This window comes from Lolium rigidum, chromosome 7 (genome assembly GCF_022539505.1).
Source record: "Lolium rigidum isolate FL_2022 chromosome 7, APGP_CSIRO_Lrig_0.1, whole genome shotgun sequence".
NCBI classification, from domain to species: Eukaryota; Viridiplantae; Streptophyta; class Magnoliopsida; order Poales; family Poaceae; genus Lolium; species Lolium rigidum.
The window spans coordinates 79,824,076-79,895,008 of NC_061514.1; the positions used below are offsets into that span (position 1 = coordinate 79,824,076).

The following is a 70,933-nucleotide window of genomic DNA, read 5'->3' on the forward strand; positions in this document are numbered from 1 at the left end:
CAAATTTTAATGGATTTTCGGGTATATAAGAAAAATAAAACTAGACAAAAACAAACTAGACAAAAGTAAACTAAGCAAAATAGTACTAGACAGAAATAAACTAAGCACAAATAAACTAGACAAAAGTAAACTAGCAAAACAAAATAAAATAAAAACAGAGAGAGAGGTAGAGTGTACTCCCTAGGTGAACTTATGAGTAGAGCTATGCCTCCCCGGCAACGGCGCCAGAAAATAGTCTTGATAACCCACAAGTATAAGGGATCGCAATAGTCTTCGAGGGAAGTAAAACCCAAATTTATTGATTCGACACAAGGGGCAGCAAAGAATACTTATAAGCCTTAACAACTGAGTTGGCAATTCAGCTGCACCTGGAAAAGCACTAGTAACAGGGGTGATGTGAAAGCAGCAGTAATATGAGAGCAATAGTAACAGCAACACAGAGGCAATGACACCAGAAAATAGTTGATACTACTTCTAATGGCATATAGGATGAGTATTTGATGATGAAAGATGGACCGGGGTTCCCAGCTATCTACACTAGTGGTAACTCTCCAATAACAAGTGATAAGTGTTGGGTGAACAAATTACAGTTGGGCAATTGATAGGATTGAAATAGCATTAAGACAGAACATCAAGTTTATTAATCATGTAGGCATGTTTTCCATATATAGTCATACGTGCTCGCAATGAGAAACTTGCATAACATCTTTTGTCCTACCAGCCTGTGGCAGCTGGGCCTCAAGGGAATCTATCGGTAATTAAGGTACTCCTTTTAATAGAGCACCGAGCAAAGCATTAACACTTGGTGAAAACATGTGATCCTCATATCTAAGCCTTCCCTCCAGTTATCCCAGCTTGTTGTCACTCCGGGGCCTCGGGTTCCGGACATAGACATGTGCAAACAACTTGTAGATACAATCTAAGCAATAAGTATAGAGCTTAAATCTAAGATCATGCCACTCGTGCACTAGTGACAAGCATTAAACACAACAAGATTGCAAGCAACAATAACTTCACAAACTTTATAGATAGACTGATCATAATGTAACAATTCATCGGATCCCAACAAACACAACACCGATTACATCAGATGGATCTCAATCATGTAAGGCAGCTCATGAGATCATTGTATTGAAGTACATGGGAGAGAGAGTACCAACTAGCTACTGCTAGAACCCGTATTCCATGGGGGAACTACTCACGGAGCATGATGGAGGCGGTGGCGTCGATGGAGAAGCCTTTCGGGGCACTTCCCCGTCCCGGCGGCGTGCCGAACAGAGATGCTGTCCCCCGAAACGGAGTTTCGCGATGACGGCGGCGCCCCTGGAGTCTTTCTGGAATATGATTGATTGTTGTAGGGTTTTCGCATCGCGAGGAATATATAGGCGAAAGGGCGGCGTCAGAGGGGTCCCGAGGGGCCCACCCCATACCTGGGCGCGCCCCCTCCTTGGCCGCGCCGCCAGGTGGTGTGGGCCCCCCTGGCCCCTCTCCGTCTCTCTTTCGGTGTTCTGGGTCCGTCTCGGTAAAATAGGAGGTTTGGCTTTTGTTTCGTCGAATTTCGAGAATATTGCGCGAACAGCTTTTCTGGAACCAAAAACAGCAGAAAACAAGAACTGACACCTTGGCATCTTGTTAATAGGTTAGTGCCGGAAAATGCATGAAATCATTATAAAGTGTGTGAAAAACATGTAGGTATTGTCATAAAACTAGCATGGAACATCAAAAATTATAGATACGTTGGAGACGTATCAGTAGGAACTGCGGATCAATGTCCATGCACAATAGCGCCGAAAACACGAGTAAAAAACTTACTGGCGCAATTGACCGAACAGGTCATGGGTGGCGAGGCCGGGCGGTGCAACCGGCAAAGTTTGCCCCCCCCAAACAAGCGATAGGTGCGCGCCAGAGCCTACCCCGACTGAGATCCTGCTGTCCGGCGCGACGAGGACCGAGCTGACGATGTGTACTGCGGTTGTGCAGCGTGGCGGCGGCGGGTGGGGTTGGGGTGCTGGCGTCGCACTAGGACAACAAAGAAGGGGGAAAAGAAGCAAATCGAAGCGGTCGATTTCGCTGTCCCTGACGTGCGGGACGGGGTAAGAAAAGGAGGACGCTCGGCGCGACCGCGCAGTGTCCGCGGAGACGCAAACCTGGCGCATATTTGGGCCAGGTTTGCGTCACCGCAGATGGCCCGGTCACTTTGCGTCGCCTCGCTAGAGCAAGGCCTAGACGCATTTTCGGTCTTTGCAGACACAAACGGTCGCTCAGCGTCCATTTACGCCGCACCGTTGGAGATTCCCTAACGTAGTCTCATCGACCTTGCAGGCAGCGTGTCGATCCATCATCCAAGACGGCCGAAGAAGGTTTGAGAGTGACCGGCTGGATGATAGTAACGCGTGACCCAAAATGTTTGTTGATTAAATTCACATGCAATCAACCTTCTCACCTCATAAAACTTTTATTATTGTAAAACTAGACGCAAAGGCTCACAAATATGCTCATACAAGCACATTTATAAACCCGTGCAAGAATATCTTACCTCTGTTACCACCCTTGAGTGCTAGAAATAGATTCAGTAGGTTTTGGGATTGACGAAGTCATCACAGATGAAAGTGCATGGAGCCTCCATGTGTGATTTTGGTAATTAATGACAATCTCTATGGACTAATATTCGCATTGAGTTATATTTGTAGGAGTTATCCATAGGCAATGCTTGAACCATATGTTGGCTTCAGGATTGCAATAAGAAGCAAATGAAGAAGATCAAGTGTCAAGTATGTCTTGAAGCTGAGAGCCCTCAAGTTCAACTTCAAGACATCAACGATGAAGAATGAAGAAATAAAGTGCAAGTTCAAGACGAGCCATGTCAAAGAGATCATTTGCTTGAATCTTGCCATCCATATGGTGATCATGGATATGAGAAGATGCGCTGAAGAAGAAGCTCTCCCATGATGGATTATGGGGGAGAGCAAAATCCACAAGACTTCGTCAAGCAAGCACAATCAAGAAAGACGTTCCATCTTGTTACGGTCAAGACCGTCATCATCGAGCTCGAGTGGAATGCGTAAGTTTAAGGTTTGCTCTTGATAGGGTTTGTTCTCACCGGTCTCATGTTGTAGTTGGAGACCAGTTTATAGTTTAGCTGTCGTACTATCAAGAGGGCTCTCGAGTGAGTAACCCAATCGTATCGTTCGGAGAGAGCTCAAACCTTTGCATCCTTGCATCATCTTTATTGGTTGTTATTTGGATATTATCCATGTGATGTTTTGGAGCTTGTTCTTATTCTCATGACAAGCTCTAGTTCATCAAAAATGGTTTTTGCACGGGCAACTTGTTGCATTTTCGAGGTTGGAGGTTTTACCGGTATGCATTTTTTAGATAGATCAACCTTTCATCATTTATTTCTATCCTACCTTACTGAAATATGATGGTTTCCTGCATGATCTTGTAGATCTCGTTACTAGCTTCGAAACGAGCCCAAGATCATCAAAATTGGAGTCTGAATGCTCAAGTTATGGTCATTCTAGTTTTGCTGTTGCTGATAGTATTTCTCCAGGCCGGAAATTCCGGCCCGGAAATTTGCAGAATTTCCGGCCCCCGAAAAACGGCTAAGGAATGAGCGGCCGGGCTTACTGTATTTCCCTCGGAAATTTGGCCGGAAATTTCATTTTCCAGACCGGAATTTCCGGTGGGGGCGGAATTTCTGGCCCTCACAAGGCCGGAAATTCCGGCCTGGTATTCCCCAACGGCTCGAAATTTGCAGAATTTCCGGCCCCCGAAAAACGGCTAAGGACGGTTGCTTCTCTTACTCTCTCTCTCTCTCTCTCTCTCTCTCTTCTCCATTGTTGAACTTGAGAAGCTTGCTCTATCTCTCAATCCGTCCATGAATCATGCCCCCATTTGACGGAAAAGTGAGAGGAGATCTTGATCTACTTTTCTACCAATCAAATTTCTCTCTTTGTGAGTGGAATCCTCTAGATCTTGATTTTGGAGTTCTTTGTGAATTTCCTTTGTTCTTCCTCTCTTCTCCCCCCCACAAGCGTTCGTAGCTTTGGTGGAAGTTGGGAGTGAAGGATTTCCCATTGAATTTGGCGCATCGGTTTGAGCTTTCCACGAAGATTCGTGGAAGTGAAAGTGAGGAGCTTTTACTCTTGGGTTCTTGGAACCCTAGATGGATTATAGACCTTTGTGGTGAATTGTTGGGAGCCTCCAATTAAGTTATAGATGTGTGCCCCAACCTTTGTGTAAGTCCCGGTTTCCTCCTCGAAGGAAATCCCTTAGTGGAACCGTGACCTAGGCCTTTGTGGCGAGGGTCCCCGGAGAATAAGGCGATGCGCCTTCGTGGCGCTCGGTGTGTGGTGTGACTACCGCATCTTGGGGTGAGGCCTTTGGTGTGCATCGAGTAACCACACCTTAAGGTGAGCCATTTGTGGCGTTCGGGAGCACTAAGCCACCGCACCTCTCCAACGGAGATTAGCACTCGCAAGAGTTGAACTTCGGGATAAATCATCGTCTCCCACGTGCCTCGGTTATCTATATACCAGAGCTCTTTACTTATGCACTTTACTTTGTGATAGCCATCGTGCTTGAAGTTATATATCTTGCTATCACATAGTTGCTTATATTGCTTAGCATAAGTTGTTGGTGCACATAGGTGAACCGTAGTATATAGGCTTTGGGCTTGACAAAGTAAACACTAGTTTTATTCCGCATTTGTTAAGCCCATCTCGCAAAAGTTTTTACCGCCTATTCACTCCCCCCTCTAGGCGACATCCGTGTCCTTTCAATTGGTATCAGAGCAAGGTCTCTCATTCTTAGGCTTCACCGCCTTGAGAGTAAATATGTCGGTTAGGGGTTTAGCGCACAATGACTTGTTTATATTTGATGACACAAATTATGATCTATGAAAAATTTATGTGCTTAATATTTTGCGGGGTATTTCCCCGGACATGGAGCGAATTCTTGATATGGATTTTTCTTCTCTTAAGGATCCCCAAAATTTATATTATAAGGAGAAGAAACACTCTTCCATCGATGCGCTTGCTTCTCACGTGTTTTCCATTATTGTGATAAATGTAGTTACTTCATCAATCATGCCTTTTAGGAGCGCTCATGAATTATGGACAAAACTTCAATATAAATATGACGTGTCCAATATTATTGAGGATGATTGTATTGATTCCACTTCTGGCCGTGATGAGTTCTCATCTTCATCCACTTCACCAATGTGTGGCAAGACACAAGGTAATCATATGGTGATGGAAATTTTAATTTTTATATTGAGCTTACTATTGATGATTCTTCATCTCTATCTCATTGCAATGCTTCATCTTTGGACGTAAACACATCTAGCACTATAAATCATCTACATGTTTGTGTTGATAGTCCTTACATATCATGTGTAAGTTGCTAGAATAAATCTCATGATGATATGCTTGCTTTGTCTTGTGGCCATGATAAAAATGCTTCTATTTACTCTAGTTGTTGTGTGACAAACAATATAGAGGAAAGCAAAGATTCTATTGATAAAGATCTTCTTGGAAGCACGGATGGCTGCTGCTCTAATGCTAAGCTACTACACTCAAAGAGCACTGGATGAGATGGGCATGGAGGAGGGAGACCATCGATGCAGTATTTATGCACAGCGCAAGGGTGCATGGCGAAGTGCATGGATCCGACCTTTGCGCGCGCGCTGGCTCGTCGGCGCTCACGACGTTCCGTGTCACGACGACTTTAACTGACACGAGCTCACGCTTGCCATGTGTTTAATTGCTTGTGGGTAGATGTATGCAAATGTCTATCTAGATCTGACCCATTAGGGCATCTCCAATGCGGCTACCCAAACGGACGTGTTGGATAGCGCCTCGCGTGTCCGTTTGGTTCGCACGTTGCGTCCAACGCGATGACCCATAAACCCGTCACGTGGTTCGTCTTCCCTGGTAGGCGCTGCACCATGGCAGGCATCGGCGGGATAGCAATGGCTGGCGGGAGAACGCGCGGGAAAGTTCCCGCGCGCGCGAAAAGGCCTAGGGCGCTCGTGCCCAAGTTTCCCGCCAAGGCCGTCGGCTATAAAAGACGGCGCACGCGGCCTCGCAGACCTCACCCGCTCCGCCGTCGTCTCCCCCTCTACCTTCTCCAGCGCCCTCTCCTCCTCCATCGCCATGCCGCGCACCCTGCAGACCACGTGGGCCAAGCTCTCCCTCGCCGCCCGCGCTAGGTTCCCGCGGACGGAGGAGGAGGAGCGGCAGGACGCGCGGTGGGTCGCCGACGACGAGGCGATCCGCGTCGCGGGCCGAGGGGCGGCGAAGAAGGCAGAAGACGCGGAACTGGTGGAGGCGGCCGCGGACAGCTGGCACGAGGCCTACGACGGCTGGTACGAGGCCGTGGAGGAGGGGCCGGACCCCGCAGCCGAGGAGGAGGTGGATGCCGTTGCGGACGCCGACGGGGAGGAGGCCATCCACGACCGCGAGATGGCGAAGCTCAACGTCGTCATCGAGGAGCGTCTCGCCGAGCTCACGCGCGAAATGAGGGAGCACGAGGCTTCCGTCCGGGCCGGTCACCGCCGTTTAGGCGACCTCATCGGTCGGAAGAACAAGCTCGTCGCTCAGCAAGCAGCCCGCCGCCTCCTCCAGCTTCCCTTGCCCGACCAGTGCGCCCACGAGGAGGCTGTGGAGGCGGAGCTCAGCCGCCAAGAGCGCCAGCATCGCCAACAGGAAAACGACGAGGCCCGGGATGCCGGCCGCGTCCGCCTCGAGGCACGGGACGTGGTTGAACGCGTCGAGCGCGTTGTGTGGGAGCTTGGGTCATGGGGGAAGCGGGCCGTGACGCCGCAGGAGGCGGAGCACGAGCGCGCCGAAGCTACGAGGAGGGCCAAGAGGAGGGCGGACGTGAAGGATGCGAAGGAATGCCGGCGGGCGGCCGCTGCCGGGCCACCCAGCTGATAAAGATGGAGTAGATCCACGGTCCCGGTGGCAAGTCGGCGGCGAGTCGCCGGCGAGGCCCTACGTAGCTAGGCTAGTAGTAGGTAGTATTAAGAAAAATGTAATTATACCCTATATAAAAGCTAGACGGATTCTCGCCTCCTGGTAGATCGGAGCACCGTAGATGTGCAATTTCCATCCGGTTAACTCCATTGATTGAGCCACACGTGCTCCCTTATTTTTCTCTACCTTCCCTAGTTACTTTCCTTTTTTTTTCAGGAGATTGGGGCAACCGGCTACCGGCTGATACTGGTTTCCTTTCCACCCAGCAGTCTAAGCGGTGAGGTCAAAGCGGTGTGGCCCTCCGTCAGGACCATCTAGGAACTCCACCATGATTTCCTGTACAAATCGCTGCAACCCATATCCTCCCGCAGAGGCGTTGGCATCCTCCTCTCCCTTCCTGGACGAGAGGCGCGTGCAGGACAGCCATCAGGCCGCCCTTCTCTCCCCTGGGAAGGCAACCATCGGGTACCATTTCCCCTCACGAGGAGCTACACTCTTCCTCCTGATTCGGTGGGCGGCATGGAGGAGTTGGACGCCCACATATCCATCCCATGGCATCTCACGCATCAGCTTAGGTAAAGATCGTCGCCGTTTCTCTAACTCTTTCTTCCTCTCTCTCTCTCTCTCTCGGGTTTATCTCCGATTCGTCATGGCAAACGATTGCGTGCAGGTATGATGTTCTTTCTTTGCCGACAAAATTGGTGAGGGAAGGGCACCTGCCGCTGCCGCTGTGTATGTCCTCTTCATATCTTGGACGTTGCCAATACATGCCATAGTTGCCCCTTCACCTCCTCCTTACACAATTGAAGCCTACGCAAGCGAGACGAGTCAGGGCTGAAGCTATTTGGGGTTTTCCACGGTGAGGTTTCTATTCTGGACGTTGGTAGTGAATCCAGATTCCTATATCCCTGGGTTGGCCACCGGCAATCTCTTATATGTTTAATGACGACTGGCTAGCTCTACCACTTCTAATTTATTTCGCCGTAATTAGTTCTCTCATGATTTTTCACAGATTAGCGCAAGCTCCAGGAGACATGGACAAAATCTACCAACTTGCGGGTGTAGTTACCTCCAATGTGTTTGATGGAATGCCCGACAGGTGCTAAGATTCGGTTTTGTGTGGTTCTCTCGTCTCCAGGTTGAATTTCACACAAATGTTCCTTAGATGGATGGTGTGTTTGCTGCAAGAATACTGGTATTAGGATCACCAGGGTAATAGTCATACTCTAAATTGTTCTTCTATGCAAGCACCCGGGCATGTGACACGTTGATATTGTGAGTTTTCCTGAGCTTCGTGTTTGGGAGATTCTCTTCGGCATAAACAATTTTTATTCTTGGTGATTTCAGACATGGGGAGTCGTGGGGTGTGTGTGGCTCCTACCACTCTAGAGATTGTGTCCGGTAGTCTGGGCTCTCGCTAAGGTTCAGTTTGTCATCGTCAGACCAGCGAGGTGAGATCAGAATCGTACTTGCCAACTGTCTAACTCAAGATGCATATGTCAGACTATCCATGTGGTGCCGCAGGTATTATTTCCTTTAGGATTGATGAATCTTGGTCCTCCTAGCAAATGTAACATACGGAGTACTTTATAAGGAGTGCGGACGAATAGCGCCCGGGCTTGGGTGGTCCGGTTATCGCAATACACAGCGTGCGGTGCTGAAGCCTCAAGGGTCATTAAATGATGTATGCCATTGACGGGTTGGTCCACGCTGTAGATGTATTATACATGGACGGTGGCAAACCGATAGCGTGTACGCATTAAATTCGAGGGACAGGTAGGGTACCGTTACTGTTGTCGTAGTCCAGGTCCGGGAGCGCGTGTCTAGAACAGGAACAGGATCGCGCGGGGGTCCATCATGTTCCCGTGAGAGGGGGGCGGGTGGGGTACATGGTCCCGCAGCGGGCCGACGTTATCGTGTTTGGGGCGTCCGCAACGACGTTTGCGTCTTCGCGGACGCTGCGCGGTCGCGCCGAGCATCCGCTTGCTTTCCCCACGTGCCCGCCTGGCAGCTACCCTAACTCGATCGGCGCGAATTAAAGCACAACAATTGCCGGGGAGGTCAACCGTCGGAGTGGCAACCGCGCCGATCAACCTGCCAACCGCCGGAATGGTGCGCCGAACCGCCGCGGAAGAGCAACCGCATGCCTCTTCGTTATACGCGCCGCCATTAATCCCCGCTGAATATAACCCATGCGCCTGTTGTAATTCACGTCCAACCGGCTGCCATTCTTCTTCTTCTTCTCCAACACCGGCTAGCCACCACGAGCAACTTGTCATTGCCGTCGGACACGGACATTGAAGGGAAGCCGCCGGGATGGCGGCATTGGTGGGGTAGGGCTGCGACGCCAGCAACCCTAGGTCTCCGCCAAAGGAGGTCGAGGAGGAGGGAGGCGCTGTTGGCCTCGACGGCCAGGAGGAGGAGGAGGACTCCGACGCCAAGTGGGCACGGCTTGAGGCGCTGGAGGCGGCGGACGACGCGGTGGCGGCAATGAAGGAGGCAAGGGCCCGGGCGAGGGCGCATGCGCGGGACAGGCGAAGTGTCGTCGTCCGTTCACCGATGACGAGGAAGACCCCACTGACCATTCGTTCGACTGAAACTCAAACTCGTCAGACGCGTCATCCGGCAGTACCTCTTCGGAGGAGGAGGTAACAAGCAGGAGGCATATCCGTGAGGACGACGAGGTGGGGCCTTCTAACAAGAAGGCCAAAAATTTGTTTATAATTTGTTTGTTTTCGCGTTTGTTCTCTAGTTTTTATGTTAAATATGTTTGAACTTGTTCCATTCGAGAAAGCATGGCATGATTAGTACAACTTGTTTTCACGTTTGTTCTCCATGCTTTTTTTAAAGATTCATCAACCGATGTAGAACTTGGAGGGTTCTTCAAAGAATAAAAGAAGGAAAAGAAGAAGCAGGAAAACAAAATATTGAGGTGTCCAAAATGTGTCGGACTGCTGAGGGTGCCCCCGACGCAAACGGATAATTTGCGTCTCGCCATCATTTTCGCGTCCGCTAGTCGATGCAAACATATGCTCGCGGACTGTTCGAAATGCGTCGTCCCGTTGGAGATGCCCTTAGATCCACCCCCGTAGCGAGAGACCCTTTTCTCTAAATTGCATTTGAAATTTTTTTTTTGTTTCCCTTAGCTTGCAAAGTCTGCTTGCACAAGTGGGTGGCGGCGCTCGTGAAGTTGACGCCATCGTTGGATGCTCCTCGCAACCAAGCTGTGTTGCGGCCGCGGCCACGACGGTGGCCCTAGACGGCAGCAGCAGCAGTCATGGCTCCGGGAATTCAGTGGTGGGAGCCAACTGCTTTGCTGGCGATGCATCGTCAGTTGTAGAAGCCGGCGAGGTTAGCGGGTGCGCCGTCGTTTCGGGTTTTTTTTAACAGATAAGGCCCCGAAGGGCCTGGAAACTTCATTAGTTGGTGGGAACAATTACAAGGAGGACCTTGGCTTTGGGAACAATAGCACAAGAGTTCAAAGTTTTACAAAAAGGAACCCAGAAAGATAAAAAAGAAAGCAATCGGGTCCTTCTTCTCCACTGCGTCGGCTGGATCTTTGGCCATGGTCGCTGGCGGCGATGCCGGGGACTGCGCCACTTGGTTCGTCACCAGGATGGATCACCACGCCAAGATCGAAGATCTTCCTCCTCGGCTCTTCGGCCTAGAGGAAGTAGATACTCCCCGGAGCTAGTTCTTCCGAGGTGCGGAGAGGCCACCTTGGCCAAAAATAGCGCTGGCGGACGGCGCCGGCGCTTGATATCTGCCGCCTGAAGAGAGCTTCCAACGTGGTGAGCACCGCACACTCACCCATGTGCCTCTCGACTCCAGATCGACGAGCGTTGGGCCTTCCCCCTCCTGTCTGTCTCCACGGCCAGAAGGAGGAGGAAGAACAACCCAAGAACTCAGCACACCCAGAGCCAGAGAGAAGAACCTGGATGTCTGCTCTCGCTCCGCCGGGGAGAGCACCCAGCTAAGCTTCTCCTCCTCGCCTCCACGGCCGGCCAGAAGAAGCTCCACCGCATGCCGCAGAAAGCATCGCCCCTCCCCCTCGCCTCCATGGCCGGCCAGGGGGGGCTCCGCTTCGCAGCTCCTCAGCAGCAACAGCAGCTCCGCGACAACTACTTTATTATCAGAGACGGTGGCTCTCTCCTCGCTCGTATGCTCCGACCACCGGAGACATAGCTGCAGGGATAAGAACCCTAATCCCCAGATCTTGCCGCCTAGATCTGAGGCATAGCTCCAAGACGCCACTAGGGGACTAAATCTAGAAGAGGAACCTACATATATACAGCCGGCGCTAACTCCTCTCCATCTCCAGCCGGCTAATCCGGCGGAGAGGAGGAAGGAGCAGCCCGGAGAAGAAGAGAGAAGGAGCAGCTACTGTAGCGGCTTGGGAGCAGGTACTTGTACTGTTAGAGCGTTCAATTCCTTCCCCTTATTTGCTCGTTAGCTGGAGCATCCCCTGTTTTTGGTTAATCCATGTTATACAGCTGATTTTGCGCTAGGGGAATTAGTAGTTGACTTTTTGCCCCGCGTGATAAGGGTAGGTGTTTTTCAGGGTACTCCAACGTTAGTGGTGTGGGCTGAATATACAGCTAACAAATGATCGAACATGATTAGCTGTACTGGGGGGAAAAAAGGGAATTACTTGTATGCAGCCCTCTTTTCCATAGGGCATGGGAAGGCATGTCGAGAGGTTTTTTCCCTGTTTTTACCAATAAACTGTATTTTTGTGCCTGCATTACATGAATTTCGCCGCGAATAAAAAACAACCCCGGTCATGAGGTTTCCTCCAGGGATGACGTATTAAGAACCATCATATAAAATGTATGCAAGCTTAAATTCTGGTAGAGCTGAATTTTATTTGCTGTTCGATGCCATGCTAGCAGGCATCGTTTAGGGAAGGCGCCTCCCGAGAGGGCACTCAACTCTGCCCGCGTCACAGCGTTGGAGAGGATCCTCCGCGAGTTCCCAGCCAGGCCGAATGGCGAGGTAATTGTACCAGAGGTCGGGGTTACGTTCGATTCGAATGGCCAGGCTTACGACTTCTACAAACTCTACTCGTGGGAACGGGGATTTGGTGTGAGGTACGGCAAAAGACGGCTCAACGTCGAGCGGGTGAAGTGCATGCAAGAAATAGTCTACGGGTGTCGGTGAGTCATTCGACATTCTTGCGGGGCCATGATTTCTTCCATTTTAGCGAAGCCTTGATGTGTAGCTTGTTGCATGAAAGTTGTAGCAGCACCCCTTATGTTTTTTTAACATCTCTCTTTACTCCATGCTCTCAGGGGAGGCCGCGGGCCACGAACTCCCACTCGACCCGTTGCCTTTGCCCCGCTCTCATTCGTTTATTGCGGTCGAAGGATAACGGGTGGTACATTTGCGAGCACAGGGACATCCACAATCATGATTTGTCTGCCTCTTTCGGCGAGCAGACGCATTGGCCGTCGCACAAACACATAGACAACTACACTAAAGATTTGGTCAAGCGGCTGCGGGAGAATAACGTGAATCTTGGCAAGGTGTACAGTATCATTGGGAGTTTCTTCGAGAAAATGGAAAATGTACCTTCACGAAAAGGGCGTTGAAGACTTTGTGTGGTAAGATCAGCAGCGATCAAGCAGATGATGATGTTAGGAAAAATATAGAAGTTTTCTCGGATATGGGGGCAGCTGACCCCGAATTCACTTACGGCGTGCAAGTGGACGACAACACGATCATGAACCTACTCTGGACAACTGGAAAAGGAAGGGCACAATACCATTATTTTGGCGATGCAATCACATTTGACACCACCTACAGAACCAATATATATGATATGCCATTTGGTTTGATTGTTGGCGTGAACAGCCATTTCCAGAGTGTCATTTTTGCCGGGGTGCTGCTGCGTGAAGAGAAGGTCGAAAACTTTGAATGGGTACTCAGGGAGTTTGTGAAGATGATGAGTGGGAAAAAAACCAGTAAAAGCATCTCCACCGGTGCCCCCTAAATAGTCGCTGGCAGAGGCGCCGACACCTCCATATGGAGGACGTCGGCACTGCATCATATATTTGGAGGAGCTGTTCCCACACCGGCACCCCCAAACCGGCGCCCCCGATAGATGTTTTGAATTAAAATCACAAATAAAAGCATAGACAATCGAATAAAGAGAAGAAACATTCCATTCCACAAACTAATACATAGTTGGACACGTTTACACGAAGATATAGTTTGGAACATGGTTTTTCACAAACTAATACATAGTTTGAACAATGGTTGACAGTTTGACACAAATATAAAACATTGCAAAATAATTAAACCTAACTAGGCCGGTCATCGCAGGTTTCGTGTGTTCGCTGCCAAGAAAGAACACTCGAGGGCACACCCAGTCACCCAAACTGGAAAATCCAGCTGGTGACGGTGCCCCTGTTGGTTCTTTCGAGGAAGAACATCCGAAAACATGCGTGCCGATTTTAGCTGTGAAGAAACAACACTCAGTCGTCGTCCTCCTCGGCGCTGTCACCGTGGTAATGGTGGCGGCAGCACGTCTCGTCGAACACCTTGACGCTCATGCCCCCGTCGTCAAGGTAGGTGAGCACGAAGCCGGCTTCGAGGTGGTCGTAGTGCGCGAACTTCTCCCAGCCGATGTGGAGGTACATCTTGCCGCGCGCGTCATAGATCACGTCCACGATCCACCGGCAGCAGCCGCATGCAACCTCCCGCAGATGCAGCGAGCCCAGGTCGTCGCCGGCGACGAAGTCGGGGAACGTGTCCGGCAACCTCTGGATGGCATGTGGTTCGCCCTTGAGGACGACGACGAACTCGAAAACCACCAGCCGCTCCTCCTCCTGCAGATCCGACGATGAAGACGATGGCGTCGCAGGCGACGACGAGCGTGCAGCTCTGCCGCGGCCACGACCACGACCACGGCCGCGACCCCGGCCTCGACCAGACATGGCGTCGTCTCTTCAGATGGTGGCGGCTAGGGTTGGGAAGAGAGGCGCTAGGGTTTGTGTGTGAGAGGGACGATGAGAGGCGGCCCTTTTTATAGGCCGGAGGGAGGCGGGGAGCGGTGGCGCTCATTAACGTCGGCAAGAAGAGCAAGGCGCGACGGGACGGTTCACTGTGCTTCTGCGGAAACTGCACCGCCGGTGCGCTCCAATAACTCCCGTTGCGAGGTAGGCAACGGTAGGTTAAAATTGAATGTGCCGCTGACGTGTCAGCCCCGCCACTCCCCGCTGGCGTCGACTTTTGGGATGTGTGGCTGACAGGCGGCTCCCACGCCCAAAATTTTCAGCCTCGGCGAGGCGCCGGCGCGCCCGCCCTTGGCCAAGAGCCGACACGGGATTGTCGGCGCTTCTATTGGGCTCAAAAAATCGCCGGGTTTGGGGCGCGCAGATGTGAGCCCATTTTCGCTCCCGGTTCCCAAATCGCTATCGGAGCCGCTATGGGAGGTGCCGGTGGAGATGCTCTAACCGTCCTTACAGGTGAATCTCTAAAGCAGGGGGACCCATTGCCCTAACACTTAATCAACCCAACCGTTTTTTACTCTATTTTGCCCCTAATTTTCCTAAGTAAATTGTGGCCCTTACCCCAAACAATTGATTGCTATGTCATTTTTGCAGATCAATGCAGAGCGATGGAGATAGCCATTGGGAATGTTCCGGCGACGAAGCATCGATGGTGCAAATGGCATGTCTTAAGGAAAGCAAAGGAGAGGCTATGAGCCCTTTATGGGAAGAACAGCCAGTTCAAGGTTGATTTTCACCGGATTGTGAACCAGATGCTGACTAAGGATGAGTTCGAGGCTGCTTGGATGCAGATTCTAAGTATGTATGCCTTGGAGAAGAATTCATATCTGTACCAAATATATGAGATCAGGACAAGTGGGAGAAGCCGTATTTCAGCGGAATCTTCTATGCTAGGATGACCATCACTCAGCGAAGCAAAAGTGCGAACCCAGTACACCCATGGCGAGGAACAGGTCCATGCCCAGCCCCGCGCGGCTTCCAACATGAACAGAGTTCGGCTGCTCACTTTCTGTTTGGCATCGGCACGTTGCTTACGGGGAAAGTGGTTGGCACCCCCTCCAGCGTGTACTAGACGTACGTACAGCTGCTTCGTATCAAGGACATGCCTGTGACGTCAGTTATAAAAGCCAACGGCTAGATGCAATGTGGATATGTGGATCACTCAAGCTCGGGCTCACTTACGAGTTTTCGACTTTATAAGTTGCTTTACTTAAGGGACAAGACGAGGTAGGGCAAGTTATTTAAACCTTGATGGAAATGCAACAGCACCAAACATGCATTACCACTCTCACATTTTAACTCAATCATAATACTTGCAACATCTTAGTTTGACGAATGAACAGTTATTCTATTTAGTTTACAGTACATGCAATATTTGCTCTGTATAATGCTAAAATGCAATGTTGTCTGTCATGAGCTTTATATGCAATCGTACCATCTAATTTCTATTTTCCCTTACATGAAAGTTGGTTGTCAACTCGAGAATTAGGTGGTAGAACTGATAACTTCCGAAGTGAAGGGTCAGGGCATCACTGACCTGCCTGATGGTAGGGAGAAGTGCTTCAGCTCCAAGCAGTGGTGGTGTTGGCGTTGCAGCTGCAGCTCCTGCCAGCAGATGAGTCAAAGAAACAAGAGAAGGTTATTCAGCAGGAAGAGAGTGATGACGTAAGGACATTGTTCTCAGCTTTGGCACTTTTACCAACTTCCGTCATCTGCTATAATATAATATCATCAGAACTTGTGGACTTGAGCATGATAACTTTGTGTATAGCATATTTCTGGCATTTTGGACCATTTTCTTTGATGCAATATATTTTATTGTCTATTTTAGCTTTTTGTTAGAAACTGGAGATGCCAATTTTATTTTCCTTACTTCCTTATGGAAATGTGAATGAACAAAATTGGGTGCCTTCGTTAGACGAAGCTCTCAAATTAGTGTGTTGTGGCAGGGAGTGGGTAGGTGCACGGTTAGAGTGTGATGTTGAGGGAGATCCATCTACCGACTTGACTACTTTGTTTACATCAAAACAATGGAACCAAATTTAGGGAGAGGATCCTCACTTGCGAGTATAAGTGCATCCATCCTGACTTGCGAGTATGAGGGATGTGATCCTGACTTGCATGCCTCATCTTTTTTTTGTGGTTGCAAGCAGGGATTTGGTTACCGCCCGGGAAATCTGGTTCCCGGCCGGGAACCGGATATCCCGACCACCCCCGGGAATTGGTCTAACCGGGTAAAAAATCCCGATTTTTTTTTTTGCGAAAAAATTAAATTTTAGCGAATATTCTATATAATTTTAGCGAATATTCTCTTTGAATTTAAATTTTAGATTTTGAATTCGTCCGGTAACCGGGCGGGATTTCCCGGTTACCGCGGTAACCGGGAATCCCGAGCACCCCCGGGATTTTTTTCCTGTCGGGAGCCAAATCCTTGGTTGCAAGCAATGTCTTATACAAATTGGGTTTGCAAGATTTAATACATTGGCCAGATATCTCTTGAGAGCTTAGAATAATATGTTCGAGGGTATCAATTGTTAGTATTTATCACTGAAGATATGTTTTCAAAGAACACCAAAAGTAGAATATGTGTATGTTTTTCTTCGCAGCATGTCTGAATGATGTTATATGCTCATTTTTGTTGCCATGCCCATGCTTATTCCCCGCCGTCCTTACTTAGTAGTCAGCCCTTCGATTTCAGGTTGGCCGCCACAAACCCTGACGAATCAATTGTACTATGATTAGCTATATTTTTTGGTAGATTGTTTTAACATGTACAATGAAAATGCAATAGTTCATCTAACTTTCTAAAAAAATGCAGTTTGGAGAATATAGAACACGATGCAGACGAAATCACTCTCCAGTGCCATTTTTCATTTAATTATTTCCCTTTTTCTTGGGTCAAATAGATCCTTAACACACATGCTTATTCAAAAAAAAAATGCATTATAAAGTGGACTAAATAAGTTAGAAGACAACTACCGAGTTTGATTTCTACTTTGTTTGGCAATATATATTTTATATGAAATATATTGGTTGGGAAGCTACCACTAGAGTGTTAGTGATGCCGCAAACAGAGAACTTCACTTGAAGCTATTGGGTTTCATGCATCCCTTGCATCTCAGATTTTCAGACTTAAAATAAATCAACCTTTACTCAGGTGAGGCCATAATGTAGCTTCTCATAGGTAGATTCGGTGTACATAAGCCATGGCAGAGCTTTGATTGTGAACAATACAAATTAGATTGGTCATTGGTTGTCTGGTTGTTTTGCAGTAGAAAATAGATAATTATTGGAAGAGACATCTTATTGAATTGGAATTTGTTCTGCAAATTACATGTCATGTTTTTGCTTTTGCCATGTAACATGTGAATTTCTGAACTTTTCAGAGAATGTGTATGCAGTTTTCCTGTAGATATAAGACTAGCAGTGTTGTTGTGGTCACGGCAATAACTGAATTAAAAAGGGAAGGAAAGACGGGAGATGGATGAGAGCTGAATGAAGAATGTAGTTTGTATCTTTGTAAGAGAACTACATGTATATAATACAATTGATCTACATGCGACCTCCATAAACAAGTAGTTCCCCTATCCTAGAATGAATTCCTACTAAATACCTATGTGCAATTAGTTGTAATGTTCTGTTTGTATAGAACTCTGTTTGTTGAATCTAAGAGGTTGTCCTACTCTCTGCACTAAAATTTGTTCTCTTCAGTTAAACTAGATGATTGTTCTACTCTATTTGTTGAAAATCTACCGCTGCAACGTACTTTTAGCATGCTATAATACTAAGCACTTATGCCTTATGCAGTCCCAGATATTCTATTTTGCTTACTAAATGTTACTACACACAGCGAACTACTACTGATGTTGAATCTAAGAGGCTGTCCTACTCTCTACACTAAAATTTGTTCTCTTCGGTTAAACTAGATGATTGTTCTACTCTATCTGTTGAAAATCTACCGCTGCAACGTATTTTTAGCATGCTATAATACTAAGCACTTATGCAGTCCCAGATATTCTATTTTCCTTACTACTACTGATGCGGTTACTGTATTAATGTAGCAACTACAAATTTATGTTCCATGGTACTGTTGTATTTTCCTGTATGACGACTGTAATCAACATAGTGAAGAGTAACTTTTGTTTCATCTGTGTTGGTATTACTCCTGATGATTGTAGCTAGCTTGCTTAGTAAGCTCACATGGTTTTGTATATTTAGTTTTACTTTACATTTTCAGTTCTAGCTTATTTGTATGAACACAAAGAATAGAATTTAGTGTACTAAGTAGATCGAAGAGCAAATTGGAAACATCGCAGCTACTTCCTTTATAAGCGTAAGTAAATTCGCTTTTGCCAACTCACGAAAGCGGAACATACCAATTTGTACGAGCTCAGCTCAGATTCAGTTGAGTTGATTGCTTCCGCCACTTTCTGTCTGGTACGGTACGACTGACTGCCGTCGTCAGCTCCTATTCGTCCAGGGCCTTATTGGCAAGAACTGTCACGCCGAAGCACTGAATCCCAACCAGCGGCAAGGTTCCGTTGTTGTGCATGCCGACGGAACGAAGCTTCTTCTCTTCTAATCTACAGCTTGGCTTCAAGTCTCGGCTGACGGAAGTATCGTCTCCACCTTCTCCCCTTCCTATCTCTCCAGCCTAACTCCTCCTCGAAATGGACATGGCACCGCGACGGGAGAGAAGAAGGGGAACGGGACCACAAGATCCTCGGCGGTGATGTTGCTGTGTAGCACACGGTTGGTCCTCGACACGGACAAAATGTCTCTCTGAAGCTGGTGCATGGGTGTGCACTGACGTGCGTGGAGCTCTGCCACCTGCCGAGCAGCATGTTTGGGGAAGAAGAACCCGCATGCATTCCTGCTGGCTGACGAGGCGCTACCGGGGGAGATGGAAGGGAGGGAGGAAAAGGTGGCGAGCTGCCCGATGTGGGGAAGCACAGGTGTGGGCAGGTGGGGTGGCGTCGGTGTGAGCACGAGAGGGTCTGCTGTCCGATTTGGGGATGGAAGACATTGTCCTCGGGGCATCTCCAGCGGCGCGACGCAAACGGACGCTGAGCGACCGTTTGTGTCCGCCGTGATCGAAAATGCGTCGTGCACCACCTCCAGCGGCGCGACGCAAAGTGACCGGGCCGTCCGCAGAGACGCAAACCTGGCCCAAATATGCGCCAGGTTTGCGTCTCGGCGGACGCTGCGCGGACGCGCAAAGTGTCCGCTCGGTCCTCGCACGGGCCCGCCTGGCAGCGGCACAACTGCTTCGTCTTCCGCAGCATTACTTCCGGGCGGCGCGCTGCAGCCTTCACAGGGCCGCGTTAATGGCGCGCCTCGGCTTCCGCGAGCGTGCGCAGCCTAGTAGACGTTGCAGCGGCAGGCCATTGAAGGCGATATGGCGTCGGAGCCTTTTAAATGGACGCTGCCGGCGTCCATTTCGACGACCAAACCATTGCCAAATCCCACGGTATCCACCCCACCGACGCCATGGGAAAGAAATGCTGGCCGTTCCGCAAGACGAAGAACGACCAGGAGGCAAGCGGCTCGCGTTCCGGCAAGAAGGCAAGGGTCGGCCGGTACGTCCGCGTTGAGCTCGCGCGGCAGCTATGGGAGGAAAACCGGCCTGTGCCATGGACGGACGCGAACTTGCCGGGAGGGGCTGGTACCTCGAACTCGCGGCGCGTGCCGGTCCCCCGTGCCGCGCGAGGGCCGAGAGCGGCGGGACGAGGTGCGCCGCCGCCGGCAGATCTTGCCGCCGGATCTGCGGGAGGATGAGGCGTACGCGCTGAACTCCTACAAGCTGGATTTCATTCGGGACGTGGGAGTTCGACGCGCGCCGCCGCGCCGGCTACCTCGGCGACGTGGACTTCTTCGACCGAGAGATCGCCGCAGAAGAAGAAGAGAACGACGCCGAGGACGCGGACGACGAGGAGGACGCGGACGAGGACGTCCACATGGTCGACTACGACCACGACGACGGCGGGCCGGCGTGGGATCCGGAGACCCAGCCGCCGGACCTTTCCGAGGATGAGGCCATTGCCATGGCACTGGCCAACAGCGCGCAGGACGAGCTCAACGAGCTCGCTTTGTGGGAGAGGCTCGCAATCCAGCTGCGGGAGTCAGCGCTCGCGCAGGGGAGGCCGGCGACTCCTCCGGCTACGCCGACGCGTTCCAACGACTGCGCTCCGCCTGCTGCTCCGGCGTGGGATCCCTGACCACAACCTCCTGCCCATGTGGCGGTACCTCCTCCACCGCCGGCGTACGAGCTTCCATGGCCGACGCCGGAGTTCATTAACCTCGTCGGCCGACGACGACCGGTAGGCAGCAGCAACTTTTAGCACGCCTTTATGGCGTTTTTATGTTTTTTTTAACGTAAATTATGGTTGCATGAATGAAAAAAAATTATGCGTCGCGCCGCTGGAGCCACCCCCGACGCAAACGGACGCCCGGACGATTTCGACCATTTCGGCCGACGCAAACGGACACTGCGCGTCCGTTTTGACGTCCGAAATGCGTCGCGCCGCTGGAGATGCCCTCACTCCTCAGGATAGGAAGGGGACGACACGCGGCCTGCTGTCAACTGCGGTGCTCGCTGCGGTGCTGCATGTAGATTCCCTCTTTTTACCGCTATTTTTTTGCAGCAATGAGTGGCTCTGATACTAGCTGCTAAGTGCTGAGTCTAGATTTCCTCTTTCCTTCGCTCATTTTTGGGTTGCCTCCGATGCTGTCTACTTACCAACAGAGAGGCCATTTATACTCAGAACATTGTGAAAACTAAAGCAAAAGCAATCATTCGACACGAAAAAGACAACTCCATGCCAATACTAATTGGCATACAATCACAATAATCAGATTACATATTCTTGAAAAAGAGAGACATTTTGTTTCGGCGACAGTTCATACAATTATCCAAATATGACCACTTTACACCGTCATTCTTTACTGTCCAACAAGAACTCGGATTGGCATTTCAAAAAAAAAAACTGGACAATAGATAGCAATTCCCATATATACCAACAGATCTGCATCACAGATTCACGGGCGTATGCATCCTAGTATGTTTAATTCTAATAAAAAATGAAATTATGTCCCTATGACACACGGATCAGGGGAGGACACGAGCGGACAGCGATCGGCGTCCGCGGCCACGCAAATATGGTCCAGATTTGGGCTAGGTTTGGATCGTCTCGGACGTTGCGGCAATCCATATTTGTGATGCGTGGCCACGTTGAGCCGTGTTTTTGTCCGTTTTGACCCATCCGGACGCTCGGGCGCGCGATAGGTACCCGCGTTGGAGATGCCCTTACTTCACAAATCACAAGGATATATGGAGGACTGTACACTTTCCGTGCATGCATAGATAGGAGAAGCATTAGAGCATCTCCAGTCGTTGGCGCTCTCCACGGTCAAATCCGACGCTATTTAGCACCGGATTGGATGAAATTTTTGACTGGGGAGCGCCGAAGTTCCAGCCGTCTCCCTGGTAGACGCCTGGTGTTCGCGTTTTCCAGAAATAAACGTCCCTGGCTGCCAAATATCCAGCACAGTTCGGCGAATTTAACCAATTTTGCCAATACTTGGCTTACTTTTACAAATAAACGTTACATTTCACCAAAACAAGCAAATAAATTGGTAAGTTTTCAAACAAAACAAATGGAAACTAATTGGCGTTGCTTCGAAGCGTCCATATGTGCTCCACCAGATCATCCTGCAGCTGCTCATGGATTGTGGAGTCTCGAATCTCCTGACGCATAGCGATGAACGCAACCCACGATGCCGGCACCTGGTGATTAGGTTATGCAAGAGGACCCTCTCTATCATATGGTGCAGCTTGTTTGCTCAGAGGAACCGGATACTTTCGCTCATTCTTGATAATCATGTTGTGTAAGCACACATAACAGTTCATCACCTCCCACATCTGATCTTTGGACCAAGTCAAAGCGGAGAACCGGACTACAGCAAATCTCTGCTGGAGGACACCAAATGCACGCTCGGCATCCTTTCGGCAAGCTTCTTGTTTCTTGACAAACTTCAGCTCCTTCGGGAGGACGGGACTTGAGATATTCTTCACAAATGTTGCCCACTTTGGATAGATACCGTCTGCAATATAGTATCTCTTGTTGTACTGCCGGCTATTGATCACAAAGTTAACCAGGGGAGCATGACCCTCAATAAGCTTGGAGAAGATCGACGAGCGCTGCTAGACGTTGATGTCGTTGTTCGATCCCGGCATACCAAAGAAGGAGTGCCAAATCCAGAGATCATGGGTAGCCACTGCCTCAAGTATCACAATGCAGTTTTTGTGTGACCCTTGTACATTCTCTGCCAGGCAAACATACAGTTCTTCCATTTCCAATGCATGCAGTCAATGCTTCCAAGCATCCCTGGAAATTCTCGAGCTTCATTGATAGCGAGGATCTTAGCAGTGTCTTCGACACTGGGTGATCTGAAGTAGATATCCCCAAACACTGCTATCACTGCCCTGCAGAACCGGTAGAAACAATCAAGGGCGGTGGACTCCGCTATCCGAAGATAGTCATCGGCAGAATCATCAGGAGCTCCATATGCCAGCATCCGCATAGCCACCGTGCACTTTTGGAGGGCAGAAAACCCTGCCATGCCGGTGCAATCCAACTTGCATCTGAAATAGTAGTCGTACTCTCGAAGGGCATACACAATTCTCAGGAAGAGCTTCCGGCTCATCCTGAAACGGCGCCTAAAAACAGCCTCACCGTGCAATGGGTCATCAGTGAAGTAGTCGGCGTAGAGCATGCAGTAGCCCTCATTTGCTGTCTCGGCTTGCACTTTCGGCGACCTGGTGCCGATCCGTCATGGCGACCGATGGCAGACTCAGCGTACAAGTCGGACAGGCAAGATAGGATCAGCATGTGCTCCTCGTCTTGGGCGGCGGCTGCCATTTCTTCTTCAAAAAGCTCGGCGAACATCTGCTCCTCCTCCTCGTCGGAGTCCATGTCCGGCCAGGCAATTGGACGAACACCTGCTGGGCGTGTCGACGACGCGAGGGAGTTGCCTGACGACGGAATATAGGCAGAGAGCACGACGGGCGGCGGAATATAGGCTGATGGGTGGAGGCACGACGGATTTCAGGCAACTAGCCGGCGGATTGGCGAGGGGTGGTGCCGGCGGCGACAGAGCAACGAGAGGGGAGGGGGGATTTGCGTCGATAAAGTGGTGGGGTTCGTGTGTTCTCTCACCGACAGAGCGGGCCCGTCCCCGCTTTTCTCTTGTCCGGAGTCCCCGACCGCACCCCGGGGGGGAGGGGGGCGGGGATGGCCTGAGCTCTCCGGATGGATTAAAGACCAAATCTGGAGGAAAACGAGGAGCCGGGAACGCGGCTGGACCAAATAACATCGTCCGAATGTAAAAAAAAAAAAGGTTGTCGGAGACCTCATCGGGGAGACGGCTGGAGATGCTCTTAGGTTTACCTGTTTTCGATCGGTCAACTTGCCTCAAGCACGTGGAAAATTTACTTCCATCGACACTTGCTTCAATCGACAAGCTAAAATATTGGCGTCTGCCGATAGCTTTCATGCACTTGCCGGATGGCCCTTCGCGACTTAATGTAGATCCAGGAGATTGCCTAATTTCTTTTGCGCTTTATTTAAACTCACATCAACTCAATACAAGCGATAAGAGTTCACACATGTTTTCTGCATATTTGCGTTGCAAGATAGACAAACACATACCCAAAAGAAAAGGCAAAATACAGTCATGCACAACTAGTATGAAGACTAAAGGATAAAGCTCCGATCAGAAGAACACTATGAGAGAGCTCTCTCTCTCTGGATAAATACATCATTGGCCACCTCCCCCAACTGCGCGCACACCCCCTAAACGGCTCGTTGTGTTCCTATCTTAGAAGAGTGTAACATGAATGGAGTCACTATGTACACGGGGTAAATAACATGCATAGACATAGTCATTGCATTTTTGCAGTTCAAAACCATATATTATATACATAGTCATAGCAACCAAACTGAGGCTATCACCCACACTAATGAGGATTCTACACTTGCCATAAATGTTTCACAACAACAACAAAAAATCGAAATGAAAGCCCTGATTTTGTTTTATGAAATAACAAGAATTCAAATCCGCGTCTATGAGAATTTGAACCTGGATGGTTGCGTTGTACATCCATGTTCCTAATCGAGTGCCAAAAGAACCAATGCTATGAAATGTATACAAGTTCGAAGAATCACCATACATAATGACCAAACTTGCAATGAAAGAGAAGAGATTAATAGGCTCATCATCATGATAAGAGCACCATGCTTCCTACTTCATGGCAGGTTACATGTTGATTTATTTCATCTTTTATTGAACTCACATCAAGTCCATACAAGAAACAATAAGATCATCTTCACCTGTCCCCTATACATCGTCTAGTGTATGGGGACGTCGGCACTCGGCACCAACTACCATGTATGGGGGCGCCTCTGCCTAGTTGTGCCCCAACAAGTAACACTTGAATTCGCTTAAGGTGGTTGCAGAGGACACCAGTGTGGGCGGCACTTGCCTGCGCCGCTCCACACTAGCATCGACCAACTATCGGTGCATCACATCCACTGGTGAGGGTGGCACCTCCCTGCGCCATCGAGCCTTCAATGTCCCATGTGCCCTTTGATATTTCTCGTTTGGGTGACCTGCTAAGCCTCATGGATGGCAGCCTCAGCGAGGCTCTAGGCATTTAGGTCGATGATCCTCTGTAGCTCCGCGGGCATAAGCAAATGAGCGGCCTCCTCCATCGGATCCCTCTCATGGGAGATGTCCATGACGCAATCCAAGAGGTCCTCGTCGACCTTCTGCAGGGCTCGGCCGGCGTTCCTCTTCTGGCGTGGTCTCGTAGGAGGGAGAGCATCCCCGCCTTGCCCAAGTCTGCCGACGCCGACACATCATAACACTACGCCTCCTCCTCCTCCTCCCACATAGCCTTCTATTTGTTCTCATTGTTGAAACGAGTCTTCGTTAGAAGATGGTGGGTTCTGCTTTGGTGGCGATGGGGGTGAGTTCTGCTCCAGCGGTGGGACAGGGTTGCCCGACATACCATAGGTGGTTGGAATGCGGCTAGTCATGCTCCAGGCGAGGTAGTCGGGAAGTGGCAAGGAATGAGTGTGGCTTGGACCCCCTCGCGGTGGTCGATTTGCGCCAGAGCATTGCGGGAAACGGAGCGGGATGTAGCTAAAAATGGTAGGAGGGATCTTTATTGGGCATTACCGCCGCCGCATGGGGAAGGCGCATCGCCAACAAGACATCTCTCTGGCCTCCGTCTAGAGAATCGTCGCCTACATCAATAGGGTAAGATGAGCATACGTTGTGCCTATGACAGTCTAGCATGTTGATATCCGACGTGGCATAGGCAAATCCTTTTGTCCAATGCCCCCAAACACCCCCTGTGGGTTGGGGTTGGTCTGGGGGCACCGGATAATTTTTAAGGTCGCGCCAGATCCAACTCTGTTTGAGGCTGCAGTTAGGCGCTCATTTATGTTCGGTATCCCTAATGGCAGGTCTTGGGGCCACGACTGAAGATGCTTTAAGAATTCACACATGTTTTTTTTGTATATCTATGATGCAAGAAAGACAAAACATACAAGAAAAAAAGGAAAATACAGTCATGCACACTAATACAAAGCTTAAAGGGTAAAGCTCGAATAATTACTATGTAAGATCTGCACCTTCAAGGAGCCCCGGCATGAATTCTCTTCTTATTCTTCCCGTAGGAAGTAGGTTACAAAGGAACTCCAGCTCTCATGGCCATGGAGGGTGTTGATGCCTTAGTGTTTCCACTCGAACACATTGAAGATGCATGCCTTGTACATCGTTGCTATGATTTTATAGAAGACCTGCACCTTCAAAGTGCCCCAACATGAATACTCTTCTTGTTCTTCAAGGAGGAAGTGGCAGCAGCCCACGCTTGACGAACGCAAAAGGGAGGGAGAATAACACCGCAGTCAGTGGGTTGTGAATTTTGTGCCTGAGAGATGGCTACATATAGAGGCACAAGAGCTTAAAGTTGGAGGGGGGAAAAGGAGGTAAGGAAATGATGGGAAAATAGCGGGAAGGGGTTATTTGCCCTATGTATTGCCACAAACACTCGACAAAGGTCCCTTTTCTATGTGTACACAACAAAACATGCGGCAACAATTTTAGTGGGAAACCACAACACGTGGGAGAATGGTACAACGGGAAACTCCACCAACGATGGAAGGAAATGGGGTGACGTAGCACAAATCTTTGTTGTGATTCTGTTATGGGACATACAGAAAAGATATACCACCCTAATGGCTCTGTCAAGTGTGGCCACCACAGCCACGTGTCCTGGGTCTTGCCGTGACGGATTCTTTGTCATGTGTATTGGCTGAAATTTATCGTGTGGTTGATCATTGATATATGTTTTCCTTCATCTTTATCGTGTCCAGTTGTTTGCCGTGTGTTGCCAATCTTTGTCGCGTATTGTATCTTTGTCGTGTTTTTTTTTTTTTGCGTCAAAGCCCATATTTACCGAATTTCGGACCTTTTTACATATGGCAAAGGCAGGTTCACATGGTAGGCACGTTTTTTGGTGGGTAGTGTCACATGATTGTCTTTAGGATATATGCCCAACACTTCTTTTTTTTTTTTTGAAACCCCAACACTTCTTTTTGAGGTGATGAAGTTTTGTGAAGAGCATACAACTTTAAATCTTTAATTCCCTGAGCTTTTAGTCCATTCGCTCCCTTAGTCCACATAGGCATATATGAGGTGGTAGCTAGTCCTCACAATCATACACACGAAGGCATAAATTCCGGGATGACGGCACTGCACGCTAGTGCTGCTTCCCGTGTGCCTTCTTCTTCCTTTGGTCGGCGATGAACTCGAACAAGCTACCATCGAAGCAGCCGCGAATCGCCTCCCTCGGCAGGTACCCTTCGTCGTCTTTCGCGAGCATGTACAGCAGTATCCACTCGCCCTTGCTCGCAATCCTGAATCAGTTCACATATCTTTACCCTTAGGAATCGGTAAGCATTATTTGCCCCGAGATAACGAAAAACTGGCATGCAAATTGCCCAATGTATCAAACGAAATCAGCGTCTTCGCAGGTGCTCACCATCCAAATGGATCGTACGGCGCCCGGTTGTCATTGGTCATCGTCCAGATCTCGCGAAGGGTGAGCTTGTCCGGCCGCGAGCGGGCGTTCTTGCTGAATATGCTCTCGAAATTCACCGGCATGAACCTACGTTTTCAAAGTTGCAACATGTCGGACAGCCACGTAACTAGCAGATCATATGTTACTTTATGACCTGGAAAGGATTTTGGGTTACCTTCCCTCGGTGTCAATGGTTGCGCTGTCGCTGCCGTGCTTGGCCCTGTGGATCCTGTCGATGTAGATCGGAAACAGGGGAGATGGTATCCAAGACTGTAGCCGGGCCACGGAAGAGATCAGATGAAAATGAACTTGCGATACTGTTCAGAAAATGTCGAATACAATGGAGCATCTCGAATCGTAAGTTTTTGGCTGTTTTGTGACTTACATGCATAGTTGGGTAGCTCAGACCAAGAGTTATGCCGATTGCTACAATGAAAGACACGATAACGTTGAACCCCAGTCTCCGAAGTCCTGAAAATTCGTTCAAGATTACAGCCGCGCGCGAGCGGCAAAATGTAGACTTAGTACTCGACCGGCCGTGAACACTGATGCACTAAGGTATTCGCTGACCGTAACACGTACTGGTTAGCGCCGCCGTGCGTAGTTAATTACCTCGGTATGTTTCCCATGGATAGATGACACCGTCGCCATTCTCGTCGAAGAATGCCACATGCTGCTGCAGCACGCTCCTCTGCCTGTGCTCGTGCCCGTCCTTGGTCCCTTCAGGATGGTTCACGTCTGGCGCCACCAGAGCTCGAGCCAAGTCTGCTTATATATACATGCATGTCATATATATGCCCTCCATGTTACGCTCAGATTTTCGAAGTTCGATCTGGAACTCACAGGGCTTTGGAATGTACTTCTCCAGGTCAGCCCGGACCGGCCGCTGGGCCGTCACCGGCGCCGCCTTCGCTACCGACGTCATAGCCTCCTCCTGATCCTGCTCCGCCATGATAGCCCCCTCCTCCGCCATCAGGCTCCTTGTCGCCTTGATCTAGATCTCGATATCGGGACTGGTGAGTAGATCATCTGGTGTTGTGCTCTTCTTATAAGGCCGGCCGGAGAGACGCGAGGCAAAAGGGGACGGGCGGTGCAGCGAGCCGGCGGAAGTGTGCACGTCCAGCTATACCACCTGGGGAAGTGATCAGTGAGCTGACTCGTCCGTGATGTGGCAGGCACAACCTTCTCTGGGGATCGAGCTAAAGCGTGACGGCCGTTACTACTCGTGTCCTGGTATATACATGCCTGTTCATGTCATCCATCGGACGGTACACGTACACCACGCGTTCACCTACGCCGGCCGGTCCGGTGGTAGCTATCTCCCGCTGTGTGCCCGACTACCTGCCAGATATATGGAAACGTCGAACTTTATGGTTTGGCACGGCAGGGCTCGCGCCACGGAACGGACAACGATGAGAGCCGACGGTGTTCCGGAGAGAACGCACCGTCACGCGACGGAGAAAACCACACCGGGATAGACAAGTTATACGCATACGCATACACGCGCGTCGCAGCTCAGCCGCCGACACGGTAGAGGAATCGACCGTCACTAACCTTAGCTGTCCTCTGTGACAGGGGCGAAGGTCCCCTTAGGACAAGGCAGTGCAGTCGCCTTATCTTGATTTTTGATATACATTTATATGTACATTTTTTTTTTTGAATATTTTGAGTGGTCATGCATCGAGAACAGACGATATATGAGAAAGTTATGCTTGTTTTAGTGAATATTGTGTAAAATCGATTTCAAACTGAAAACATAGACTCATGTTCTAGGTTCAATGTAAATAACAATGATTTTATTTTTCTATTATAGAGATTTATCAGTAATCTTAGTATATGCGAGATAACTTTGTGATATTCATTATTCAAACGTGTAGAATTGAAAATTTAGACATTTCTTGATATTTGAAAGACACACCATAATTTCATCAAAGACATTATCACCTCATTAAGATGGTGAATTGGAAGAGTTTCTTAGCGACAAAGATCATTAAGAAATAGTTGCTCACTATGGATATTTAAAAGTCTTAATCGATAAAGTATTTTTTTACAAAAAAAAGTAAAGCTTTGGCATCGAGGTGGCATTATTGTTATATTTTAGGTTCTACGTATATCAAATATGTCTTTGTTTTTATCGTACTAAGTTATTTCGTAAGAATCATATATGACGTTCATTCTTACGACTATGTTGGTATTTGCATCATTTTTTTAGTTTGCCCTACATCAAATCTTTTCCGTCCTTCGCCACTGCTCTGTGATAAGCTTAATTAGACATGTCGGCATGTTTTGCTTGTTTCACATTGATATGATATGTAGTATCTTCAAAATCTAGTATTCGACTTAAGTGTAATGAATTTTTTGTTACTTCAGAAATATCCTTCATTCCTTGTTTACTTCTAGAGCCTAATCCTGAAAAATCTCCAATACTCCGATTACTTCACCGGGTTTAGATGGGATGATCCCGAGATAGCCACGCAAATCCTCCTTTTTTTTTTGCGTAGTTTACATAATCATCTTCAAACTAGTGTATTTTTTTAGAAGAATATTTAAGGAAATTGGGTGAACACCAAATCCCCTACCATTCCCGGACCTCTTAGGATGAAAACCAAGACAAGTAAACAAGGCATGACAGATCCAGCACATTTGGATCATTTCAATTGTTTTAAATTATATTATATTTTATCTTGGTTCATACAGAAAATCCTACAAACTTTATTACAGTTTCACATAGATATCAACGATATGTCATGTCATTGTGAAACACGTCATATATGGTGAGAAGCCTAGCACGAATCACTAGCTAGTGAATGATCAATCCATGACCGGGAGGGCACGGTTCCACTAGAAATGCATTTTCAATGGAAAGCTTGTTTGAAACGGCCAAAGTATGCACGAATCTTTGTAGACATAAGGTTTTAATTTCCTAGCTTTAAATTAATTTACAAGGCTTAAATAGCTCAGCTCTAAATTAATGATGCTCCTCGTGGCCATGAGTACGAGTAAAAACATGTTGGGACACCATCTTAAAATGAAGCACAAGAGAGAAAAACAACACCAATACAAGAAAGAGGATGACTACACAAAGCATTGATAGAAACGGAAAATTTAACATCGTAGGCTTGAGATTTTCATCCTTTACCAGCTCACTAGCATAGGGCGTTTGAAAGTGCATGGAGACCCATGTGTGGTTTTGATAATTGGTAGAAATTCCTATGGAGTAATGTTGTGTGTATTGAGTTATGTTTGTAGGCTTTGTCCATATATCATCATTGAACCATATGTTGGTTTCATTGTTGAAAGACGAAGAGGAAGTGATAATCAAGATTATCAAACCAAGATGATCAAGGAGTGATCCAAAGTTTGGTTATGACAAGGGTTGAGCCAATTTCGAGTATGTATTAAAGAAGAAGACGAAGTGAACTTTCCTGTTCATCTTCAAGACGTCAACAATATGAATAAAGAAGAAATAATGTTCATCGAATAAGATATATGAAGACGGAACTTGCCATTCAAATGGTGATCATGGATACATGAAGATACGCCGAAGAAGAATCTCTCCCATGATGATATGGGGGAGCAATCTGCTAGAATTCATCAAGTAAGCACAATCAAGAAAGGAAATATATCTTGAAATGGTCAAGATCTTCATCATCTAGTTTAAGTGAAAAGATCAAGGTTAAGGTTTGTTCTTGATACGGGTTCTTTCTTACCAGTCTCGTGGCATTGTTGGAAGACCGCTTTATAGGATAGTTGGACATACTATCAAGAGGATTCTCGAATGATTAACTTGATCGTATTGTTCGAATAGAGCTCAAACCCTTGCATGCTTTGCATAAACTTTCTTGGTTATTCTTGGTTCTTATCCATCTGATGTTTTAGAGTTTGTGTTCATTCTCGTGACAAGCTCTAGCTCATCGAAAACGGATTTCACATGCAAAACTGGTTGCGTTTTCGATTTTGGAGTTTTCCGATTTCTTCATGTTGAGAGGTTTCACCTCTAAATTTGTGCAGAACTTTTGTGCGGTAGCTTTAATCTTTCTCTTTCCAAAAAAATTGGTTTCATCCAAATCGGAGTTTCCAATCTCAAATTACCGTGTTTCTCATATCTGCTAGTTGCGATGTTTATTCAAAATAAAAAAATGCGGAGAAGCTTTTTCTAGGCCCGGACGGTACTTCCTCCCCGGGTGTTGAACTACTACCGGTCCCTGGTCCACTCACCCGTTGATGCCTTCTGTGGCCGAACGGTACCTGGCTGGTACCACCGGGCTGAGCTGCATGCTCCCTAGACGGTACTTGGCTGGTACCACCGGGCCAAGCCGCATCCTCCCTGGACGGTACCTAGATGGTACCACTGGGCCAAGCCGCATGATCCCTGTATCGAGGGTTTACGCCAAACTCTCCGGGAAAAAGTTTAGTTTTTTCCTTCCATCCTCTTCAATCAACCTAATAAGTAATGGCAATAGTTTTGTGTCCACAACTTCACTGAAGTGTTTGCCAGGCACAACAAGGTGTAAGTAATACAAAACTTAAATAATTAAAGAAATTAAAGTAGGAAAAGTATTTTTTATTTTCAAAATACTAAAGTAATGAGACTAAAATTGCAAGCAAAGTAGATATATATAGGCATTTCCTATAGTTTAAAATGGACCAGGGTTCATGGATTCAATTTATATCTCTCTTTTAAACATGGTGAAATGAATATAGCATAAAGGAACATGTGATAGAAAGTAATATTATGTAGTTGGTAGCCATTTATATGGACATCACATCCTAGCATAGAGATGATGCAACACATCTGATTAATACTCCCTTGGGAAGAGATCCTCTCGAACCAATTTTAAGACTAAATAGATTATTTCCTTATGTATTTTGACATGAAGTGGATTTGCTGATACTATCTTGAGAAAATAAGACCACCTAGATTTTAACTTGATGACAATATCATACATAATTTTTAATCTCTACTAAGGTAACCAATGAAACGATAAAAAACCTTACTAGCATACAAATTATTGTCACAACCACATGCATAATACCAAGTTACTCCAAATGGCATACACATATCCCACACATGTTCATGTATACAAGTTTGATCAGAACATAACATACATAAATAGGATAAGATATGCATCTATTAATTCATCAACCACAAAATAATCCATTGCATCTCATAACTCATCTTATAACAAAAGATCCACTATCAAAATATTACATATATGATCACAATCATGATAGGAAGCTCAAGTGATACTAATTAGTGAAGATCATAGTGAGAGATGATACAAGATACTTCCACAAACCCATAGTCCAAGGGTGGACTACTACCTCTTTATCATGGTGGTAACAATAGTCATGGAGGCAGATTACCAACTGAGAGCACTCCGGCGATGTTTCCCCTCTCAATCTTTGCAGGACTTCTCTATTTCGTGTTTTTATGTGTTGACGGACGCCTCTTTGTGAAACTGCAGATAGTATCATATATATGTGTGTGTGTTTTTAGGGAAAAACTAATCGTTGGTGTCAAAACCAAAACAAAGAGTGCTCGAGTCTCGAGGTTGGCCTCATGGCACGGTCTAGGGTGGCCGCTTTCTAGTCCCTCTCTCGAGGCCCACGGGCCTCCTAGTCCACTTTGTTATCATTTTGATAAACCCCAAAAAATAACGCTCCAAAAAATCCAGCTCATTTTCATGTTTGTAAGGTCCTTGAGACTCAAAAATATGCAAAATAGGGTTTTCATGTATTGCAACGTCAAAAAAACAATGACAGGAAACTTTGTTGCAAATCTCAATAGAACAATATAAAACAACTAGGGAAACTCACATATCATACATATATCATAAAATATCATATCAAATATACTGAAGTTCATGGATACATTTTACATGTATGCGTATGACCCGATGGTGGAACCCTTCAAGTACTTTCACATTGTGTGACTGAATCATGGAATGGACACACGAAGAAACCAGCTGCGAAATATCATCTCTGTGAGGGATCTGGAGGGGGAACTTGCAAAATGGCATCCATCACCTGTGCAGAACTCGGATCTTCGCGCCCCTACATCGATCTTCATCATCTCCATCAACCCCTTGATCCATCTCATTGTAATTCCAAAGACTAGTGTGGATTTGCGCATGTACTCGTTTAATTCTGCATACTACATTCATATTATTACGATGATATTTTTCGCCACAATGTGTGAGTAATTTCATTTGTTCCCGAGCAGATAGAGAAACCGTAGCACCACACCATGAATTCAAAAAAGTTTTTGTTGTCTTCATTTGTATTAGCGTGTAGTAACATTTTCAATGATATTGTACGGACGTCGTCGTCTGAATAATATTTCACCCATTGGGGACTTGAAGGAAGTTTTCGTTGTGTGTATTTGTTGGTATATATGTGGGCTTATAGCGAGATGTTTTGCCACCTTCATCATCTATGCGTTGACATGGGAGCATGGAGATTCAAGAGTGGATCCATAACCATGAGGAGACCCTGAATTGCTATTGTATTTCGGTTGCTTGTTATGGAGGACTAGTTTTGATTATGAGAGGTGTGGCGATAGATGCTTTCTGGAATGCACCTATATATGTGGGGCTCCTCCCGTGCACACGCATACAACTATGAAATGCTATATTCTAATCATATTCTATTGATGCTAGTACAAAATTCTGAACTCCCTGAGAATGCTTTTAGCCCTATTGCAGGTTTACTATTATTACATCATTTACTTTGTGACAGTGCTCTCCACTCATTTTCTTTTAATATTACTTTTCTGTCAACACAAACACCTACAATCATTTTTTAACCTTTTCTTGTGATCCAGGATCTTGGTAAAACTACAACAAGAGGCATAAAGACCATGGCCAATAGCTCAACCATGGTTCAATACTTCTATTTTGAAACTAGATACATACGGCATGTGCACTTGCAGACATCACCCGGGGAGCAGCGGAATCGGCACCCACGACCGGATCCGAGCGGAGCATCCGCAGGCGGTGCAGGAACCTAATGATGAGGGAGACAATGACGACGGTGGTGGTCAAGGAAAAGAACAGTGTGGAGGTTGGGGGACCGAGATGCCTGATGTCTACGGGAGCTTCTATTCTTGTAGACAGTGTTGGGCCTCCAAGAGCAGAGGTTTGTAGAACGGCAGCAAGTTTCCCTTAAGTGGATCACCCAAGGTTTATCGAACTCAGGGAGGAATAGGTCAAAGATATCCCTCTCAAGCAACCCTGCGATCACAATGCAAGAAGTCCCTTGTGTCCCCAACACACCTAATAGGTGCACTAGTTCGGCGAAGAGATAGTGAGATGCAAGTAATATGGATGAGTATGAGTGGTAATAGCAATCTGAATAAAATATGGCAGCAAGTAAACATGCAACAAAACAGTAAACAAACGGAGATTCGATGCTTGGAAGCAAGGCCCAGGGATCCTGCTTTTACTAGTGGACACTCTCAACAATGATCACATAATAGAACCACTCTACACCCTCTTGTTGGATGATGAACACCACTAACTGTGTAGGATTACACGAACCCTCAATGCCGGAGTTAACAAGCTCCACAGTATTCGATATTCATGTTTAAATAACCTTAGAGTGCAAGATAGATCAACACAATTACACCGAGAACTAACATAGCATGCACACTTGTCACCATCATACCATGAAGGAGGCATAGATCACATCAATACTATCATAGCAATAGTTAACTTCATAATCTACAAGAGATTACAATCATAGCCTACGCCAAGTACTAACACGGATGCACACACTCTGTCACCATTACACCGTGCAGGAGGAATAAAACTACTTTAATAACATCACTAGAGTAGCACATAGAATAGTAGTGATACAAAACTCATATGAATCTCAATCATGTAAAGCAGCTCATGAGATTATTGTATTGAGGTACATGGGAGAGAGATTAACCACATAGCTACAGCGGAGCCCTCAGCCTCGGGGGTGGATTACTCCCTCCTCATCATGGAGGCAGCGATGGCGGTGGAGACGGCGGTGGAGATGGCTCCGGGGGCAATTCCCCGTCCCGGCGGGTGCCGGAACGCAGACTTCTGTCCCCCGAATTGGAGTTTTGCGATGTGGCGGCGCCCACCGGAGTCTTTCACGGAGTTTCGTCAAGAGGTACTGCGTTTTTAGGTCGAAAGGGGTTATATAGGCGAAGAGGCGGCGCAGGAGGGCTAACAGGGTGGCCCCACCCTAGGCCGGCGCGGCCAGGGTCTGGCCCGCGCCGCCTTATGGTGTGGTGGCCCCCTGGACCCCCTCCGACTCTTCTTCGGTGTTCTGGAGCCTTCCGGGAAAAATAGGAGGTTTGGCGTTGATTTCGTCCAATTCCGAGAATATTGCCCGAACAACCTTTCTGGAACCAAAAATAGCAGAAAACAGCAACTGACCTTTCGGCATCTCGTCAATAGGTTAGTTCCGGAAAACGCATAATAATGACATAAAGTGTGAACAAAACATGTCGGTATTGTCATAAAACAAGCATGGAACATCAGAAATTATAGATACGTTGGAGACGTATCAGCATCCCCAAGCTTAGTTCCTATTCGTCCTCGAGTAGGTAAACGATAAAAGATAATTTCTGAAGTGACATGCTACCAACATAATCTTAATCATACTATTGTAAAGCATATGAGATGAATGCAGCGATTCGAAGCAATGTTAATGCAATGAGTAAACAATTGAATCATATAGCAAAGACTTTTCATGAATAGTACTTTCAAGACAGGCATCAATAAGACTTGCATAAGAGTTACTCATAAAGCAATAAATTCAAAGTAAAAGCATTGAAGCAACATAAAGGAAGATAAAGTTTCAGCGGTTGCTTTCAACTTCAACATGTATATCTCATGGATAATTGTCAACACAAAGTAATATAACAAGTGCAATAGGTGAACATGTAAGAATCAATGCACACAGTTGATACAAGTGTTTGCTTCTAAGATAGAAAGAATGGGTAAAGCTGACTCAACAATAAAGTAGAAGATAGGCCCTTCGCAGAGGAAGCATTGATTACTATATTTGTGCTAGAGCTTTTCATTTTTTAAACAAGAAACAATTTTGTCAACGGTAGTAATAAAGCATATGAGTTATGTATAAGACATCTTATAAGTTGCAAGCCTCATGCATAGTATACTAATAGTGCTCACACCTTGTCCTAATTAGCTTGGGTTAACACTGATTATCATTGCATAGCATATGTTTCAACCAAGTGTCACAAAGGGGTACCTCTATGCCGCCTGTACAAAGGTCTAAGGAGAAAGCTCGCATTGGATTTCTCGCTTTTGATTATTCTCAACTTAGACATCCATACGGGACAACATAGACAACGAGATAATGGACTCCTCTTTAATGCATAAGCATTTAACAACGATTATTATTCTCATAAGAGATTGAGGATTAGGCTGTCCATCTCGAAACTTCCACCATGAATCATGGCTTTAGTTAGCGGCCCAATGTTCTTCTCTAACAGTATGCATACTCAAACCATTTGATTGTGAAAACCGCCCTTACTTCAGACAAGACGAACATGCATAGCAACTCACATGATATTCAACAAAGGTAAAAGAGTTGATGGCGTCCCCAGAAAACATGGTTACCGCTCAACAAGCAACTTACTAAGAAATAAAGTGCATAAGTACATATTCAATACCACAATAGTTTTTAAGCTATTTGTCCCATGAGCTATATATTGCAAAGGTGAATGATGGAATTTTAAAGGTAGCACTCAAGCAATTTACTTTGGAATGGCGGAGAAATACCATGTAGTAGGTAGGTATGGTGGACACAAATGGCATAGTGGTTGGCTCAAGTATTTTGGATGCATGAGAAGTATTCCCTCTCGATACAAGGTTTAGGCTAGCAAGGTTATTTGAAACAAACACAAGGATGAACGGTGCAGCAAAACTCACATAAAAGACATATTGTAAACATTATAAGACTCTACACCGTCTTTCTTGTTGTTCAAAACTCAATACTAGATATTATCTAGACTCTAGAGAAACCAAATATGCAAACCAAATTAGCAAGCTCTAAGTGTTTCTTCATTAATAGGTGGAAAGTATATGATGCAAGAGCTTAAACATGAGCACAACAATTGCCAAGTATCACATTATCCAAGACATTTTATCAATTACTACATGTAGCATTTTCCGTTTCCAACCATATAAAAATGAACGAAGCAGTTTTAACCTTCGCCATGAACATTAAAAGCTAAGAACACATGTGTTCATACGAACCAGCGGAGCATGTCTCTCTCCCACACAAGCATTTATTCAAACAAAAACAAAAACAAAAGCACACAGACGCTCCAAGTAAAGTACATAAGATGTGGCCGAATAAAAATATAGTTTCAAGAGAAGGGGCCTGATAATTTGTCGATGAAGAAGGGGATGCCTTGGGCATCCCCAAGCTTAGATGCTTGAGTCTTCTTGAAATATGCAGGGATGAACCACCGGGGCATCCCCAAGCTTAGACTCTTCACTCTTCTTGATCATAGTATATCATCCTCCTCTCTTGACCCTTGAAAACTTCCTCCACACCAAACTCGAAACAACTCATTAGAGGGTTAGTGCACAATAAAAATTAACATGTTCAGAGGTGACACAATCATTCTTAACACTTCTGGACATTGCATAAAGCTACTAGAAGTTAATGGAACAAAGAAATCCATCCCACATAGCAAAAGAGGCAATGCGAAATAAAAGGCGGAATCTGTCAAAACAGAATAGTCCGTAAAGACGAATTTTAAAAGGGCACCAGACTTGCTCAAATGAAAATTCTCATATTGAATGAAAGTTGCGTACATATCTGAGGATCACTCACGTAAATTGGCATAATTTTCTGAGTTACCTACAGAGAATTAGGCCCAGATTCGTGACAGCAAGAAATCTGTTTCTCGCGTGATAATCCAAATCTAGTATGAACCTTACTATCAACGACTTTACTTGGCACAAAAAAACACAAAACTAAGATAAGGAGAGGTTGCTACAGTAGTAACAACTTCCAAGACTCAAATACAAAATAAAAGTACTGTAGCAAAATAAACACATGGGTTATCTCCCAAGAAGTTCTTTATTTATAGCCATTAAGATGGGCTCAGCAGTTTTAATGATGCACTCGCAAGAAATAGTACTTGAAGCAAAAGAGAGTATCAAAAGGCAAATTCAAAACATATTTAAGTCTAACATGCTTCCTATGCATAGGAATCTTGTAAATAAACAAGTTCATGAAGAGCAAAGTAACAAGCATAGGAAGATAGAACAAGTGTAGCTTCAAAAATTTCAGCACATAGAGAGGTGTTTTAGTAACATGAAAATTTCTACAACCATATTTTCCTCTCTCATAATAACTTTCAGTAGCAACATGAGCAAACTCAACAATATAACTATCACATAAAGCATTCTTATCATGAGTCTCATGCATAAAATTATTACTCTCCACATAAGCATAATCAATTTTATTGGTAATAGTGGGAGCAAATTCAACAAAGTAGCTATCATTATTATTCTCATCAAGTGTAGGAGGCATAGTATAATCACAACAAAATTTACTCTCCATAGTAGGTGGCACCAAAAGACCACTATCATTATAATCATCATAAATAGGAGGCAAAGTATCATCAAAGAAAATTTTCTCCTCAATGCTTGGGGGACTAAAAAGATCATGAAAACCAGCTTCCCCAAGCTTAGAACTTTCTATATCATTATCAACAATGGTGTTCAAAGCGTTCATACTAATATTACTACCAGGCATGCAAATAAGATTTCATAGGTTTTTTAATTTTCGCATCAAACAATCCATGTTTTAAATCAGGAAATAGAATAAGAAGCTCATTCTTGTCCATTATGCCAAACTAGTGTAAACAAGAAACAAAAAGATGCAATTGCGGGATCTAAAGGAAATAGCTTCGAGTACTTACAACAGCGAAAATAGCTTAGTAGCCGAGATCCGGAGTGTGAGTACCTTTTACCTTTCCTCCCCGACAACGGCGCCAGAAAATAGCTTGATGTCTACGGGAGCTTCTATTCTTGTAGACGGTGTTGGGCCTCCAAGAGCAGAGGTTTGTAGAACAGCGACAAGTTTCCCTTAAGTGGATCACCCAAGGTTTATCGAACTCGGGGAGGAAGAGGTCAAAGATATCCCTCTCAAGCAACCCTGCGATCACAATGCAAGAAGTCTCTTGTGTCCCCAACACACCTAATAGGTGCACTAGTTCGGCGAAGAGATAGTGAGATGCAAGTAATATGGATGAGTATGAGTGGTAATAGCAATCTAAATAAAATATGGCAGCGAGTAAACATGCAACAAAACGAGTAAACAAACGGAGATTCGATGCTTGGAAGCAAGGCCCGGGGATCCTGCTTTCACTAGTGGACACTCTCAACAATGATCACATAATAGAACCACTCTACACCCTCTTGTTGGATGATGAACACCACTAAGCGTGTAGGATTACACGAACCCTCAATGCCGGAGTTAACAAGCTCCACAGTATTCGATATTCATGTTTAAATAACCTTAGAGTGCAAGATAGATCAACACAATTACACCGAGAACTAACATAGCATGCACACTGTCACCATCATACCATGAAGGAGGCATAGATCACATCAATACTATCATAGCAATAGTTAACTTCATAATCTGCAAGAGATTACAATCATAGCCTACGCCAAGTACTAACACGGATGCACACCACTGTCACCATTACACCGTGCAGGAGGAATAAAACTACTTTAATAACATCACTAGAGTAGCACATAGAATAGTAGTGATACAAAACTCATATGAATCTCAATCATGTAAAGCAGCTCATGAGATTATTGTATTGAGGTACATGGGAGAGAGATTAACCACATAGCTACAGCGGAGCCCTCAGCCTCGGGGGTGGATTACTCCCTCCTCATCATGGAGGCAGCGATGGCGGTGAAGATGGCGGTGAAGATGGCGGTGAAGACGGCGGTGGAGATGGCTCCGGGGGCAATTCCCCGTCCCGGCAGGGTGCCGGAACAGAGACTTCTGTCCCCCGAATTGGAGTTTCGCGATGTGGCGGCGCCCCTGGAGTCTTTCTGGAGTTTCGTCAAGAGGTACTTGCGTTTTTAGGTCGAAAGGGGTTATATAGGCGAAGAGGCGGCGCAGGAGGGCTGACAGGGTGGCCCCACCCTAGGCCGGCGCGGCCAGGGTCTGGCCCGCGCCGCCTTATGGTGTGGTGGCCCCCGGCCCCTCCCCGACTCTTCTTCGGTGTTCGGAGCCTTCGGGAAAAATAGGAGGTTTGGCGTTGATTTCGTCCAATTCGAGAATATTGCTCGAACGAGCCTTTACGGAACCAAAAAACGAGCAGAAAACAGCAAGCGGCCTTTCGGCATCTCGTCAATAGGTTAGTTCCGGAAAAAGCATAATAATGACATAAAGTGTGAACAAAACATGTCGGTATTGTCATAAAACAAGCATGGAACATCAGAAATTATAGATACGTTGGAGACGTATCAATGCCTCCACGGAGATGGGAGCCAACACCGCCGGAAACGGAGCGATGAATCCAATGCATGAGCCTTCCGCCATACTAGCCAAAACCGCAACACCCTATCGCCCCCTTCACTGGCACTGCATGGCCTTTCCAGCGGTAGCCTCTAGGGCGACGAGAAGGGGGAGAGGTGGGGAGGAGGTGTTAGTGGCTGGAGCTAGGGTTTCTCTCCCCCGGTCGCCTAGAGGGGGCGACGCAAGGGAAACCAGGGGGATGAAATTGGCCCGCTGGAAGGAAATGAAGCAACACACTTCACTCGGTGCCTGTGAATATAGCAATATACTTGACCAGAGACCACTTGAAACCCAATATACACTAGTAGAAAAAGGGGCAACCGTCTGAGCCTTTAGTACCGGTTCCCTTACGAACCGGTACTAAAGGGGGCATTTATACCGGTTCCTCTGCCCAGGCGGGCGAGGAACATCTGTACTGGTTTGTGAGGGCCTGTTGTACCGGTTCGTGTTACGAACCGGTACGAAAGGTCTTCGGCCCAAATTTCTCGTGCGGGTGGGGCCAGGGCTGGACCTTTGGTACCGGTTCATCTAAAGAACCGGTACTTAAGGGTGCCTCCCTATATGACCATAGCACCCCCGATCCCTGCTCTCATTTTCTCTTCTCTCTCTCACATTTCTAAATATTTTGCACCTCTCACACTCCAACAAATCTCCATTTCTCCCCCCCATTTTAACAAGATTAATAGCATCCATCTATCCAAGGGTTAGCAATATCATCCTTTCTTCCGGTGTTCCTAATTTAGCTCATTTCTTTGGTAGTTTTAAATCGCATTTTTTCTAGTGCTAGCAAGGTGTTCGATGAAATGCCTAAGTTAGGGAGTTAATTTTTTATGCAATTTGAGCTCAAATTAAAGTATGTTTTGTAGGTTTTAGTATCATCCCCGTCCTCACGGTCGTCGACCGCCAGCGTCGTCCCCTAGCCGGCACCGTACCTCCTCGGTGAGCCTCTTCTTTTTTATAAAAAAAACTTAGTTTTATGTGATGAACTTGAATATTAATTAATTTGGTCACTCATATATCCATGATGTTGTGTAATTAATGATTTTTGATATACTTATATAATGCAGATGAATCGACAATGGATGTACGGTGACCGGTGCCATCCCGACTTCATTAATGGCATGCATTATTTTCTCAACGTGGTTGAGGCAAACAGGCGGTCGAATGGTTTCATTTATTGTCCATGTAGTTCCTGTAAGAATATGAAGGATTACTCTACCTCAAAGACCCTTCACGTCCACCTGCTTGAGAACGGTTTCATGCCCAGCTATACTTGTTGGACCAAGCATGGAGAAAGAGGGGTTTTATTGGAAGACAACGAATAAGAAGAGGATAGTGACAACTATCCTATGTTCACTGAAGACGGTGATAGTAGAATGGGGGAAGACGAAGCTGAAGAAGAGCCTATTTTTGATGAGCCTATTTTTCATGACCCCGGTGAAGATTTGGGTCAGGCCATTCTTAATGCGAAGATAAACTGCGGAATTGAAAAGGAGAGGTTGAAGTTGGAGAAAATGTTAGAGGATCACAACAAACTGTTGTACCTAAATTGCGAAGATGGCCAAAAAAAGCTAGGTACCACACTGGAATTGCTGCAATGGAAGGCAGAAAATGTTACTTCTGACAAGGAATTTGAAAAGTTGCTGAAAATAATAAAGAAGATGCTTCCAGGGAAGAATGTATTGCCCTCTAGTACGTACGAATCAAAGAAGGTTGTCTGCCCTCTAGGATTAGAGGTGCAGAAGATACATGCATGCATCAATGACTGCATCCTCTACCGCGAGGAGTACGAGAATTTGAATGCATGCCCCGTATGTAGTGCATTGAGGTATAAGATCAGGAGAGATGACACTGGCGATGTTGAGGGCGAGCCCACCCCCAGGAGGAGGGTTCATGCGAAGGTGATGTGGTATGCTCCTATAATACCACGGTTGAAACGTTTGTTCCAAAACAAAGAGCATGACAAGTTGTTGCGATGGCACAAAGACGACCGTAAGAAAGATGTGATGCGGAGACACCCCGCTGACGGGTCACAGTGGAGAAAAATCGACAGAGAGTTCAAGTCATTTTCAGATGACGCAAGGAACTTAAGATTTGGTCTAAGTACAGATGGATTTAATCCTTTCGGGGAGCAGAGCTCCAGTCATAGCACATGGACAGTGACTCTATGTATCTATTACCTTCCTCCTTGGTTGTGCATGAAGCGGAAGTTCATTATGATGTTAGTGCTCATCCAAGGCCCGAGGAAACCCGGCAACGACATTGATGTGTACCTGAGGCCATTGGTTGAAGAACTTTTACAGTTGTGGCGTGAAGAAGGTGTACCTGTGTGGGATGAGCACGAACAAAAGGAATTTAACCTACGAGCATTTTTGTTTGTAACCATCAATGATTGGTCTGCTCTTAATAACATTCCAGGACAGTCAAACAAGGGATACAATGCATGCACACACTGTTTAGGTGAGACTGACAGTATATATTTGGGAAACAAGAATGTGTACCTGGGGCATCGTCGATTTCTTACAAAACAACATCACGTAAGAAAGAGAGGAAAGCATTTCAGAGGTGAGGCAGATAACCGAATGAAGCCTACCTACCCTACTGGGGATGTTATATATGATATGGTCAAGGATTTAAAAGTGATCTTTGGAAAGGGTCCTGGCGGACAATCTGTTCCGCATGATGTTGACGGACACGTACCCATGTGGAAGAAGAAGTCTATATTTTCGGAGCTACCCTACTGGAAATTCCTAGAGGTTCACTCTGCAATCAACGTGATGCACGTGACAAAAAAATCTTTCCATGAACCTACTAAACTTCTTGGGCGTGTATGGGAAGACAAAAGATACAACGGATGCACGGCAGGACCAGCAAAGTATCCACGAAGGAAACAACCTGAATCCAGAGAAGTATCAAGGTCCTGCCAGCTACGCTCTTACCAAAGAAGAGAAGGGGATCTTTTTTGAAGTCCTGAGTAGCATCAAGGTCCCGTCTGGCTTCTCGTCGAATATAAAGGGAATAATAAACATGTCAGAGAAAAAGTTTCAAAACCTAAAGTCTCATGACTGTCACGTGATTATGACACAATTACTTCCGGTTGCATTGAGGGGCTTCGCCGGAAAATGTTCGAGTACCCATTGTGAAGCTATGTGCGTTCCTCAATGCAATTTCTCAGAAGGTGATCAATCCACTAACTCTACAAAATTTACAAAAGGATGTGGTGCAATGTCTAGTCAGCTTCGAGTTGGTGTTCCCACCATCCTTCTTCAATATTATGACGCATCTCCTCGTTCACCTGGTCGAAGAGATTGGCGTTCTCGGTCCTGTATTTCTACACAACATGTTCCCCTTTGAGAGATTCATGGGAGTCCTAAAGAAGTACGTTCATAACCGTGCTAGGCCAGAAGGAAGCATCTCCAAGGGCTATGGAACAGAGGAGCTCATTGAGTTTTGTGTTGACTTTATTCCTGACCTTAAGCCGATCGGTGTTTCTGAATCGCGCTATGAGGGGAGACTGCGTGGAAAAGGCACGCTAGGAGAACGCATGGCCAGAACGCGGGGCCAGAAGCTAGTTATGTCAACGATACTCTGAAATTTTTTCTTTGGGACAGTCTACTGACACACTCAGCCTACCGGAAGACATGACGGAAGTCCAGAAGAAGAAAGTCAAGGAATTGACTCTCAAGAAGAAGGCCACACAATTCCAGACCTGGAAGAAAAATTTATGGGACAGATATAAAAATGAAGATCCAGTATTCACTGAAATTCTAGTGAAGATAAAAGATCACTGGCCCGCATTTAAGAGGTATAAGCAATCATCTGCTGCTGTGTGCTGATCGGTCACAAATACGAAAAATGCTTCAAAGAAGAAACATTTCCATCATTTGGGGTCAGGTGGCTACAAGACTGCCATTCCGAAGTGGAGAGCATTTGAAACTAAACTGATGGAAGCAGGAATCACTCCACAGACATGGGACTGGCCCGACCGGTCCAAGTTCTGGTTGTTCGCACATGGGGCAGGGTTGGACCCAAAGACAGGGCTGATCGTTGCACAGGGAAAATGGAATGAAAAATTTGAAGCAGTCACGGGGTAGCTTATATATGCAATTGAAAAAGTTAGAAAGGGAGAGTAGATTCCCATTAGAGAGAATGACGAGCTGACACTCGCTCTGGGAAATCCTGAACACGTTGGACGGGTACGAACCCTCCCAGGTGTCACCATGAAGGAAGCGTGGCCGGAGTGCGCTGACACTTATAGAAGCCATTCGAGAAAGAAGAAGCAGGAGTCAGACAGGTTAGCGGAAGTGATAAATAGGGTGGAGGCGCTTGAGAAAAATCAGAGGGCACCTAATCAGCCGCTATTTCTACAGGATCCTCAAGCCGATGCCGCCCCATCTCAGCGAAGAAGCATTGTGGGTTCCTCGCATCTTGACGGATGTGGAGGAAGCTACCCCGTGGATTATGTCACGGAGAAGACAAATTGCGACCTACATATGTCATTCAGGAATGCGTCAGTTAAGGTGGCGGTCGGCTATGTTTACCCAAATGAAGATGGAGCAACGCACCATCACATGCCCATTCCACCTGGTTGTGTTCCTGTCGGGGTGGATGAAGTTGTTCCGGGTTTTGAAACAGTGGAGCTTGATTTTCCTAGAGGTGACGATGAGAAGACAATGGCCGATGTCAAGCACGGTTTCACCCTATGGCCCAAGAAATACATCGTCCTTTTGCAAAGGCCACCGACTCCTCGTAGCAGTCCACATGAGCACCAATTGCCACCGACTCCTCGTAGCATTCCACATGAGTAGCAATTGCCATCGACTCCTCCTGGTAGCAGTCCACATGAGCAGCAAAGTCCACACCTACCTGAGAGGGACCCTAGAGCGAGTCCACCATCTCGAGATCCTCCGCGTCAGACAGCGCCCGTTGAGCGGAACGGTACGCCGCCTAGGAAGAGACCTAGAAAGGAGAAACCACTGCCGCCTATTGAGAAGTTACCTTGGGAAAAAATTATCGAGGAAAACATGGAAACATGTAAGTCCGAGGTGAAAGCATTTTTTGCTAAGAAAGTGCCAGAGATACCTTTTGAGAAGACTCTAGATCCGGTGAAAGTTGTGCGTACCGTTGAGAATCTATATGACCATGTACCATCGCCGCCATCTGACTATAGGCGTTCTATTGAAAGGTCGTATGACGATATGGTGGAGGCGAAAAAAACACGATCAATCGGTGCTCTCGGAGAAAAAAAAAAAGGAAACAAGTGCACCAGCTCGGAGAACAACCCGTTCAATCGGTCCCCCCTCTCAAGGTGTTTGACGAGAACGCCGTTGAAAGTTCTCGACAATACACAACCGATTACCCCATCGCTGAAGTAGCATATAAATTTGGTCAAGTGAAAGATTTGGTCGAGAATCTCAGGAAGCTACCAACAAGTATGCGTAATTTGCATGCGTGGTACAGTAATGCCACAAAGAGAGGGATCGAGTCTATCATGGTGCGAGTTAAGGAAGAGCACTACTTCCAAGAATACTCTCTGAGCGTTGACTTCTACGAACTTTTTCAGTTATACAATTTTCGGGCCCTCGACAAATCTATCATCAGTTGCTATTGTCTGTAAGTGATTTAGTTATGTAATTTTAGAAGTCTTTAGCTCAGCTCGTTCATTGTCTCCAAATTATAATCTTTTGTGCGCCATATTATGCAGATCGAAGATGCTCGAATGCAAAAGGGATGAAATCACGGACATTGGGTTCATTGACCCGGATACAACGCATGAAAAAACCATAGATGATCTCATCTATAACAGGAATACACCGAAGACTTTGCTAAGGTTTTTGAAGCGACAACGTGACAAAAGGATAATACTTTGGCCTTACAACTTCAAGTGAGTGTTACTGTCTTATAACACATTCTATTTTGCTCACGAGATGTTCACATTTTAACTGATGACTTATATATATGACACTGCATATTTAAACGTGCGCATGTTTCACTTTATTCTTATCGTCATTAAAATGTACGATGGAGATGATGAAGTCTTTGACTCACAAAACAAAGAGCCTATACTATACAAGACGGCTTTTCTTATGCTCAAAAAGTAATTTTAATTCTTATCGGTTTTTTTCGTTAATTTCCTGATATCAACTAATTGATAACTCTTTTATGCATTTTCTTTTGTCGGGCAGCGTATGGGAAACGTTCATCAAGGAAGATCAGTCCCGTGAATGGAAACCGAAGCTGATATGGCGTGTGAACAAAGTAAGTAGTACTGCCTAGGTCCACACACCTTTATCATACTTAATTATTGTTTGATTGAATTATATTCTTGTAGAGAAATGTGCGAAACAACCAGAGGGGACTAATCTATGTGAATACTATGTTTGCGAGTACATCCACAGAATTGTCAGCGAGAGAACGAATAATCAAAGAAATAAAGAGGTACGAAAACAATATTCACAAATTTATTTTGTTACCATAAGTTCTGCTGAGATTCAGTAATAATTGTTTGATTGTGATTTGATATATATATCACACACACATAACTCATGTATTCATTTGTATCTCATTCTTTTACAGTTGGCAAGAAAGCGGGACAGGATCTCAATCGAGAACGCTTCAAAGCAATTGGCGAGGAATTGGCGGGATTTTTCCTTCGGGCCGTCATACCACCATTCGGAGAGAACCACTATGAATGAAGATCTACATGTAACATATAGTTTGACTCGGAGAGTACCACTATGCTACATATAATAGATAGTATGCCTCGGAGAGTACCACTATATATGCATGAAGATCGATCTTCATGCATGTACTACTTAATTTGCGATCTTATGCAATTACATGTGTTATATTATATGCACCAAATTGATATGCATCACCTTTATCTTCATGTACTACCTAAACCAAAACGCGTTTCTGGCGCATCGACGCGATATGAAACGGTCTGATACCCCTAAACCCCTCCTAAAACCCTAAACCCTTAATTCTCTGTCGCGGCAGAGATTTATGCATTTTCTCTGCCGCGGCTGCCAACCTTTGGCAGGGCCGGCTCTGGCCCAGGGCAAGAAGTGCGACGGCCCGGGGCCCAACCAAAACTGGGGCCCATTTTTTCTGGCACAATGTATATAGTAAAAGGTAGAAGAAAAAAATTAGGCCCATCTAGCATGCACGCAGCCTAAATTGGGCACATTTAAAGAGTTCGCCCTGGGGCCCTCCAAATCCTAGAGCCGGCCCTGACCTTTGGTACCGGTTCGTATTACAAACCGGTACCAAAACTCCCTATCCCTGCGCTCTCCTAGGTGTCCACGTGGAGGCCCTTTTATTACCGGTTCGTAAGCAATCGGTACCAAAGGGGGGGGGGGGCTTTTGTACCGAATCTTTTGTACCGGTACAAAAGCCCCTCTGAAACCAGTATAGATAGTCCTTTTTCTACTAGTGATAATTGAATGCTCTGATTTCTGAACAGCTCCGATGTAATAGTGCTAGAGCTTACTATCACCCCAACACTGAAATAAAGATTGATTACATGTTCTAAAACACAAGAGGAAAGCTGTGCTAATATATATCAACAAATGACTAGAAATGACTAAACGCTTCCGTTTCCTTCTTGGAAAATATATATATCGGCAACGGAGGTCTCTACGTGCTACGAAATTATTCCTACTCGTAACCAAAGAACTCAAATAGATGTGCAGATTACGGTATAACGAGGCCGATTTCGCGCCCCTTGAGCGGCGCCTCGGGGCGGTACCTCTTCCAAGGCTTGTAGTCCTTGCTACCGAGCATCTTCTCCACCTCCTCGAACTGCAGGCCCTTGGTCTCCGGCACGGTGAAGAACACCACGACGAGGGCCAGGAACGAGACGCCGCAGAAGAGGAAGAAGGTGGCCGACGTGCCCAGCGCCTTGGTCAGGGTCAGGAACGTCTGCGTCACAATGAGGTTGGACACCCAGTTCGCCACCGCGGCGATGCCACCGCAGACGCCCCTGAACCGCAGCGGGTAGATCTCCGAGTTGACGATCCATGGCACGGTGCCCATGCCGGGCGAGTAGGAGACGATGTACGCGCCCAGCGCGAGCAGCGCCAGCCACCCGAACTTGTTGGGGCACCCCTCCGAGTAGAACTCGCGGTGGTCGGCGTGGCACACCCCTTTCGTCTCGTTGCTCAGCGCCAGGCACGCGCCGGGAAGAAGCTGCATGCGCGCCGAAAGGTTTGCAGACCATGAGCAATTGCGACAAGAGATTGAAATCAGTTTTACCGAGAAGACCGAACGGGATGGATGGTGTTTACCGTATCTCCTTGGTGAGCACAGAACCCGCACGTCGACTCGGCCTTGAGGCAGTCCATGCAGCTCCAGTGGACGCTCGGCTTGTACTCCGGGCACATCTGGTTGGCAAACGGCTGCATCTCCAGCTCGCTGACGGGCGGTGCATTGTGTGCCGCCCCAAGGAACGTGCCGCCGAGCACAGCGAGCCACCCGACGATGCCGACCAGGCTGAGGAGCATCAGGCGCCGCCGGCCGGCCCTGTCCACGAAGAACATGCTCACGATCGAGCCGATGGCGTTGAGCCCCGAGGTGATGAGGGAGAGGGCCATGGCCGTGTCGTTGGAGGCAAAGCCCGCCAGCTGGACGATCGTCGGGCTGTAGTACATGACGGTGTTGATGCCGACGAACTGCTGGGCGACCTGGACGATGATGCCGGCCATGAGACCACGACGGACAACCTTGCTTCCAAATGCCTTCTTCAGCTTGCCAAGCATGCCCTGCTCGCCTATGGACCCCTCCAGGAGTATCTCGTCGTCAATTGATTTACGCAGGGATTCAATCTCTTGTTCCACCTCATTGGCAGGGTAAATCTTCCGGAGGATCGCTGCAGTTTCCTCTTTCCTACCCTGTTGGTAACCAAGCACAAGTTTTGAGCACATTTCTTTTGGAAGACTTAATATATACTGTCAATATTTGAAGTTTTCGCAAACATTTCGCCACAATACTGTACTACGTGCAATGGTGTTTCGCCAGTAATCTCACAGATAAATATTCTTGCATATGAAAGAACTAGTGCTACATCGATCTCTGCAGAGATACCAACCTGCCTGTATAACCATCTTGGTGATTCTGGCAGTGTTAACATTAGTACTAACTGAAGAAGAGCAGGGACTCCTGCAATGCCAAGCATCCACCTCCAGGTTCCCGGAACCTGATAGAAGTTGCGGAGATAATATCATTGCCACGATTTGGAAAAATTGTCTGTGTGTCTATCAAATTGAAAGTTCAGAGACTGTTAGCTAGTACCTTGGTGAAGGCCAGATTAATAAGGTATGCCATGAACTGCCCTCCAGTGATAAGAAGGCCATTTGTGCTCACCAGCGCACCTCTTATTCTAGCCGGGGAGGCTTCAGAGATGTACAGTGGTGCTGTCATGGAAGCCATTCCAACTCCAAGACCAACAAACACCCTCCCGACGATAATAACAGCGGGATTCGGGGCAAAGGCCATGATCGCAGCACCTGCAAGGAACAGGATATCGGCGATGATGAGGGAAGGCCTCCTCCCAAACTTGTCATTCATCCAACCACCAAGTCCGGCTCCGACAATAGCTCCAGCTACAGCCATACTCACTATTGTTTCCTGCATTGCGAATCAGATCAGATGTTATAGCTACATGAGTAATGTTGTGAAGAATTGCAGAAACTGAAGTTGAACCAGATTGCAGAATCCATGAAAATAGTCACGTACTCGTAGAGTAGTGTTCTTCTCCAACGCAATAAAGTCATCTCGAATGAACAGAAGTGCTCCAGATATGACACCTAGCAACAAAAATGTGTATGTTAACAATGGGATAAATTTGCCATCCAAATTGCATCCCAGATTTTAGTTAAGCGTATATAGAAGAAACCAAAAGCATCATCATGGTTCTTTCAGCAGTAAAATAGAGACCAGTGGTGCCTGTATTTCGTGACATGTACCAATGTCTACATCATACCTGTATCATATCCGAAGAGAAGACCGCCGATGCCAGCAGAGAAAACAAGTCGAAGAATAAATGGCTGGCTCCAAGTCAGGCGTAAACACTCTTTGAACTCAGCCTTATCGGCTACAGTTGCACCCCCTTCCATTGCATTCAAGGGCCTTTGGGCACCTGAAGTATGTTCAGAATCAGAAGAGCATGGTCACGAAATAAAGAAGAAATTCACCTTTATCAGCATAGAGAATAGGAAGTACGGGTTATGGGATAAATTTATATGGTTTTGTGTATTGGAACGTTGAAACTTTTAAGAGCTTAACTAGATTATTCTTTGAAATGTATTTTTAGAAAAACTCAGATTTTTTTGTAACCGAAGGCGAATTTTAAAGATCAACAGCAGTGAGCGCAGACTGAAAAGGAGTTTGGACACATATGGGACAGTACAAAATTCTAGGACATCCAGGGTACACACCCGTTAACAATACTACTCCCTCTGAATCATATTAGTACTTGTCTCTAATATTAGAGAAGATTTTTTTTCCCAAGCGACCCACATGGGATCCATTTTCATTATCGGGGAATAACAAAAAAACACAGCCAACACTGCTAGCATCCATGTGCACAAAGTAAAAGAACAGTAAATGAGGGATTGCCACCTAAATGCTAGGGTTTCAGAATATTTGCAGGCCAAATCCTGTTACGCCCTAGATACAGACCAATGTAGAGAACACACATAACATTCCTCCCAACCCAAGGTCCAAAACCATTTGATCATATATACGCTTCCATGAAAAACATATCTCGATCTTCTAAAGACAATGATAAACCAAGTTTCTTCACCCCCGCCCAAATCCCATGCCAGTCTCGCAACAAGACTGTCAGGATCTACATTCTGGATGGTGTTGTGAAGGCCAGTGGGGTTTAACTAACTGGTCACTCGATGTTTTCCTCGACTTATCTGCTCAAACTACCTCGAAAGAAACAGATCAATCACTGGATGTGCTCATACCTCAATAACCAATTTCAAATGTGGCGGAGGTGGCAGAGACAGCAGGGCCGATCGGCGCGGTTTAGCGACGAGGCAGAACTAGAACGGCGATGCGCGTCAGAGTGCGGCGGAGGGGTTTGTGCGCGCGGGTGGGGCAGAGCTACGGCACGGCAAATCAGTTATGGAGGCGCGGCGGTGGTAGAGTCAGGAGAGGGTTTATAGCCGCATTGGTAGGATCCAGTGGAGCTTGGATAGGTGTAGGGAAGGTCGGAGCAGGAGACGGATCAGGGGAGGGTGGAGAGCGAATGTCGGCGTGGAGGCGTGCGTGGTGATCCGGCACCAGTCACACTCCGATGGTGTGCATCTTGTTGCTTGGCGGTTGCAGTCGGTCCTCTTCTCCGGGGATGCAGTCGCTCGGAATGGTTCGTGGGGAAGAAGCGTGGGGAAATATCAGGTGTACCCGGCGTGACAAAAGGCATTTTTAGTTTGCAGGATTTCAAAAACGCTGTGATGAGAAAGATTGTTGTATTTTCATATCCACTTGGATATTGTGTGATGAATTTGCATGAAATTTAGGGTGAAACACACCATTGGCACGTAAACTAGCGGTGAATGAATAATTTTGTCCACTAACTCGGAAAATGCAGGCTTAGCGCCACAAATCTTAAGTGATGCACTTTGGTGATAAAAAAGGGGTTCCAAGAAGGAGTGGGAGGGTGGAGCATAGTGTAAAAACACATCGCGATGATCGGGCTCGGCTGGGAAGATGATCGCGTCCCCTGGTGCAGGCGAGTGGGATCCTTAGTGTGACAAGTCACTTGAGGGTTCAAAGGTGTTACCATTTCCGCAAACCGCGATGTGCAGATAGTTTATGAGCACGAACATGAGCAACACAGCGTAGAATTAGAGGTGGGGGACAAAGCTCTAAGTGGGAGAACAATGAACATTTGAACATGGACGTGACAGAGGCCGTGCGAGGTCTCTTTTGCAACAAAAAAAACATGAATAAACACCCTAGTTAGGTTTGGTCCTTCCCTAGCACCTGTGGACACGATGTGAACTCCTCCCTTGTTCAAACTATGTTTGGATCAAAGTGTACCACTTGAGCAAGTTTGTGGTGCCAAGCATCTAGCTCATGGACGAGTGTCCATTCGTCTTGAGTTTATGGACCAAAGGTGTGTTTCACTACAAAAATAAATAGCATTGTTAGGTAAAAGCTAGAACATTATATCCAATGAGGGTTTTGAGTCGGTGTAAATTTTTCATGAATGTTCATTCTAATTTCTAAGAAAACAAATCTTGCAGGGTAAAGGTCTACAAATCAAACAACCGCCATAAAATCCATAGATGTCATGTTCCAAAATTTCCATAAAACTATTAGAATCGATTAGGCTCTAATGTGTTCTCCAATCAAGGATTATGCAATATTTTGTACTTATCGTGCCAAGAAACTTTTGTCCAAATTCAGCCTACCATACAACAACACGGGTTCGTGTCCACCTTGTAGGGCTAACTGCTCCAGCATACAACCGTGATGCTAATTCATGGCCAGTCTCTCAGGGTACGTACAGTGGTAGATAAAAACTCCCTTATCTTAGGTATTGTATGTGATTATCCTACATTAACATCGCTAAAATAAGACCATTATACATGCTCTCAAGCCATCTTCTCTTCTACCCCTTCCATGCAGCACGGAAGACCAATCAAAAATATTGCCGACTATCCCCAATCACAAAGATTAAGCAAAAAAAAAGTTTAATCACTTAATCAAGCACAAGCCTTATCACAAAATGAAGCAAAAAAAACATAGGTTAGCCATGCACCAGCCGGGAATCGAACCCGGGTCTGTACCGTGGCAGGGTACTATTCTACCACTAGACCACTGGTGCTTCTTGTTTAAATTGCATAAAACATATTATTTGTTAGTATTAGATTACATAAGATTTTTAGACTTATGGGTATGTCATATTTTTCAGTTTATAGCAAATATATAATTACCCGTATTATAATTTAAATTATCTTCGAAAAATTCTATGAGCCTCTAGGCTCCCTTTCTCCAAATATTACTCTTAGTATAATTTAAGTTATGTGGAGCCAAAGTGGATTTCCTCATCCATAATCACTTCACATAACTCCACGAAAGTTTCCAGAATCGTAACAAAAAAATTGTATACCATTTGTGAATTTTGCAGACAGATTTTTTTTAAAAGAATATTACAAGGGTGGCTTTCTACCCATGTTCTAATTGCACACATGTAATTCTGGGGAACTTAAAAATCCAAGGTTTGATAAGTTCAAAACATAGGTTTTCTATGTTAGTCTGGTACTGAATAAAATTCTCCTGACATTCCAACTAATACACCTCTGAATTTCTAACCCAAACCCTAAACTTCTTACTTCCAACCAAAAAAACCGACACATGTTCAAGCAGTACGAGTGTACGACGGAACTTTCAGATTAAAAATAAATAAAGTTGAATCCAAGTTGCAGCCCTTCTCGGCAAAGTTGATGCAGTCCAGCCTTGCCCATGAAGAGCCGATATTCTTCGGTGATAATATTATTTTTTTAAAACGGAGGCAAAAGCTTTGCATCATCTATTAATTAAGAAGAAAGTGCTTAGTTTTTAAGAGAAAACCGAGCGAAAATCTACAACAACAGGCCAAAAGCACACCTACAAAAGAACAACACCAAAAGAAAGCAACCTTCAAACCAACTAGAACCGACAATCCAAGAGCACAACGTTGCAAAAAAGACCTACTAAAAAAACACGACAACCTAAAAAGAGTCCAACAATTAATCAGCTTCTGAAACTTCTCTTGTTACGGCTCTCTTCCTTCTTATACTTCTAATAGAAACCTTCCTAAGAGACTTCTCCACCTTCTTGATCATGTCCTTCGAGGCCTTACCTGCCAAGACACAAGTAATTTCCTTGCCATAACCAAGGCTAACCGTCTCCAAACTAGCGAGCAAGCCACAAAGCTGCTTTGCAAAAAGAGCCTCTGAGCTAGGATCCAACACTGCTCCATGGTCCGAAGAGGCGCGGGACTGGCAAGGCTCCGACTGCGGTGGTGAGGGTGTCGTGGCCACCTTCAAGGTCCCAAAAGAGCACAACACCGTTTGAAGAATCACAGGAGAATCCCCACACAACTCTTGTAACTCTGGCGTGATCTGCAACACCGGAGTCAAGAACTCGCCTATGTCCTCGCTCTCAAAGACAACAGACACAACATAAGAAAAACATACGGGCACATGTGTTAACACTTCTGACTTAGCAACCAGCTCCTGTCGGACTCAGGCGAGTGAGAGACTATCGTGTCGACATTAGCACACTTCTCAAGGTCAAGCGCCTGAGTCGCGACCAAGTCCATGCCCTCATCCTCAGGGGCGGCCGACTCATTAGGCAGCGATGACGGACCATGAGGAGAGAAACAACCATAGAGGTGTTCTTCCTCAACCACAGACGACTTCTGCTTAGAGGAGTCAAGCTCAGTCGGCTCCGAAGAACCACCAACACGCGCTAACAACAGAGCAGCCACCTCTACACGAAGAGGGCAAGACACCTTAACCATCTGAAGGAGTTCCATGTGCATCAAGGCAACCAGAGAGTCCATAGTGGCGTTGACCTTGATCTGCTCGCAACTCGTAGGAGAGGGTCTTGGCGGCACCGTCGCAACCGAGAGGCCCACGACCTTAGGCCAACTCCGAGGCGACGAGGGACGATGAAGCTGAGCAGACGGAGATCAGCTCCGCTAGCAAGGAGCAGAAGCGACCGGAGAACGAACACAACTGACCACCTCTTCACCAGGAGCGGCAGGAAAACGAGCACGACAGAAACGCTCCCGGTGCCCAAGACGACGACAACGGATGCATCTAAATGGCCGATGACACGTGCTGACCTAGTGGTCACGCTTGAGGCACCTGAAACACCTCCCTCGAGCCCAACGCTTGAAGGCGAGACTACACTCGAGACCTTCGTCTCGAAGCAAAGACGTTGGCACGCGGCCGCCCCGACCCACCCCTCCTCATCTCCAACAGCGGCAGCTGCAACACATGTACATGTCTTCAACGCACAACCCTCGACCTCGCCGTCAACAGCAGCAACGCAGGACATGGCAGCCAGCGGCCCTCCGATAGGAGGCAGCGAGCCAACCTTGCTGCAAAGATGAACGTTCAAATCGGTGCCACGAGCGATGGCCAATGGCGTCTGCGATGCAAGTTCTTCATCGTCCTCCTCGTCAGAGCTCAAGGAAGCAACCCACAACAAATCCACATCGCGCCGGCTGGAAGAAGAAGTCTTGCCTGCACACGCGGACGCAGTAGGAGACACATGGTAGCAGCCCTCCAGAGGCTCCTGGATGGCCGTCACGGGGACGAGCTCGTCGACGCAGCCCGTGCCCTGGGGAGGTGAGGTGGCCGCCGACGCAGCCAACTGGGGCTTGGAGCACGCACCAGCGAGGATAGGCGCTGCGGCCGTCGGCAGCAGGCCACACGTGGTGCCAATGAGGGGAGCCACGGCGGCGGGTGGCGGGGCCGGAAAGACCACCTCCAAGAGGACAGAGCGCTTCATGGACAACTGACCACGAACAGCCTTGCTGGACTTGCGGACGGAAAGGATAGCTGCAGCGAGTGTGGAGGCTGGAGCAGGGGCGGGGGGCGGCGTGGCCACCTTCACGGGCATGTGGCCATCAGCCGGAGACTCTAGGTTGAGCCTCTACAAGGCGCAAGGGGTAGAAGAAAGAGGGTGGTGAGGTGGTGCCAAATCTGGTCACAGCGAGTGGAGGACGCCGGCAGGAGGAGATCAAGCCGGCGGCAACATCAGTTGGCCACAGCACGCCATGGTCGCGACTCGTGAGAGCTCAGTGCCTCAGTCCCGCTTCCCTTTGCGGCAACTTTCGTTTCAGTGATAACGTCCACGCTGGGATAGGCTGCCCGTTCTCAGTAAATCTTGAATGACATTATGACAACATATCACTTGAAAGTTTATGCCAGCTGATAAAGCTTTAGCAACAAATGAAAAAAGAAACATGTATATACAAATTGCTGCAGTAAACATGCTAAATATTGATTATTAAGTATGATTTGTGGGAACAAAGGCACATCGGGGCATTGGCACATGATGCAGCCAAGTGCAGCCTCCGATCTGTATCACTACTGACGGAAAAATGCAACCACACAAGCAGCTGACAGATTGCGGAAGCACGAAAACTGGCATTGGCTAACTTCTTGTAATCCCGCACTTGCAAACTGGGCAGAGTTTCTTCCTTCTCAGCCATTCGTCGATGCACTGCAAGGTGGAAGCAATTTTCATGTCAGAAATGCAGCTCTGCACATATCAAGGGTTATGGCACCTAACGGTAAGAGTGCATACATCTTTATGGAACTTATGAAAGCATGGCAAAGTGCGGATGGTATCTCCAACAGAGGGATTCTCGAGGCATACTGCGCAAGGCTCTTCAGTGCTAGCTGACTGTCCAATGAAAAAAAATGACTAGTCAGGACTTCTAAGCGACTAACAAGAAAACAGATACAACTTTGTGAATACTAAGCTGAATAGATTTACCTGAAATACCGACTGTGGCAAGTTATTGATCTGACTTTCTGAAGCACCAGTGTGCTGGTGGTTATTCTCATCTAATGCAAGTAGCGCGTCGTAATCATTTCTGCAACAGAAACTCCTTTAGTAAATATGTTCAACATTGATAGAAACTTATTTGCTCAGCAAATTGAATCAAGTTGTCCCTATCCACAATGTGCACTAGCACTACTGCTAGTCACATGTAGAGAACTCACATAAAGCTACACAATCAATGAAGCTGCTAAACTAATGTAACGCAATGTTACATGTAAATTCCAGTCAGCAAATAGCTAACTGAATCACAACATGTAAGTTGTTCTGAGCTCTCAAGATACTCAGGTACTAGATTCAGGCACTGGAAGTACAACATGATTTGGCACTTACAAATCAATATTAGGTTGAATACGCAATCCAGGATATCCAGGAATCATAGCCCTCTGAAAAATTGAGAATCAGAAGCTGTGTTAATAATTTTGTAGAATCAATTCAGGCAATCGCAAACTGTAAACTCAAAGATTAAATGCAACCAATTTGGTAAATCATGAAAGTTCAAACTTCAAAGCGTATATCATAGAGTTCAACCGTAAGTTAGATATACATCTCATCCGGTGAAGTCAATGCCAAAATGTTTTCACCCCAAAAGGAATGTTCTGTTGGTTATAGGAGGACATAGCCATAGATAAAAGAATAAAAAGTAGAAACACACTATCTATATTCATCGCATGCCATTCGGTATATTTTACAACATCTTAAGTAGTGAGATTGAGTTAAACACAAATGACATGAAAGCAAAAAAAAATGTCAGTCTTATCTTTTAAAAGTAAAGATCTTCCTTTTGAGAAGAGAAAACATTTACACGTAAAAGAACTACAAAGTCAAGAGTGAAAGCAATACCAGTCCCAAAGTTATTGGAGCCGCATTCCGCATATCAGAAATTGCCGTCTCATATCTAGCCCTGATCGCACGCTGAGCAGCACTCGAGCGGGATGCTCTTGCAGCTCTCTTAACCAAAAAAAAAGGGACAACAAGATAAAACATGTCAGTCTCAAAGCAGCCATTGTACTAGTCATCATGCTTGTCATAACAAATAATTCACTTTACATGAAAATAATCTTAAAAAACAAGTTTGTTTATCGTTTTATGTATAGCATGAACTCCCGTTTAATATTAAGCAAACTACCAAATTCCTACCAGTACCGTTCGGATTTTTATGGGCACATATCCCTATAACTTAAGTTTCAGCAATTGAGATATTGTTTAATTGCGAGCAAGCTAACAGGCCTAGGGTTGGGGCAAACATACATCAAAACGAGAAAGCCATGGTGACTTCAAATAAAGATATGAACTAACTTACAAAAAGGGAAAAATCAATGAGGCAGGTGCTCTTACAGTATCATTTTGAAACCTCCTTACGGGTCTGGATGTCCGCACTGCATCTTCTTCATGTTGAAGTGACATTGCCACGATTGCATCAATCTGCTTTATGAAAAAATAAAGTTACATTGTTGAAGAACTAGTAGCGCCTTCACGACGTCAAGAGAATGCACCGTGCACAAACATGAACAAACGGTGGGGGGAAGAGATGATCAGGAATTACATCTTCTCTAGGAGCAACACGTGGTGTTTCATTTTGAAACCTCCTTACGGGTCTGGATGTCCGCACTGCATCTTCTTCATGTTGAAGTGACATTGCCACAATTGCATCAATCTGCTTTATGAAAAAAGAAAGTTACATTGTTGAAGAAATACTAGCGTCTTCACGACGTCAAGAGAATGCACCGAGCGTGCACACGCACAAACATGAAGACACGGAGGGGGAAAGAGATGATCGGGAATTACGTCTTCTCTAGGAGCAACACGTGGTGTTTCATTGTAAAGCTGCTCCTGAAGTTGCCGAGCCAACATTTCATCAGCCTCCAACTGTGCACTTATGTTAGGACCAATCGAGGTTCCATGATGGTTGCCCCTCAAATGAGGTCTAACTTCAGGGGAATATAGGTTATCAATATCTATTACAGGAGTATCGTGACAAACTGTGGTATGATTTCTGCCAGCTGTTGTGTCTGAAGATGCAAGACATGAACCACTATGTTCATGAAGAGAACTAGAGCTATCACCAGGATAATAGGAACTTGAGGTGAGTTTCCTCTTTCCTTTACTGATCTTTGTAGTCCCACTTGTTGACCGTGTAGTTGTTGCTGCACTAAATGAGTTATTGCTGTCTCCTACTGCAGTTTCATGACCCTGATTAGATGGTCCAGAAGATCCAGATTCTATTCCACAACTAGTGGTCATCGTATCCAATAATGACCTGGATAACTTACTAGTGTGATTATGTGTTCTTCGCCAACCTTGCTGAGAACTTATGCCAGAAATATCACCGTTTACAACAGAAGAATCTACTACACCTCTTGGACAAACCCTGTAACAAAGGAGGTTTAATAAGCTTAATGATATGAGATAGATATCTAAAATTCTAATAGTATGACAAATGAATCATGCACATTTTCATTTTAGGGGTGGTACTTTACTGAACAAAGTAGATTCACTTTTTCGACTCCTACAAAATTCAGTTTTGTTTCAAATTACTACATTGAGCTACATGCACTACAAACTTTATAAACTTCAATTCAATTTCAACCGATGAAATGCTCACTAACATCCAGGATGTCGCTATTGCAATGTTTGGAGAAAAGGAATTCGACTACACTTCGCACTCATGTTAGTACTCATAATTAAACCATGAAATGAATGACACCTGTATGAACAAAGAAATAGGGCACACCTCATTGTATTATCCTCTCCAGACCGTTCGGTGTGCATGAGATCATGGATAATTTCTTTGCCTTTGTTGTTAAAACCTTCAGAACAATTACTGCTGCTTGCTTGATTTGCACCCTGTGGAACTAGACTCCCCACATTTCTGGTGATCAACCGATCAGTTGCTGTGTTTCCTTTCCTTGTTACTGTTGGTGAATCCGTAAGATCAATTATATTTCCTTCATGGGAAACATCAGCCCGAGGATCTGGCCGGTGTAAGACTCCACTTGTAGAGCACATTTCCTGCTTTTCATCAGCTTTTAGATTTCTTTGGACTATGTTAGAGGGAGAAATAAAACCATTCCGCACCCACTTTCTTTGTCCCACATGTTTATTAGGAACATCACATGGTGTAAGACTTGAGAGCCCTGCTGTACCCTTGAAATTGACCGCTTCCCTTTTGTCCCCAGTGGGACTCGATTGTGAAAAATCATCAGTACCTACTGCTTCCTTCAGTCCATTAGAGGTGCTACTTTTTGCTCTGTTCTGTGGTTTTCCCACTGGCATAGTAGGAAGACTTGATCCCACACCAAGAAAGTCCATGTTCCGACGGCTTGCATCTCGATGACTAAACTTCCCTTCTCTGATTTGGCAGCTATTGCCGCTTACTCCAGCGCCCGATATCATGTTGTTTGAAATGCTGCTGCTCTGACCCAAACCAAGAGTGCGAGCCCCATAGCCATTCACAACAGATTTTCCAGTAGCCCTATCTAATTTTGGTGGGGATTGTTTTGCTTCTGGCAACAACCGTGCCACTTCAGCTTGTTTAAACAAATCCCCGGTTGCTAAGGGTGCACGCAGTTCACCAGTTGCGCTCCCTCTACTTGATTGACCCTGGTTGGAGGAATAATTCTTGATCTTAAATTTCATTATGCGGTTCGGTGAAGGATCTCCACGCATCCTTGTAATGCCTCTCGTAGCAGCTGAGCTCGATACAGGGTATTTTGGCAGCTGTACTCGGTCAGGAGTGTCAGGAACCTCAAAAATGTTGACTGCTGTAATGCCTCTCGTAGCAGCTGAGCTAGATACAGGGCATGTTGGCTGCTGTATTCGGTCGGGAGTGTCAGGAACCTCAAAAATGTGATCAGAGTTCATGTCAACCATGTTATCCCACCACAAGTTATTGCAGTTGCAGATAAATTCCCCCTTCACCTTTGCATGTCGATACGATCAAAAATTTATCCAATCTCTCTGTAACATGCAGAGAAATATTACAAAAGTGGCATAACCACCTCATATCCTCATCAAAAGAACATTAACATCGAGAAAAGTAATAATTAGATCAATCAAGGCAAAAAATAAACTAGGTTGATACTTTGATCCGTTTTTCCTCAAACAAATACTCTGATCTAGGACGAACAGGGCACATAAGATGCTACGAAATATATTGCCAAAGAAAGAACATGGAAGTAAACAACGGATGGCAGAATCAGTTGAATGCCTTCCTAAAAAAATATTTTCAGAGTAATCAATCCAGATCACATAAGATCATCAGTTCACATGAAGGCAAATTGGCATTGACCACTGAGCATATGAAGCATCTGGCATCTCCTCCCGAATTTGAGGTGTAAATACTTTCTATTTGCTACGAGTGGAGCGGCTTACTTGAGACAATTAAAGCAGTATAAACATGATCTGGATATAAATGAAGTGCTACGGATGAGATACGTATAAGGAAACAGGGCCGCGTGACCTACCACCAGGGGCGGATTGTCAGGAGGTTCAGTTAGATTTGAATCCAACAAAGATGAACTAACGGCAAAAAATGGGGTTCCGCACGGATCTAGATGGTGCGCCCGAAATTTCGCGAGGTGAGTGGGGTTTAACTAATCGTCGGTGAAGAAAATTGCCATACCTCGGAAACCAAATCGGTTGAGAAGGCGGGGACGCGGCGAGGTTGAACGGGAACGGCGGTGGCGGCGACGGCGCGCGTGGACGGCGGAGGGGTTTGGTGGATGGGAGGGGCGGATTGGGAGCCACGGAGGAGAGGCGTAGGGCGGCGGCGGCGGCGCTGGGGCGGATTGGGAGCCACGGAGGAGAGGCGTAGGGCGGCGGCGGCGGCGCTGGGGCGGATTGGGAGCCACGGAGGAGAGGCGTAGGGCGGCGGCGGCGGCGCTGGGGCGGATTGGGGCGGTGTACGTGCGCGAGGAGTGAGGAGTCGGGAGAGGGAGGGGAGCGGAAGAAGAGGAGCGGTATGGGGGCGGTGGGGAGGAAACGGTGGAGGAGTGCAGATAGAATTTGAATCTGGATCGAGGTCGAGGGCACGTTTGTTTGTTTGATTTCAAGACGGAGCAGTATTGCTGCTGGTTTTCGTTTCTTTACTTTTGGGGCTAATAAAAGATGATATGTTTTGGTAATATATAAATTTGTTACCCTAGTTGCCAAATTATAGTCACTTTGTCACCACTTTAGAAAAATTTGGTTGCCATGATGATTGTCAGATTTTTTTCAACTTCTCTCTAACCCATGTAAGCCTTGCATAATGATAATATCATCTTTTACGTGTCTAAACTAGGTCATATACTACTCTCTGGACAAGTAGATCATTGATATGACAAACAAACATGTAAAATTGTATCCAATAACTATGTATAATTTGAGTGCTACCAGCCGGCACACGCCTAGTTTCCGGAACCGGTAGGCATTCACACACATTTCCGAAAATCAAAAGAAGGGAACAAGAAACCCGAACGGTGAGGTAACATAGGTCCCCCAGGGCGTCACCGGGGCGATCCCACGCCACCGCCAAAAACAGATCTTGAACGGCCCCGTCTTCGCCGCTACCGCCGGCACAGGCCGCGGTGGTGACGGCCCCTGGTGTCTAAGGCACTAGGGGAAGAGGGTGCGGTGACTCCTTCGAAGGGGCGGATTGGGCGGTGCCGACGGAGCGGGTCGTGGGCGGTGGTCGGGGCGGCGAACTCGGCCATGGCGGCGGCGGTTGCTTCTGCCTTCGATGTTTGATGCGGGCGACAATGACAAGCCTTGGGTCTAGGGTGCCATCCTAGGCCCGTCGTCTCTGACGGCGCGGTTTGGTGGCTTGTGGAGGAGGATCCGTTGTGGTGCCAGCACTGGGCGGATCGGCGAAGTCCTCCTCTGTGGCGCTGACGTGCAGCAGCCATGGCGGGTGGCTGCTACAACAGGCCTGGCCCGGATTCGATCTGGGCTTGCAATGCGGAGGCAGCTGTGTGCTTGCTTCTAGCGTGGTAGGATGGCCCATCTTCTCGTCTGCCTCCGGCTGGTGGCGTGGGGGCTACTGGCTTGGATCGAATAAAGGAGGCGGTCCTAGAGTTTCTCTCACGCCAAGATGAAGATCTGCCTGATGTTTGTCTTCATCGATCTGGTTGCAGTGTCGTGTTCCGGAAGACTCTGCTGGCAAGTGTAACACTGCATCCGTTGCATGGATTTTGCTGGATCGGGTGGTATTCGGTCATGCGCACTCATGTTTTTATCGAACCGTTTAGGTTCAGAGGGAGCGCTTCGAAGCTCGGTTGGTTGTTAATATCATGGGGCATGTTCTTGTTCCATGGTGCTGGCGGAGAATGTCTCCCGTGGACTAACAATGGTGGTTAGAGTTTGTACGGTGTTGAGGAATTGGCTTGGTGATTTGGGACTTGAGCATCCGCATGCAAGTGGGGGCGACTACACAGGAGAAGGTCATATTAAAAACCCAATGTTTAGCCTTAATTGGTTGTGCCTGGCAATGGTCTTGTTGAAGGCATTGTTTTGAAAGCGAGGACTTTCTTCAGGTAAAAACCTAAGATCTATAATCGGACGATGACGGTGTTTGTGCACTATTTCCTTCTTGGAGGCGTCACTTTTGAAGAAGCTGGACTTCAGGTGTTGTCTTGGTGGTGTTAATACTGTTGTTTCAAGGAATGAATCATTGTAGCATGACTTTTCTTTTTTATAATTTTTCTTTCTTTTTTAGTTGTGTGCATCCGTAGTGTCGCTAGGGCAATACGTTGTTGCAGATAATTGGTATCTTCACGATAATAATATATACTCTTTATCAAAAAATCATAGGTATAGTATCATGCATTTCCATATGGACGTATCACTATAATTAATGATGAGGAAGATTATAGTGGTATCATAGGTAGAACTAGAAAAATAAATGTCAAATAGATTTTGTACTAGTACACAATTTTACCTTAAGATTCTACAAATCAATAAATGGGTACAACCACTAGTTGATCAATGATCAGTCGGCAAATCTAAAGACAAGAGATGTTGCCACCACCACTCAGATGAGGGGCAATCACCAGGTTTCTGAAAATGAAGTGAAAGAGAGAAAAAGCTATAATCTGGTCAAATCATCATGAGCCATGCGAGGTGAAATAATTTGACAACAAACAGAAAATTGCATAGGCTGAATCCACAAAATAAAGAACTGAAAATGACATTTTAAGATTTTTGTAAAGGATCCGCGTAGCCTGAAAAATGAGATCAATGAGGGGACATGAAGGTCCAGTAATGATCATGAACTAAGCGGTATGTCAAGAAAAGACATGCAAAATTTCCAGGAAGAGCATAGTGCATATTTGTACAGTGCACGTAGCACATAAAAGATCAAAACAAGATTTGCATGTTCTTATGCTAATCTTAACTGTCAAGCAGCCAGAACTACCTATGGACTGTACTCAACGTCCTGACAAATCGAGGTGGTGCCAGCATTTTCACCTTTGGATAGGCCCTTCACATCATCACCGTTGAAGCCCTGCCGATATAGGAAAATAAAGTGGGCTGCAAATTAAAAAAGCGTGGAACATGAAAAGATGAGCAATAATCAAATTATCTTCCTCAAATTTTGCAATGCACATAGGCACTCATGCAAACAGGCCAATTTTGTGGCCCTTCTATATCCGGCACAAGGGAACAGACATCTTCCCTTCAATATACATAAAGTTCAATTGGACACAACCCTGAATCTACAAGACTTTTGCTACACAAAGTGGGACAAACCACGCGTATTGGTAATGCACACCACGCGTATTTCTTACAGGTGGGAGGGAGCTCAACACATATAACTACTAAAAATCTTTAGCAGCAGCGCCAAAACTCATGCAGAAGATTTCTTCAGAGCTTTATCCAGCCTGACATTAAAGGGAGTCGAGTGCCAATTCACCCTTCTATCCTGCAAGAAATCATCAAGGGATAAGCATATCACTTCATAAAACTAAAAAAACAAAAGAAATGCACGACTGCAATGGGCATGTTTAGTGAACCTCTCTGTATTTGCTGGTTGTATTGGGGATTCCAGTACTTCCTGAATCAGACCTTGAAGAACAGTACTCATTACCCTGTTTTGTGCTACTCCAGTAACTTCCCACCGTACCCAAGATCGGCACCTCTTCACGGTTATGGCTTGGAGACCTACATGGAGATGGCGTAGCTGACGATTGCTTAAGGTCATCAACAGTCAAAGCACCCAGGACAGGCCTTTCTTCTCTGCATACGGAGGAAACGGAGCGGGGGGATTTACTTTGGGCCTTGTCAACTGTTGAGTTATCTGAAGAAACTAACCACGTAGAGAGGCTTGCATCTACAGAAACTTCTCCCTTGCCAGAGTTGCTAGGGCCCATCTTCGTCTGCTTTGCAACCTTACAACTAAGGCTTGCACCAGCATCTGGCACCGAGTTCACATTCTCCTTGTACAACTTTTTAACTGGTCCTGCTTGGGCCTTAACTTCCTTCCACTGTGACAGATTCTGAACTGGGTTCAACACAGGACGGACGTACTGGCTCCTATCACGGTGGTTGTTCCCGTGGATTAAAGGGCTTTCTTCCTGTGCAGGGGTAACACTGCTCTTGGGTACAGGGCTGCTGACTTCTAGGTCATTCTGACGATCATTAGACATTGGCAGTGAGAATAGGGACTCATGAGACTCCTCCGTGTTCTCCACAGCTCTCGCTTCCTCCTCATCCACTAAGTCAATCTTGCAGTCCACGAAATCCTCCTCCGCTTCACTGTCATCACCATAGTTGCCATCCTCAGCGTACTCATCTTCGTCGTCTTCACTGTCTGTGCAATTCCCATACCGATGATTCTCTGGCAGCACAACACTCTTCTGCGTCTGTTCTGTGTCTTCATCTTTCGCGCACTTAGCAGGTTCTGAAAGTTCCCCTTCTTCATCAGGTGGTAGCGATGTATCTTCGTATGTTGTGACATTCATGTCGAATGTTACCTTCTTCTTGCCACCGCTGCGACTATCCTCTTCACCAGCATCCCTGCAAATCAAGAAAGGTGGCGTATTAACAGGGCAGGCACGTAGTCTGCATCATGATTCGCACAGAGAGGACAAGTCATTTACCCCAATTCTGTATCAGCAGCTGAAACAACCGGTGCTGCCACGGGGGCACATCTCACTGGGGAGAGAGGTGGTGTGACCGTCTTCTCCTGCGGCAAAGAGCGCGCAGGCGATCCCTTGCTCTCACTCCACTGCCTGCAAAGAAACAACCAGCAAGAAACACCACATTAAACACAGGTTACTGGCAGAATCTGGGAACACGAAAAGATGCGGGATGGCGATCGGATGAAGATTACACGCACCTCAGCTCTCTTCCAGGGCCTGCGCCAGTGACCACCTCCTCCTCAACATCCACTGTCAGCGGTGGTGATGTCAAAGTTTTCTGCTCACTCGACTCCCTGCAAACAAACCAAAAACAAGAAATGCGATTAGCATCTGTTGCGCAAAAGCCCTCGCATCGATCAGCAATTCTACTAGTACGATGCTTCTCTGTGGCATTTTAGCAAACACCACAGCTGCAGTTCTGTCCTAGCCGTGCTCAGAGCGAATGCGAATTGTAAAATCCCCCACATAATTGTGCAAAGTAAACATTCAAGCACAGGAGCGAACACGCTCAAGGACGACCGCGCGGAACGGAGGTTACACGCACCTCTGCTCCGTTCCGGAGCTCGCGGCAGTGACGGCCTCCTCCGCCGCGGCCTCCACGAGCAGCGGCGGCGGCTCCAAAGCGCTCGCAGCTGGCGATGGCGGCGCCGCCTCCTTCACCACCACATCTGCTGGCGACGAGACCTTGCCGACCGGAGCGACCTGCGAGGCAAAACCGGGAACCGATCAGGATTCAGGAACCCGCCGCAAACCAAGGCGCCCAGCCTAGCACAGTGACCCCGAGATCGGGAAACTCACATGGTCCGGGCGCGGCGGGAGCCTCGCCGGCGACCGCCTCCGCGACTTCCGACGGTCGCCGCCGCCGCCGAAGCAGGCGCGGAAGCAGCCCATGGAGGGAGGCGGAGATGCGGGTGTTCGATTTGGGTGGAGTTTTCTAATGGAGTGCCTCGGTTTGAATTTTGTGGGGAATTTTGTGGGGAGTGTCTCGCTTCGGGTTTGTGGGGAATCTGACCGTTGTTGGCGTGAATGGCGCGGCGCGGTGGTGGGCCAGCCGCACTGATGACCGGCTGATCAAGGCGTTCATCTCGGTTGGTGGGACCTGACGTTTCTGCTGGTTTATTAGTTCGGAAGTTTGAATGGGCCAATGGTGGATCTCGAGCGCGGCGCGGCCAGTAGGGTCTACATTCAGGTTGCAATTGGGGCGGGTTGTCCCGCCACGCCGCTGGGCCGCCCCGCAAAACGCGCTCGTGCGGTGCCGCTTGGCCGACCGCGTCGTGCGTAGCGGGATGAAGCGAGCACACCGCGTGGCCCGCTAAGAGCCCGCAGAGTCCGCATGGCCCGCGAAGTGATTCCACCCTAGTGAAACTCATTCGGCCCCGACTCCCCGAGACCCTAACCAAGAACCCTCTATCGCCGACGGGCGACGCGCCGCCGCCGCCATACCCGATGCCCCGACCCCTCCCTCTCCCATCCTTATCGGTAGTCGGAGAACCCGCTCACAGCTTGTTGATGTTGGGGTCGACAGGCCAGCGCGCCGCCATCTCCACATGGAGAAGATCTTCCTCCACCTCTTGATTTCCTCCGTCGCCAAGTGCATCGGCGTTTCGTCGCCGGCAACTTCCGCAAGATCCGTCGCTCGCAGCTCGCAAATGATCCAACCCAAGGTATGTGACCCAAAATCCTCTCCTTTGGTATGTCTCTTGTCGATCCACCCAATCTGCTCGCATGCTTGATCCGTCGCCGGCTTATTTTGTGTGTGGATTTTCGTTGGCGTATTAGAGAAAGGTACTAATCGATCTAGTCAATTGCTACCGCAGGAGGCTAGATCTATCAACCAACTAGCTTTCTATGTAGCAAACAACATCGCCTAGTTTCATGTTGCTTCCTCTCGTAGACAATATCGCCTAGTTTTATACATGCTTGCATACAAGTCTCGCCTGTGATGCCTTTTATTCATCTACGCCTTACAATATTTCTTGTCGATTGTACTACACATACACATCTCACGTCTAGTACCCTTCACATGCAGCCATTGTTTCACTTGCAGTCTAGTTGATAGCAATAATTTGTAATCTTAGGTAATTCTTGTTTTACTTCTGCTCACAGATCAACATGAAAGACCTGCAAAATCCCTGCCAAAGAAAGTTGTAGCTGCACCTACAAATGGAAAATCCCAAGATCCAAGCCAAGGTACATGCTTGGTTCTTTATTTTCTAGCACACATGGGAGTAGTTGGATGGAATTCAGTTGACCTATAGGGAGTTATCCAGATCTCGGATGTAGACAAAAATAGTATGTTCGTATATCGTTTCTATGTATCATATAGGGAGTTACAATTGCTTGTTCGAGATATCGTTAATAAAAGCCATTGTTTTACTTGCAGCCTAGTTGATAGCAATAATTTGCAATAGGTGATTCTTGACTTCTTGTTTTATTTCTGCTCACGGATCAACAAAAAATACCCGCAAAAACACCGTCAAAGAAGAGGGTGAAGACACCGCCTATACTGCCTATAGTGAGATCTCCGGGGTTAATCTGATTCTATCTCAAGGATCGCCGAGGACAATAGGTGTAAAACGGTCCTCGCCAATACCGTCACAGCTTTCCGGTGTGTTCACATGTCCTCTCGATACATTTTTCTTTTTCTTGAGCTGGATGCTTGTGTTCATGCTTGTTATATGCTTGGACTGTAAGTGAGGGCTTACTCTCGAGTTACTCTTTACACGTTATTTTTGAGGGCTTACTCTTTACACATTTCTTTGCTGTTTAGACTGTAAGTGATGTTAGCAGTTAACACAGTTGAGATATTCCAGGAGTGAGGTCTTCAGCGGTGGATGACAAGGGATTAACTTGTCAATGCCTATGGATTGTAGGCTAGGGTTTAGTTAGAAGTAGAGGGCAAGTAGATCTCGAAGGTTTCAGCCGAAAAGTACTCGACGAATATGAAAACTAGGGTTTGCAGACAATGATTCGATGATCTTCTCGTCCCTCGCCCCCCCTTTATATAGGTGGAGCCGAGGGATTCGTGCTATACAAGGATTACAGAGTTCGGGACGGTTTCTAACTCATCCCGCCAGATTACAAATAACACTTCCTATTACAACTCTATCTTTTCCTTAACTACATCTTGGGCTCTCGAGTCTTCTTATTCTTCGGGTAGTGGGCCTTCAATAAACCCCGGTACTATATTAGGCAGGCCCATTTGGGATGCCTATGTCAGTAGCCCCCGAGATTTTGCTTGAATCGTAGAATCAAGGAAAATCTCCACTGTTTATTTTTACTCGAAAGCTCTTAACTTTTATACTTTTTTTTCATAAAATTCTATATTGTACAGGGATATTGGTAGTTGGGGCTAGTTCATCTGACGGATCAGGTACTAGTTAAGCTGCTCTAGTGGCAATCCGCAAAACCTACTTCAAAATCACGTCCCCGGACATGATTTCGGGATACTCGGTGTAAACTTCGACAGGCGCCGCTTAAGGTCTTACCATTCCGTCGAGTCCCGGTTAAATTTATCGAGTACCTAACGCGTCCGTTAGGATTTTTCTTCGTATCCGTTGATACGGATAAAAGTAGCGTAGCGCAGTCTTCGGCGATGCCACGCCCGGCGAGAATAGGTCCGGGGTCTTACCTTCGCAATTTTGCGGCATTCAGAAATTGATCGCAACTTCGGCGTTCTGAGAATATATTGTCGAGTACTTTTCCGGCTGCTGGAATGGCACATTTTATTGAGTCAAATATGACTTATATTGCTTTCCCGATGGGAGTATATGGAGAGTTAATGATAACTCGAAATATACTCTCTTGCTTGTTCTATTTTTCCTTTGTTAATTTCATCGGGCACGCGAACAGCGTTCCCGATGGGAGTAGCCCCCGAGGCTACAGCCAAGAACTTGTGCTTGGTTGTAGGCTCAACATTTTAGTCCGCCTTGTCACTATATTGCCATTATCTCCTGATATTCTTTCCTCCTTCTTCTTCTCTCTTTCTTTTTTTCCTCTCTCTTTTTTTTATTTATCGGGTGCGCGAACAGCGCTCCTGATGGGAGTAGCTCCGAGGCTACAGCCAAGAACTTGTGCTTGACTCGTAGGCTCAACATTTTCTATATTTGCCATTGTCGAAATTTTTCTTTTTTCGAAGTAGCCCCGAGCATTTGGGCAAAAACTTGTTTCGACCAAAGGCTCCCGATGCATTCAAATAACTTATCCTGTCGCCATTCTCCTTTCTCTTGTCGACATATTTTCCATTGTCAAATTTTCTTCAACTCTATCAATGGTCGATATTTTTCTCGCTTTGTGGGTCCATCGTTCCCACCATGTTGACACGTCGTGCAAGTGGGGGACACACGTCCTCCGCTTTTCTCGGTGCACGTACGGTAACGCCTATCCCAAGTAAAAATACTTTTTTGCCCTTGTTACTAGAAGATCGATTCTCACCACACGATTTCCTCATCCAACGGTACAACTCGCTTCACCCAATTCTTATATAAACCTGTCTTCAACCTCCGTTCATCCCCTCGCTTGCGCCGC

The 70,933-nt window shown here is 46.6% G+C and overlaps 4 protein-coding genes and 1 non-coding gene across 6 annotated transcripts; all 5 read right to left on the minus strand.

Annotated features, from left to right (window-relative positions):
- Nucleotides 1-26,667: 26,667 nt before the first annotated feature.
- Nucleotides 26,668-28,095, minus strand: LOC124677437 (peroxygenase 1-like). The gene is made up of 6 exons (XM_047213423.1): nt 27,987-28,095; nt 27,756-27,908; nt 27,529-27,614; nt 27,319-27,413; nt 27,105-27,230; nt 26,668-26,979 (listed from the first exon to the last, which is right to left on the minus strand). Exons 1-6 carry the CDS (start codon nt 28,093-28,095, stop codon nt 26,823-26,825), a joined length of 726 nt encoding a protein of 241 aa, XP_047069379.1. The 3' UTR covers nt 26,668-26,822.
- A 20,306-nt stretch (nt 28,096-48,401) lies between these two features.
- Nucleotides 48,402-50,821, minus strand: LOC124669318 (probable inositol transporter 2). The gene is made up of 6 exons (XM_047205952.1): nt 50,689-50,821; nt 50,442-50,512; nt 49,998-50,333; nt 49,795-49,902; nt 48,995-49,597; nt 48,402-48,896 (listed from the first exon to the last, which is right to left on the minus strand). The coding sequence occupies exons 1-6, from the start codon at nt 50,819-50,821 to the stop codon at nt 48,402-48,404; spliced, it is 1,746 nt and encodes a 581-aa protein (XP_047061908.1).
- Nucleotides 50,822-53,476: 2,655 nt separating this feature from the next.
- Nucleotides 53,477-53,547, minus strand: TRNAG-GCC. The gene has a single exon. It is a non-coding gene; the product is annotated as a tRNA-Gly (tRNA).
- Nucleotides 53,548-56,669: 3,122 nt separating this feature from the next.
- Nucleotides 56,670-61,999, minus strand: LOC124674386. 2 transcript variants are annotated; one of them, XM_047210429.1, is made up of 10 exons: nt 61,909-61,999; nt 60,019-61,244; nt 59,073-59,655; nt 58,831-58,941; nt 58,623-58,709; nt 58,128-58,235; nt 57,618-57,670; nt 57,219-57,318; nt 57,027-57,125; nt 56,670-56,942 (listed from the first exon to the last, which is right to left on the minus strand). In XM_047210429.1, exons 2-10 carry the CDS (start codon nt 61,155-61,157, stop codon nt 56,874-56,876), a joined length of 2,349 nt encoding a protein of 782 aa, XP_047066385.1. In that variant the 5' UTR covers nt 61,158-61,244; nt 61,909-61,999; the 3' UTR covers nt 56,670-56,873. The 2 variants fall into 2 exon arrangements, with proteins under 2 accessions (XP_047066385.1, XP_047066386.1); XM_047210430.1 differs by lacking the exon at nt 58,831-58,941.
- A 2,875-nt stretch (nt 62,000-64,874) lies between these two features.
- On the minus strand, nt 64,875-67,297 carry LOC124671585 (protein JASON-like). Its single transcript, XM_047207943.1, has 6 exons — nt 67,205-67,297; nt 66,951-67,108; nt 66,604-66,699; nt 66,365-66,496; nt 65,279-66,281; nt 64,875-65,187 (listed from the first exon to the last, which is right to left on the minus strand). The coding sequence occupies exons 1-6, from the start codon at nt 67,295-67,297 to the stop codon at nt 65,113-65,115; spliced, it is 1,557 nt and encodes a 518-aa protein (XP_047063899.1). The 3' UTR covers nt 64,875-65,112.
- Nucleotides 67,298-70,933: the final 3,636 nt, after the last annotated feature.

Excerpts from the sequence above, each read along its gene's own strand:
- LOC124677437 (XM_047213423.1), bottom strand. The coding sequence starts at position 28,095 with ATGGCGGAGCAGGATCAGGAGGAGGCTATGACGTCGGTAGCGAAGGCG. Across the intron at positions 27,909-27,986 it reads GAAGTACATTCCAAAGCCCT|ACTTGGCTCGAGCTCTGGTG; the intron begins GTGAGTTCCAGA and ends ATATATAAGCAG. Across the intron at positions 27,414-27,528 it reads TGAGCTACCCAACTATGCAT|TCTTGGATACCATCTCCCCT; the intron begins GTAAGTCACAAA and ends GCCCGGCTACAG.
- LOC124669318 (XM_047205952.1), bottom strand. The coding sequence starts at position 50,821 with ATGGAAGGGGGTGCAACTGTAGCCGATAAGGCTGAGTTCAAAGAGTGT. Across the intron at positions 50,334-50,441 it reads AGAAGAACACTACTCTACGA|GAAACAATAGTGAGTATGGC; the intron begins GTACGTGACTAT and ends TTCGCAATGCAG. Across the intron at positions 49,598-49,794 it reads CAAGATGGTTATACAGGCAG|GGTAGGAAAGAGGAAACTGC; the intron begins GTTGGTATCTCT and ends GGTTACCAACAG.
- LOC124674386 (XM_047210429.1), bottom strand. The coding sequence starts at position 61,157 with ATGGTTGACATGAACTCTGATCACATTTTTGAGGTTCCTGACACTCCC. Across the intron at positions 58,236-58,622 it reads GGAGGTTTCAAAATGATACT|AGAGCTGCAAGAGCATCCCG; the intron begins GTAAGAGCACCT and ends TTTTTGGTTAAG. Across the intron at positions 56,943-57,026 it reads TTCATAAGTTCCATAAAGAT|TGCATCGACGAATGGCTGAG; the intron begins GTATGCACTCTT and ends TCCACCTTGCAG.
- LOC124671585 (XM_047207943.1), bottom strand. The coding sequence starts at position 67,297 with ATGGGCTGCTTCCGCGCCTGCTTCGGCGGCGGCGGCGACCGTCGGAAG. Across the intron at positions 67,109-67,204 it reads TCCCGCCGCGCCCGGACCAT|GTCGCTCCGGTCGGCAAGGT; the intron begins GTGAGTTTCCCG and ends TTTGCCTCGCAG. Across the intron at positions 66,282-66,364 it reads GCTGCTGATACAGAATTGGG|GGATGCTGGTGAAGAGGATA; the intron begins GTAAATGACTTG and ends CTTGATTTGCAG.